We start from the raw sequence: 72089 nt of genomic DNA, 5'->3' as shown, positions 1-72089 counted from the left end.
ATAAAGCAACTTTTTACATTTTACCCCCCCAACTTAAAACTTGCTACTTCAAGGGTCAAAGTTCACGATCCGTTTCAGAAATCGATTGTAACAATTGGTGTGTCTAGAGGCATCTAACAGCCTTTGAAGCAATCACTGATAATAACAATCTCGCCTGCACTTACAGTTCCCAGGACCTCGTGTCGTGTGCTGCTTCTGAGTCCTACTCCTCGCTCCCACCCACTACTCCATATCCTCATCATCCCCTGAGTTTGTTTGTTTTTTAAGTGTTTTTTGTGTCATAAAGGTGTAATGAATGTTTGTATGTAGTATATACTTGTAACTGTAAATATTTGTATTTCAGATTGCAACTTTTCTATACAGATCATAATTGACATCAGTCCTGAAGATCGTTTCAGAAATTGCTATTTAGGAAACCGAAACGACGACCTTTCATCTTATCCCTGTCTTGTTTGATTCACTTTGATTTGGGATAGGTGTTCTTAGGTTCTGTTGAGTCACTTATTAATTTATTTGTGTGTGTACCCACAGACCTAAGTATTTTCTGTATTTTCACTTATCTGTATATGAATTCATCTTTCCAAATGACTTTTTGATCAAATTATATCTTTTGAATACACCTTTGTGTCCGTTGTTTATATGTTGTTTATATGTTTTGACCTAATAGAGGTTTCATATCTAATCACAAATTATTTTGCTCAATTGATTGTTGACAAGGTATATTTATTTATCCTTTAAATCATTTTTAAATCAGAAACACTTTCGAAATAAATTACCTTGAAGGCATCTTTACCCTTCTTCAAGGAGAAAGTGCCACTGATTCTTGCAGACAACATGGTAGCAAAGACCTACTTAAATCACCAGTTTGGCCCAGGTTCCAAGGTTTTCAATCAAATAATTCACCAGATATGTTGTAGAGAAACCACAATCTCCTTTCTCTGAGAGCAGTTCATGTCAAGGGCACTTCAAACTCTTAGGAGGACCAATTAAGCTGGCTTTCCCATGGTCCCAGGAGTTAGTTCTCAGTCCCATGAATTTTCAGGTGATATGTGAGAGGTGGGGTGTTTCTCTGGTAGACCTTTTTGCCACACATCGATATTCCCAATTACACAGGTTCTCAAGATTCCAGGAACAGTCAGCAGTGGGGTGGATCCATTAACTAGTCCATGGACGATGGGTCTTTTCTACGTCTTGCCTCCCATTCACCTAATACCAAGGATTTTGAAGAGGCTTCAAAAGGAAGCAGCAGAGTTGATCATAGTTTTGCTCTTCTGCACTCTTTAAGAACACACCGGTTCCCTCTTTTTATGTATGTTTCTGTGGACAGAAATGGATCCTTCCCCTATCCCATCACTTCTGAGTCATCGTTCCTTTGACTCTGCCCACCCTCAGCCAATTAACACCATAACCACAGAGTGGGCGAGGCCGCGTCAGCCGTTGACCGTTCGCAGCACCAGCGAGGTAGTGCTTGCAACGGCCAATGGCCGACGGGAGCACGGAAAGGGTTAAGATCGGTTTGGAGATTGAGAGGGTTTTTTGTGGAATAGGGGTTTTCCAGGTTTTTTTCCCTCTCTACAAGCGTCCAGGAGAAGTTCCACAAATAAGGCATATAGTCACCATTCAGCTTCTTTTGACAGTTGGCATAGGTGTGAACATGTCCACCCAGTTCAGAGTTTTTTGAAGGACATTCTGCAATTTCTTTAGGATGGCTTCGACAAGACTTAATCGCGGTCTACGCTTTAGTTGCAATGGGCCTCCATTAGGCCGCCCTAACTCTAAGGGGGAAGAAATACTCCTGAATACGGGATTTTGGGAAAAACATGCAGGAATTGTTGTTTCCCTGTAAAGTAACTGTTCTTTGGTGATGACGGGGCCTTGAATGAGTTTAATGAAGGGTTTCAGGATGTCTGGTTTCTCCGTAGCTAGTTCTCCATGGCTGCTCTGCGGTGTGATTGGGGAGAGGAGCTGGCCTAACAGCTAGGGCGGTCGACCTCGAATCTGGGGAACTGGGTTCGAGTCTCGGCAATGACGCTGAACATCCTGTGATTCTGGGCAAATCACTTAATCTCCCTGTGCCTAAGAAAAATGAATGTGTCCTCATGTAATGCAACTGGTGCTATGTAAATCGCTCTGATACCCAATTCGGGTCAAGTTTGCGCTATATAAAACTCTGTAAAATAAAAGAAACAAATTAGAGCCTTTAGATCTCCTTCAAATGACCTTTCTTCAATTAAGCTACTAGTTTCAAAGAATGTTAAGGTTTTTGAGCTGTTCATACCAAGGTTTAAAAGGAAGACCCCTCCTGGGGATTTACATATGTATTTTGGCCTTTCAATACAATTCTCTTTTTGAATCTCTGGAAGAGGTTTCTGAGAAATATCCAGCCCTCAAAGTCTTTTTTTCAGTAGCCTTAACTACAGCAAAATGGCTGGGAGAGTTGGGGCACTTGTGTGTCACTATCTCTATTTGAAAATCTTGAAGATCGTGTTGTACTTTTCTGGGCCCAACATTTCCTAATAAATACCATATATTCCATACAGTTCAGGAAATTATTCTTCCTTCCTTGGAGGCAGGTTTTTCGTAGTGTTCAGGTTCCTTGATTCACCTTTTAGATGTACGAAGAGCTGTAAAAATGTATCTTAAGAAAATAGCTAAGTTAAGAAAATATGAAAGCATGTTTAGAAATTTTGATCATGCTAAAGGAGGTGAGAAGTCTCCAAACTCAACCTACAGTTGGTGGACAAAGTCTGTAATTTTTCTGGCTTTTCAGGTGTCTGAGGCAGCATTAGTAGATATCTGCAGAGCTGCCACCTGGGCTTCTATTTCTATTTTTAATATGCATTATAGACTGAATGTTCTATTTTTTATCTGATGTTCATGTTAAATCAATGACTGCTTGAATGGCATTTCTTTTTGTCTTTTTCTATACTTTTAAAAATCATTTTGACCACATATTCATTTTTACCGGTCACAATGATTGGCTTTAAAAAGAAATTATATTTTTCATGGTCTGCACTCTGAGTGTAATGTGTTCTTCTTTTGAACTCTTCTGTCGATGCCTGATTAAGCGATACTACTTAGGTCTTACTCATTTTAAATAAGGAATGGGAAGAAAAAGGGATGAGGAGGTGATGCCTAGATTATTTACTGGTAATCATCATTACTCAAATTCCTCCTTCCACTACCTTGTATTTATTATGACCCTCACTGTCCTATTTCCTTTATCAACCTTTTGGTTGAAGGATTTTTGTAAAATTATGAAGAGGCATTGGGAGAGGGGGGTTATAGTAAGTGCTTCATCTATTTCCAGTAGAAATAGAAGACAGTGTTGGATACAGTGGTTTAAAGTGTGTTTTCTCACTTCTTGTGCACAAAGTAGGTTTCAATGTATAATTCTTGAAGTCGTTTTTTGCAGCTTCTGTCAAGCTTTATATAGCACACGCTAGTGACTTGGTTCTATCTACACACATTAATGCAAATTGAAGTTCATGTTACCTAAAAAATGAAGCAAGCTGTGCTTTTTAGCACCAAGTCATCACGTCTGACAACTGCTGCCTTCTATTTAGAAGGGTGTTTAGTTTACAGACTGTGTGGGTCCTCATGCAGAACTAGAGGATTCACTGCCAGGGTAAGATGGCCTTTCTTCATGGGGTTTCTACAATTTGCCTTTTATAAGAGTGTAGGAAATTGGGTTACTGGTTGACGGTGGTGAAACTATACTCAAGCAGCAACCACAATTCTTGTCAGGGTGAAACAAGCAAACTCCAAATCAACCTGTGCTTAATCCTCTTGTAGCTTGACACAAAGTAGTCAGGCTTATGTTAGAGGCACTGTGAAAAGTATTTATGCAGGACTTCAAACAGTAATAAAGTGAAAACACAATACAAGAATAATCCCGCACCAGTTCAGAAAATAGAGTAAAATTTAATAAATTATTTGAGACCACAATGACAAAAATCCATTCAGTAGAACTGGAGATATGCAATATTAAATATTTAAGTAGAAATAGAGCTTAAAAGCAGAAAGCACCAACTATGGTTATTTAGTTGCGCTTTATGTTCTTGGTGTGGGATCTGCTCGGCATTGCTGTGCGAGGCTTTGCGTCGTCCGGCACTGGTTCCGACCTTTGCGACAAGGCCTTGCTGGGCTTTGTATGGCTCTGCGTCGGTTACAGTGAGCAGTGCAGTGAAGCTTGGTGGGGTTTGCATCGCTCTGCGTTAGTTCAGATGAGGTTAGCAGCTGTGCAGCAAGGCTTTGCATCATTCGGCATTGATTTCAATTAAGTTGGCAGCTGTGCAGCGAGGCTTTGCAGAGCCTTGCATCATTTTGAGTCAGTTCCGAAGGAGACCACAGCTGGGCTGGCAGAGAACATTTATCCCCACTTCCAAGGATCCAGGACTGGGGAGGCACCATTCGCGGTATTAGGACTCACAGATGGCAGATCCCAGGGGCAAGGTTCAAGATGGTGGGAGGTTTTTCTGTCCCTGAAGCTCTGATCAGGAGGCCAGCCAACTAACTCTACTCTCTCTAACTCTACTCTGGTAGTCCTGCCTCCCTGTCTTGGGCCCAGCGTGTCTGGGTTCTCAAAAGACTAGTGTGAAACCTTTTGTGATTGTGCTGGGGCAGTCTTTGTGATGTACACGTGTGGTAGCTGACAGCTACAACCCCCTTTGAGTCAGAGACGGCCCATTCTGTCAACACCTACTCCCCCTTTGTTTCACAGTCTGGAAGCAATACACAAAAACAACTTCCAGGTACACCTAGTCATGTGACCCAGGATACAGGCTGCAAGCACCAACTGGTTGGGGCAAGAAAATTCAAAATTTCTAAAAGCGACATTTTCAGAATTGTAACACCAAACTCGGCATTCCACTTGCTCCCAATTGAAAGTTATCACTTAATAAATGTATTAAGGCAACACAATGTTATCGTTTGGGAGACATGCTCCTTGAAGTAGTGAAAAACAAATGTAAGAATTTTTCACTACCAGGACATGTAAATGTTTAAAGGGGTTGTCCAACTGTTTAAATACACGGCACCCCGCCTTATGGTTGTTTAGAGCCTACCCTGAGGATGACTTGTATGTATTAAAACGGAAGGTTTAGGGCTGGCAAAAGATATATTTTGCCAGGTCGAAATTGCAGTTTGAAACCGCACAAACTGGCTGTAATGGCAGACCTGAGACATGTTTAAAAAGGCTAGTTAAGTGGGTGGCACAATAAGTGCTGCAGACCCACAAGTAGCATTCATTTTACAGGCCATGGGTGCAGGTATTACCTCTTTATTAAGGACTTACAAGTAAATTAAATGTGCCAATTGGGTGGAAGTCAGTGTTACCATGTTTTAGGGAGAAGGCATAAGCACTTTAGCATTGGTAGCAGTGGTAAAGTGTGCAGAGTGCTAAAGACAGCAAAAACAAATTAATTAAAAACAGCAGGATTGAAGGTAGAAAGTTGCGGGGAAAACACACTAAGGATGTCAGGTTCAACATGTGTTCCCCACAGCTGACAGCACAAAGAATTCCCAAGCCTCATTGGACTTTTCGTCACTAAGGCAGAAGAACCTGGAGAAACCTAAAGCAGAGCGATACTCTACCATAAAGTCCATTCCCTGTAGGGATGTGGACCAACTCAACAGTTAAGAATGCCCACCCCTCATCTGTATTAGCCATCTGAGGGTTCTGTGGTCTGTCTGAAACCGGAAGTGAGCCCCAAACAGGTATGGGCTCAGCTTCTTCAGTGATCAGACCACTGCAAATACTTCCCTTTCTATTTGACTCCACTTCTGCTCTCTGGGAAGTAACCTTTCCTGATGAAGGCTGCCATTTGATCTAGGCCCTCTTCATTTAGCAGTGAGAGCGAGGCTACTATGCCATGCTCTGAGGCATCTGTCTGCACAATGAACTCCTGGGAAAAATTAGGGCCTTGAGCATAGGCCGTACCAATGGCCTTCTTCAGGGTGTCAAAAGAATTCTGGCACACCTCCATCAAGATTACCTGCTTTATTAGAAATTAGCTCTGTCAAAGGAGAAAAAAGTGTGCCATATCCCTTCACTAATTTCTGTAGTAGTGGGGATTAGGAATGCCCTCACCTCTGGTCTGGGTCTTCAGGAGTTCCCAAGCCAGAAGGGTTTGAATTTCGGCCTGTACTTTGCCCGCTCCAAACTTGTGACCCAAGTAGGCCATAAATCCCTGTCCTATCTGGCACTTACTGGCCTTGATAGTCGAGCCTGCCCTTTGCAGAGCCTGAATCTCTGAGGTGGCAGAGGTGTTCCCAGCTGGAGCCAAAGACCGCAATGTCATCTAGATAGACAGCACTGAAGTTCTTCAATTCAGCCAGGCCTGATTGACCTATCTCTGGAAGGCGACAGGGGTGTTCTTCAACCCAAACGACATCGCTTAGAACTGGAAGTGGCACTCTAGAGTAAAGAATGCAGACTCTGTTTGGCATCCTCAGTCAAGGTGATCTGCCAGTTCCAGATGTCAGAAAAAACATCCTGAGGAACTTGGCAACCCCTAACTGATCAGTGAGCTCATCATCAGCATGGTGTGCATGGTGGGCATCAGTCTTAATAATTGCATTGACCCCCTGGTAATTCATGCAGAACCAGAGTTCGGGGTGGTACCTGGAGGGGCAGCCTTGGAAACCAGTTCCACTGCTAGACAAAGGGCTACTTGAGGACTCAATTACCCCCAGTTCCAGCATTTTGGAGACTTCTTCCTTTATGCTGGCTCTCACCATATCAGATAGCCTGCAGGTTGTAGTCTTCACAGGCATACTGTCTCCAGTGTCAATATCATGGAAACACCATGTTGTGAGCCATGAGGTTAGGAAGTATAGAGAGGCGTACTGCCCCAACCTTGGCTCCAGGCCCTCTGTTGCTCTGGGGTCAGGGTAAGGGAGAGGTTGACACCCTCCAATGACCCATGCTGCTCACTGGAAGAAAGAAGGTCAGGGAGAGGTTCAATCTCCTACTCAAGTTGATCATCCTTGACCAGGAGCATGGTAACCTCTGACCTCTCAAAATGAGGTTTGAGGCGATTGACATGCAGGACCCGCAACCGGTTCCTGGAGGTCTTGAGGTGCACCAGGTAGGTGACTTACCCCTTGCGCTCTTCACCTCATAGGGCCCAGACCATCAGTCTTGCAGGACCCGCGTCTCCACAGGCTCCTTCACCCACATTTTGTGCCGGGGTGAAACTCACCCTGAGTGAACTTCTGGTCACACCAGAGCTTCATAACCTCCTGGCTTGATTCCAGATCTTCCTTTGCCTTCTACCAAAAGCTCTTAATTTGGGTGCAGAGGGCAAGCATGTAGCTGCCCACATCCTGAGGGGGGGAGTTTGGGAGCTTGTTCCTAACCCTCCTTTACCAGGCTGAGAGGCCCATTGACAGAGTGACCGTACAGAAGTTCAAAGGGGCTAAATCCAACCCCCTTCTATGGTACCTCCCTGTAAGCAAACAACAGGTTGGAAAGAGTATGTCTTACTTCTGCTTTAAGGGCTCTGACTGGCCCATGATCATACCTTTGATGGTCTTGTTGAATCTTTCAACAAGCCCACCGGTCTAGGGATGATAGGCTATGGAGGATCAGTAAGTTACCCAGAAATCATCCCACAAAGCTTCATGTACGCTGACATGAAGTTGGTAGCTCAGTCATATACTACCTGCTTGGGGACCCCCACATGGGTAAAGATCTGTATCAGTGCCCTGGCCACTGCTGGCACAGTCACTGTCCTCAGAGGTATAGCCTCTCGGTACCAGGTGGTATGGCCCATAAAGACCAGGAGAAACTTGTTGCCTAGGGCTGTCTTGGGGTCCAGAGGCCCAACAACGTCAATGGCCACCCTTTCAACAGGGGTGCCAACAACTGGAAGGGGAACTGGGGGAGCCTTTGGCTTACCTCCTGACAACCCATTGGACTGGCAGTTAGGACATGACGTGCAAAACGCATCTGAGGTCACCTTCTTCCGGGACCAATAAAAGTGGGTGAAAAGCCTGTCAAAGGTCTTGTCCTGCCTTAGATTGAGAAAAAAAGAAATTTTACATGGCCAATATGTCCCCTGTGTGTACCCCAACGTTTAGTGTACGTGCATGTCACCCATGCATTTTCCCTCTATGGCCTACAATAATGATGTCTCTGCATTTACTTCCCACATTAGGATGTCAGACACCAAGTCTTCCATAAAAGAAACGTTAATTTCGCACTGAGGCCCATGCGGCCCATGTGTTTGCATTGTGCACTTTTAATATATCGCGAAGAACCCATTTCTCCATTTTGTGGCTCAGCTAGTACCCGAATTAAGGTTTCATGGCTCCAGATACTCTGAGAGCTGCAGCTACGTATCCCTGACCTCGCATACTTTTGGCTAAGCCGAGAGGGGCCCAGCACGGGGTGCCAAGACAGTATTTTGCACAACAGTTATCCGCTTGCTCTACAGAATCACATTCCTGCCTGGTGAAGGAGGTAAACAGAACCCGTCTGCAGAGATAGGGCCTAGCCTTTCTGTCTCCGTTTAAGTGATTTACAGAGCTCGCGTCCATAGAAAGCTCAAGGCCCCCACGCAATGAACGAAGAAATATATGCCCACACTGGCTCTTGGTGATGAGCGACCTTTGCTTCAGATAATACATCCCCGGACTTAAGATTTCAGATAATACCAGACGTGCTGGTCGCCCTGACACTGAAGGCCTCCCTACTAGACCGAAAGTCAGCTTCCCCCCAGTTACACGTCAGTTGCACGTCATGATCAAGTTGCCCACACAAGTAGGGGAAAGTTCCAGCTGGCCATGCAACCCCCCTCCATGCATCCACCCACCTATGACTCACCTATGACTCCTCAAGTGAACGCCCTCATGCACGCCCACATGCTCTTATCTCTCTTTCTCTTGCTCTGCCTGGAGCGCTCCTCCCTATATGCGAAATTGAATGTATAAATGTTGTACTCTGTGAATAAAGTTTAGAAGACCCTTCCTGAACCTTAGTGATGATGGAACCGATTCTCCCCTAACTCGAGTTATTAAAATAAAGCCCTTTTGAATCGGACACCACGGACTCTGCCTCTCATTTTTTGCATGACCCTTTGTTTAAGTATAGAAATTATGACAGGGTAATACTTTATTTACCACATAAATCTGGCGCCCGAATAAGAACAAATCCCCTTCCCCACGCGCCGGAGATGTAGGTCCAGCCCTTGCCCCCTACTACAGCCGTGACGGACGTCAAAGTGTACACGCCAGCGGGACTTCCCGCTTACTCCCTCAGGCCCACGGAGGAGGACGGACTGCGACCAGGTATCCATACGAGGCGGTGAGGATCGGGGATCATCCCAACCAGAGCCCAACCCGTGAGAGAGCAAGGTCCGAGGTTTCCAGAGGTCCACCTGTTCCGCGCATGCGCAGTATCAAGTATCCGAGGCCTTCAAGTTCTGCTTCCCGGTGAGTACCACTATGGGGAACGCATAAAGTTAAAGACGGGTTCATTTATATGAACACGGTAAAGACGTGTCTCGTTCACTCGAACACGGTAAAGACGGGTTCACGGTAAACGTGAACACGGTAAAGACGTGTCTCATTTATGAGACCGGTATGGTTGTGCTGTATTCCAGTGCATAAAGTTAACTGTTTTCAAGTACATGTTTAACTCTATGTATCAGTTAAACTGTATCTGTTTTAGTGTTTTAGTGTTAATGATTGTTTCAGTCAGACTATTTTAGTGTGTATTGTGTTTTCATTGTGTTGGTTTCAACATGCCACAGTTTTCGAAATTACGTCAGATAGGGACCAGGAAAGGTATACTCGAGGAGCCAGTTAACATCCCGCCTAGAGACACACCTGGTCATTATATGTATAATAAGCACGGGCTTGATGCCATATTGTATTTAGACCTATGGGTAGATTACACAAAGGATTTAGAGGAGAGGTACAGATGGCCTGTCTCGGGAACGTGGGATTCTGAATGCATTATGAGAGTAGAGGAAGCGCTATGGAAAAAGAAATCAAGACCCTCTCAGAAAGATGCCATTGAGTATGGCGCAAAGAAGCACATAGGAGAACAGAGAAAGAATTCAACAAAGCAGAGAGAACTAAACAAGCAGCGGAAAAAGCCAAAGAAAAAGAACTGCGGGAGGAGGGGGAACGGGTCAAAGCAGAACAGGCTGATAGAGAAAGAAATGCCGTCGTTACTGGTATTTATCCCGTCCTCTCAGAAGAACTAGCTAGAGTGACCCCCTCAGAAACACCCCTTAGGTCACGAACGCCACCACCTGTACCCTATAGAGTACGTAGAATAAAGCCGACAGCATCTGAGGCGTTTATTTCCTCCTATCTAGAAGAGTCCCCACCGGACTACGCAAACGCAGATTTCCCTCTGCCCCCACCAGCGGAACAGCTCCAGCAGCTCGTGAAAGACAACGTGGGTCCCGGGGCAGAAGGGGGAGGGGGGCCTACTATAGATGTAGCAATCCCCCACTGTATATATGATCCAGAACCAGGAAAGGGCTCAATGCTCGTGATTTCACTAAGACTAAGACAAGCCGTCGCATATTTGGACAAACTACCAGATATGAAAGACCACCTAGATAAAATATACTGTTTCATTAGGATGGGGGAGGGACCCGAGAGTATAGCGCAGGCCATGCAAAACAGAAAGGTGGGGGTTAAAAACTACATCCTCCGTTTTGTTATTAACTGTCTGATCAGGGAAAAAGACGAAGGAGACGGGGATGTAGAGCATGGTTTGATAGAATGGAGTGATAACATAGATGCCGGTCGGCATGATAAAACGGGACAGACAGATAGCATGATGAATAAAATACGAAAGGAAATAATGGCAACACACAAAGTAGAGTCTGACGAGAAGGGTGAGTCATCATCGGAAGAGGTAGACGAGGCGAAGGGCAAAATGAATTATGTAGGTAATGCACGACGGTTTGACAGGCCCAAGTGCCTCGACTACCGTAAACAGGGGCCAGCTATAAAAGAAAGATATTCCCTTGAAAATCTATTCTAAGCTACTGAAAAAGCACTGGACCGACGGATAAAGAACGAGCGATCTCACACCCCACACGAAATGGAGTTGGCCCGGTCAGCCACCCAGTGGGTGTCCAATTCCAATATATATAGCAATGATATAGTGGCCCAAACTTTCTTGAGCCTCCCGCCGAACGAACAGCGTTTGGCCGGTATTTACATGGTCCAACATTTAATAACGTTGTATGAGAATCAATATTCCGATCCCGGTCAATTGTATAAATTACTGGACGACATAATTCTAGACAGATGGACAGGTCTGGGTACTGAATTAATTAACGTCATCCTGGATCAACGACATAAGTACATACATTTTCTGACCACATGCATGCTTCCCGCCCCACACCACGACAGAAAGCACCTATACGTAGACAGACAGAACCCCCTACGAGAGGTACATCCCGTCAAAAATGCAAACAATGAGTTTCAACGGGTGTATGTTTACACCCCCTTGACGAAATTAGAAATACTGGAAATGAAAAAGATGTTGCCTTCCCATGATAAAGACCCGGGGGGTTTCACCGAGAACTAAAAGACATTCTCCGCATCGGAGATTATGCGTACGCTGACATTCTGAAACTATTGAAAGTACTATTGCCTGCAGGCATTTATGAAAAGCTTAAGGAAAAAGACTGGGAGGTGGGAGAGAAAAAGTTAAGCTGGGAAGCATTGGAAACAGAGAATAAAGGCAGGCTCCCGGGGGTTGGTCTTGGTGACAAAGCTAAAGAACTACCTGAACTCCTAATACAGGTTTTGCCGAGACTATTGATTACTAAAAAGGAAGACTGGGATGCTATTTCAGCCTGTAAACAAAAACAAGAAGAGGACACAAGCGATTTCTATTTTAGATTCGAGAAATGCTTTGCTATTAATAGTGGCCTTAAGCCCGGTAGCGAATCGTATCCCCATCTTTTCGTGAGCAAATTAGTAGAGAATTCCCTACCCCAGATCAAGAATAGAGTACTGAAGGTTGAGAGTACTTGGCAAGCAAACAGCCCTTCACAAATGTTACAGATGCTACAATATCACCAGAACAGGATTAGAGAAGAGCAGGATCAGGAAAAGAGACGCATGAAAGAGACAAAAATGAAGGTGCTGGTTGCCCAAACGGTACCGGCAAACACGAACAAAAATGGCACGACACCTGTCAAGGGGAACTGTAATTATTGCAAACAACCAGGTCACTATGTAAAGGAATGTGCTGTCCTGAAACACAATATAGCTACAGGGAAGACAAAAGAACGACCACACACCCTTCTAGGCAAAACAGGACCCAACAGAGCACACAACAGACAATAGCGACTTTTCCACCCCCACCACCGCCTGTTCATGCCACACCACAAATGTATCAGTACACACAGTCAGACTATCCAGAATATCAATCATTCTCATGAAACAGCCTTGAGAGGGAAGTTGGCTTGCCCCTTATTGAGGTTCCTGTAGATCAAGAAGGTCCTTATGTACATAGTCGTGTACTGGGACAGGACAGAAAGTTTCTGATTGACACAGGGGCAAGCAGAACTACCATCAGCCATGACGAGGTTCCAGGGGCACCTCTCTCGGGCTCACAGAATGTTTCCCTGGGATTTTCAGGAAAGCCTATTGTTAATGAAGTATCGAAACCAGTCTCCCTCGGGGTTGGTCCACTGTCACGTACCACAGACTTGCTACTTACTAAATCATGTCCAGAAAACGTACTTGGTATAAAGACATTAAAAGAACTAGGAGCAGTTATCTGTTGTTCTCCAGAGGGGGTGCGACTGTTCTTACGTGATTTTAAGGGTCTTTATGTGTTGACAGATTTTGACCACAGACTCCAGAATGTACCACAGCACCTATGGGCACAAGGTCCGACTGACGTAGGTTACATGAACATAACACCACACCATGTCACTCTCAAAGCAGGAGTAGTACTACCACGTATACGACAATACAAGTTACCACCTGATGCCGAAGTGGCCTTATTAAAAATTATTGACGAACTCATTGCACAAGGGGTGGTGGTGGAGACTGACCCGAATGTGTGTAACTCACCTGTCATTCCTATCCTTAAACGATCAGACCCTAAGGCACCACCAGTTTACAGACTAGTTGTTGACCTTCGAGAATTGAATAAATGCGTAGTCCCACAATACCCAGTAGTCCCAGACATTTCTTCATTACTGACTGCTATTGATTCTGAGGCAACGTTCTTTACAGTCATTGACTTGAAGAATGCCTTTTTCAGCATTCCAATTCATCCAGATAGACAATGTCTTTTCGGATTCAGTTTAAAAGGACGCAGTTATAAATTCACAAGAGCACCATAAGGTTTTACAGAGAGTCCTAGCATTTACAGTCAAGCATTAAAAAGACAGCTGGACAGTATTAATATGCCTACCAACACTGCACTGATTCAGTACGTAGACGACATCCTAATTACAGCACGATCAGAAACAGACTGCGAAGATGCATCACTGACGGTTTTACACTTTCTGGCAGACAAGGGGCACAAAGTGTCCCCTTCAAAGTTACAATTCTGTGCACAGCAAGTGGTGTACCTTGGACACTTGCTGTCCAAGAGGGGTAGACAGCTGACACAAGAACGTATTCAGTTAATTTCTAACCTTTCACAGCCCAAGACACAAAAGGAAGTGCGGGCCTTCATTGGCCTCACTTCATACTGCAGGCAGTGGATTCCCCAGTATGCCTATCTAGCCAAACCACTCATACAGTTGACAACACAGGAGGCAGCGTCTTCGACTGCCCTCCCTTGGACACTAGAACACACCTTGGCATTTGAGGAATTAAAAAGAGCCTTATGTCAAGCGCCAGTTTTAGCGACTCCTAGTTACAGCAAACCCTTTATGCTTTTCGTAACTGAACGGGATGGAACAGCATTATCTGTCCTCACACAATATCAAGCAGGAAAACACAAGCCTTGTGCTTATTTTTCTAGTACACTGGACCCAGTGGCCCAGGCTCTGCCTGCGTGCCTGAAATCAGTTGCAGCAACAGCCCTAGCCATAAGACAAAGTGACTCGATAGTGCTGGGACACCCCCTGGCAGTACAGGTACCGCATGCAGTGGAAGTTCTCTTGAACAGGACACAGACACAACACTTGACCGTAGCGAGACTGACAGGATATGAACTGACGTTATTTCAACCACACATAGAGATCAGACGATGTAACATTCTGAACCCTGCTACACTTTTGCCCTCAAGTACAGTAGACACCGCACCACATGACTGTGTGGAAGTAATGAATATAGTGACGAAACCAAGACAAGACCTGACAGATGTTGCACTTCCAGACCCTGACCTAACACTCTATGTAGATGGATCATGCATGAGAACGAGGGCGGGAGAATTAGTGGCAGCATATGCCGTGACCACTGCTACTGAAGTCATAGAGACACAAAGAATAGACATACTGTCAGCACAAGCAGCAGAGCTCATCGCTCTGACACAAGCCTGCATAAGAGCTAAGCACTTGAAAGTGAACATTTATACAGATTCACAGTATGCTTTTGGCGTAGTTCATGATTTCGGAGTACTGTGGAGGGAGAGAGGTTTCTTGATCTCTCATGGGGCCAAAATTCAGCACGGCCCGCTTATTCAGGCCCTGTTGGAAGCAATACATTTACCTGCAGCCATAGTATCCTGAAATGCAAAGCACACACCAAAGCTACAGACACCATTTCCCAGGGTAATGACCTGGCAGACCGAACTGCTAAACTTACAGCCCAGACGCCAACAGACACGACAAAGACAGAGGTACCATTACTGACAAAAAGCATGACAGTCAGGGATCCTTCTCAAGATGTACTCGACATACAGACACATGCCACTTCAGATGAAATAAAGAAATGGACTGAACAAGGAGGGGTCCAGACTGACCAAGGTTGGATGACTAAGGGCAAAGCAACATGGTTTCTTCCTGATTCCATGGTACAAGTGATCATAAACACAGCACATAGTCCAGCACACTTGGGAGAGAAGGCAATGATAGACAGCTTACAGAATATCTGGTTTAACAAGCACCTGCGTGCAGCAGCGAAACAAAAAGTAAGAACATGTATGATCTGTTGCCAGTTCAATCCAGGTAAAGGCATCCCGGTGGAACAAGGCGGATTTCATCCTCCTGACCACCCTTTTGAGGTCCTCCAGATGGATTATATCCAAATGGACAGATGTAGAGGTTACAAGTATGTCCTGGTAGTTGTGTGTGCACTAACTAGATGGACAGAAGCGTATTCAGTCCCAGATTATACTGCTGTGACAACCGCCAGGCAATTGGTGCGCAAATTCTTCCCTAGATACGGATTGCCCCGTGTCGTTTACTCAGACGATGGTCAGCCTTTTTCTTCTGAATTAATGAAACAAGTGTCTCTTCTGTTAGTATATAACTGGAAGTTCCATTGTGTACGACACCCTGAAGCAGCAGGCCTTGTAGAAAGACATAATCAGACAATAAAGACGAAACTAGCAAAGATCTGTGCAGAAAAAGGCGTGGATTGGATGGTATCCTTGACGGTTGCCCTCTTTTACATGCGTATGGTAGCCCATTCCAGAACAGGCCTATGACCATATGAAGTGGTTTTCGGTAGACCGCCGAATATGTGGGGTACGCCTATGCCTAAGAAAATAACTGATGTTGACAGTAACATGCTTACAGATTACCTGGCTTCCTTGATGTCTGCACTACTCTCTTGTCGTTCACAGGTTGCCGCCGCCTTCCCTGACAACACCCAGGTCAAGGAGCACGCCATAGTCCCAGGCGTTTACGTGCTCGTCCGGAATTTTGATCGATCAAGCCCCCTTGAGCCGCGTTGGAAGGCGCCGAAGTTAGTGTTACTCACAAAGAGGACAGCCATTAAGGTCGAAGGGAGAAAAGGATGGCTCCATGCCCATCATTGCAAACGGTACTTTGGAGACTCTGGAACTTTGGTAAAGAATAAAGACATTACAGACTTTGAGCCCCGTTTGCTAGAAAAGACTCCACAGCAAGAGTACAGGTCCAAATTACGATCTAGAAAGCCAGACGACGTTTAATCATTTAAGTCCACTAGGTGGTGAATCGGTTAAACAAGATTTCTGACATGCATAAGATCGCGGACAATAATAGTAAAAAGAGCAAAATGAAAGAAAAATACGGCAAGATATTACGTAGTAGATGTATAGTATCTTTGATTCTTCTGTCTCTTCTGTGCATCACTATAATCTGTGTCAGCTTAATACTACATGTTTTCTTTCCTCCTATTGCCTCACATATACACTATTCCATTAATGACACCGTAGAGCATACATTTAGTGATCTTCCACCCCATGAACTGTCATATCGACTGGCCTTGCGCAACAATAGTTTTATTCGGATGTTGCACCGTTCTCATCAGACCAGCAATGCGACAGATTGCTGGGTATGTGGCCAACTCCCACCTTATCAAAAGACGAAGGGAGTTCTGCCCTTTTTCCCTTTTCCGTTCTCCCACAATGGTTCGTGCGGAGCATGGTTTGCCTTAATGTCATCACTAGACAGAACGTCCATAGTTTACCAGGGTGACTGGATATACGGAAATTTGAATAAAGTAATGAATGAGGTATGTTTTCCAGACGAAGACGGACTCCCCCAGAGGAAGGGGACCGATCTAGAAAATGAAGAGTACGAGCAAGGAAATGCTTCCCTCAGCTTTATAATGCTGAATGTTCAGCCCGTGCAAAATGCAGGTCCACCGTTTATTTCAGTCCTACCAGTAAAAGGTGATTTGTGCGTTAGAAAGAAAGGATCAGTACATATGGGACACAGCGGGTGTAATGCTGTAGTAGAGTTTACTGATAAAGGAAAGTCTTCTTTCAAAGCATCTCGCCATACCTATTTCATTTGCGGTCAGACAGCCTATGTACATCTGCCCTTAAACTGGGGTGGGACATGTTATATAGCGTTCCTGCTGCCACCCGTCTTTTTGGCCCCATGCTATTATCATCGAGATTCACGACTAGAGCATGTTAGACACAGGAGAGAGACTGATGCCTCAGAAATTGATCAGACTGAGACAGCCTGGGAGCAATATACAGATTTCAACAAAGGATTCTTTTTCTTCATAGGTCCCTTCCAAAACAGTAAACTCATACGCAGGTTAACAAGGACTCTGGAAGCAGTTGTGAATGAGACTGCATCTGCCCTGGCGAACTTGACCCAGGAGCAGTCTGCCATGAGACTTGTTGTTCTTCAGAACCGCCTTGTTCTTGACGTCATCCTGGCGGATAGGGGCGGGGCCTGTAGAGTGATCGGCTCCAGTTGCTGCGTTTTCATACCTAATAACGCGCCATCTGTGTACGCAGCAATAACAAGGCTCCACAAGATTGCTCACGATATACATCAAGACCCAGGCACATGGACTTGGTCCAGTTGGCTCTGGAGTGTAATATCGGCATGGGGATGGAAAGTGTTGTCGTTCCTAGGAATGATACTGCTTATGATATTCGGTTGCTGTCTCTGTCTTCAGTGTGGCCCGGCCATTTGCGGCCTGTGTGCGACTGCCTGTGTTCCACACCCACATATACAAAGGATCAAAGATGAACAAATGATGCTGTATGATCAAATATACGGTCTCATGAAAATAGATGTGTCCTGAAGGGTACAGTAGGGGACAAGGAGGGAATGAGAAAAAAAGAAATTTTACATGGCCAATATGTACCCTGTGTGTACCCCAACGTTTAGTGTACGTGCATGTCACCCATGCATTTTCCCTCTATGGCCTACAATAATGATGTCTCTGCATTTACGTCCCACATTAGGATGTCAGACACCAAGTCTTCCATAAAAGAAACGTTAATTTCGCACTGAGGCCCATGTGGCCCATGTGTTTGCATTGTGCACTTTTAATATATCGCGAAGAACCCATTTCTCCATTTTGTGGCTCAGCCAGTACCCAAATTAAGGTTTCATGGCTCCAGACACTCTGAGAGCTGCAGCTACGTATCCCTGACCTCGCATACTTTTGGCTAAGCCGAGAGGGGCCCAGCACGGGGTGCCAAGACAGTATTTTGCACAACAGTTATCCGCTTGCTCTACAGAATCACATTCCTGCCTGGTGAAGGAGGTAAACAGAACCCGTCTGCAGAGATAGGGCCTAGCCTTTCTGTCTCCGTTTAAGTGATTTACAGAGCTCGCGTCCATAGAAAGCTCAAGGCCCCCACGCAATGAACGAAGAAATATATGCCCACACTGGCTCTTGGTGATGAGCGACCTTTGCTTCAGATAATACATCCCCGGACTTAAGATATCAGATAATACCAGACGTGCTGGTCGCCCTGACACTGAAGGCCTCCCTACTAGACCGAAAGTCAGCTTCCCCCCAGTTACACGTCAGTTGCACGTCATGATCAAGTTGCGCACACAAGTAGGGGAAAGTTCCAGCTGGCCATGCAACCCCCCTCCATGCATCCACCCACCTATGACTCACCTATGACTCCTCAAGTGAACGCCCTCATGCACGCCCACATGCTCTTATCTCTCTTTCTCTTGCTCTGCCTGGAGCGCTCCTCCCTATATGCGAAATTGAATGTATAAATATTGTACTCTGTGAATAAAGTTTAGAAGACCCTTCCTGAACCTTATGTGGTGATGGAACCGATTCTCCCCTAACTCGAGTTATTGAAATAAAGCCCTTTTGAATCGGACACCATGGACTCTGCCTCTCATTTTATGCATGACCCTTTGTTTAAGTATAGAAATTATGACAGGGTAATACTTTATTTACCACAAGATGACCTGCCAGGGTAACATCGTGAGCCAGCCCTGGTAGGAAGGTCCAGTAGCACTGGGGGTGCCTCAAGTGTCCCATGTTTGATTTTAATCACCCCTAAACTATCCATTAATAAGCAACTGAATCCAAACGGGCTGGTCCCTCAGAAATATCACTGAATAGTCCCTCCGATCACAATGAGGGCTGCCCACCACTAGAGTATTCTCTGGTCAGCGCGGGATAACCAATGATAAAGAATGACGCTGGTCCCTCAGCAACATCACTGAATAGTCCCTCAGATCACAATGAGGGCTGCCCTCCACTCGAGTAATCTCTGCTGAGCACGGGCTGGCCAATGATAAAGAATGACACCCAGGGGTGTGTGTGGCCATCCTGTCCTTTTTTGGAAAATCCTTCTACAGGGTCCTTCCTTTAAGTATTGGGGCACAAGTCATCCTGATAATGAATAAAATTGTGAATGTCCGGTTTTTGTAGTTTGAGAGCCTGAGTTGGGGTGTGTTTGCTTTTTTGTGATTTTGTATACAAAAAGGGAGAGTGCAAACAGTTACCCATATATGCTCCCTTTCACTCCCCCAGCCCTTAAATCTAAAAAGGGGGATGTGTGCGAAGCACTGGGGGACGACCAACACACAGGCTGCGCCAGGCTCAAGAACCTTAGGGTCTCTCTAGAGGAGTCCATTCTCCAGTAAATTGGGTGATCGCCAGAGGTGTTGCCAGCTGCCTGGGCCTCAGCCTACCACCATAAGCCCTCCAGAATAGGGCACTCCTCCTGCGCTCTACAGAACTCCTCCCTGATGGGACTTCCTTTCTTATACCAACAGGCCAGTTCAGCTAGGTTTCCCAGGGCAACAATGTCCTACCCTGTAGGTTCGGGGGTGTCACAATCAGACTCAGCCTCCTCCCAAACCGTGGGAGTTTCTGGAGTGGGTTTCCCGCACCCATTGCCCTTCTTCTTTTTGGAGGGCACCCCAGTCATTTTTCCAGGCTCCGGGTCCTCTTTAATCCCCTCTCGACCGGCCATGGACCGAGTAGTTAGGCACACCCACTCAGACTACCCCAACAACTCTCGGTGGGAATGAGCTTCACCTCTTACCAGACTGAGTGCTCCATATCATCACTGAGAGGAAATCCAGAGGCATTGCTGGACACAGTTGGGCCTTGAACTTTAACCCAAGTCCCCCCCCCCACCACATTTAAAGGGAACCAGAGCCACTGGATAGTGACTCTCATAGTTGTCAGCTACTCAAACCTTGTGGAATACCTTGGGGTTTGCCTACACTGAGGGTGCCAGATGACACCTGTCAGTAGTCATACTGACTCCTGTATGTCTCAGAGTCTCCACCCATTGCCCATTGATGAGGATGACCCACTACTTGTACTTCTTAGTGTTGCTAGGTTTGTGGGCCCTTGGCACCCTGTCTCCATCACTCAGGGACACTAGGGTAACCTCTGCATGTCCCCCTATATTAGCTCGGGAAATCTCCTCCCCCAAGCACTACACTAGCCAGCTCCAGTGTCTGCCCGCCAGAGGGGGATGTGCCCTCTTGGGACACTTGGCATCACCCCTGAAGTGCCCGACCTGATGGCAGTCATAGCACTTGTGGGTGAACTTCCCTGAGAACATATGTTTAGGAAACCTATTCTGCTCAGGTGGGAATTTGCCATCTTGATCTCTGGAACTGTTTTAGGGACCTTTAGAGAACCCTTTGTTTTTATTTTTGTCTCCCCCCTCCTTCTTCTGGTGGGGACCCTATCCGTCCTTTTGATGATATACCCAGATACAGGCGCGCAACACCCATTGGACTCACCGGGCTTCAGCCCCCCCCGTCGTGTGTGGCAGCCCGGGATGAGACAGATCCCAGGCACACACACAGCCACACCCGAACATTTCACAGGTCTTTAAAAGACCATTTGAATGTTAATTAGGCCTTGCTGTTGTTTCACCCCTTGTTGGAGGCCCTGCAGCTCCACTCTGCCTACTGATTAAAGGTTCAGCCCCCCCCCCGAAATTTTTTCTTAGCCCCCCCACCCCCTCCCGAAATTTGGCTCTAGTTACGCCTCTGCCCAGATACCTTCTTGGACACTCTGGTGCTGACCCAGAGGCCTGCTTCCTTTGCAAGCTCTCTGGGGGTCAGTGAGCTTGCTGTCAGGTCTACAAAACATGTACCGAGCATGTAATCTCTCAAAACAAGATTGTACAACCCAGTAAAATCGTCCACTCTGCTACCCACACCTAACCACTCAGTGCCTTACTGGAATAATCAAGGAAGTCCACCTAAGACTGGTTTGGTAGTTTCTGACTGTCCCTAAACCTAAATCTCATGCTGTACTTTTCGGGGAGGGTCCAAACTTGGTGGAAAGTGTGGCTTTCATGGGGCATACGTCATCTGGTCTCCTTTCTCTAATGTGAGCAGGGTGTACCTCCTCACTGTAGGGACATGTTTCCAGACACTTGCCATCTAATACTCCTCTGAGACCCTGCGCATCCCTAGGGCTACCTCATAGGCTGAGAACCACTTGTCGATATCATCCCCCACCACATAGCTAGGTACCAGGTCTTTAGGAACGTGAACCTTTTTATATCCATTGGACACTTCAGCAGGGAAGGCCGGTGTTCAAGGGCAAAAGGGGTGTTGCCCTACCATCAATGGGAAGGAGGAGAAGGAAATTCAAGCAGCTTGTGTTAAATAAAACAGCTTAGATTTTTTTTTTCTTATATGAGGGATCTGCGCTAGAACGGGAGAGCCCTAAGCACGTGTGGAGCGAGGAAAGCCTCGCCCTGCAGGCACAAGCCAGGGCAGTGACATCACAGTGGTGGGAATGGGAAGGTTTAGCAGTGCTAAATCTATTTGAATTTGGGAGTTTATAGCTCTGGCCCATGGAGGAGTCAGTAGAGCTCCATTCAAGTAATGGGCTGCGAGGGAGCAGGCGTCTAGGAAGGAGTGGGTGGTAACCACTAAGTGTGGACCCCCTTCCTCCACTATCACCCACTGTTGGTTTGCTTTTCAAAGCTAATGGGCAAGCTGGAGAAGTAGTCCACAATCTCTTTAGCCTGGCTTTCAGTTTCATTAGATGGAGAAGTGTTCGAAAGCATGTTGAGCAGAGGAAGAACTCTTCATCTTCACCAGCTCAGCCGACTCATTAATGTTTCTATTTAACCTAACTTTCCTTGAAAAATGGAAAAGGTTTGCATTTTCTTTCAGAGGTGTTTGTATATACTCCAACGCGTGTGTTATCATAAAATGTCATGCTGCAGGTCGTCATGCTCCTTCAGGAAAGCATTTTTCTCCTTTAGCTGCACACATTTGGCCACAGCTACCAGGGGTCAGTGGGAGAATGGGCAGAGATAAACATTCAGATATGTTGGGATAGAAAGAAACAGGGGTTCCCCTCCCCCTCCTCCCTAGTATGAGAACTGAATTGTGGAAAGAGCGTGGACACGTACTGGTTGACGCTTCGTTTTCTGTTCTTTTCTTTCTGTTTTCCTTTTCCATCTGTGTTGAGAACACACATTATTGAAACTGTTTTTATATCAAAGTTAGATGGTTATGGAAACATGAAACCGAAAGTGCAGCTGCATGCGGTTTTTCAGTCATTAATGGGAAATCTCAGCACAGATGGAAATAACAAATACAGAATAATGCAAAGATCTGAAGGTTTTCATTCTAAAGTACGTGCCTGGAGCATCAACCAAACAATAAATAACAGCTTGTGTGATTGTTGCCGCAGTCGTGGATGACTTATGTTGAATGAGCAAGCCACACAAAATGAATCTAGTCCTAAGCCTTGGCCTGTCTCCCAAGCAGGAAGCATATTTAGACGCCTCTTAGGAGACAAATTGTATTTTCCACAAACATGTTTTTACTAATTTAGTTCCAAAAGAACTCTTTTTGGAACAGAGCTCTTATACATATTAGATGGGGTAGGGGCCAGGATCAGTTAAGAATTTTGAGATATAAATGTAACCAGACTGCTTGGTGTGCAGACAAAATAGCAAGTTGTAAATGTCGAACAACAGAAATATAGAGTACTAAATGCTGTGAGTCCGAAATACTGACAGCAAGAATATCATGGCCAAGAATATCGATTTAAGGTAAGAAATGCAGTTTTTAAAAATATAGAAGTCATTAACCCGTTGGCTGCTAGCAACATTCCCCCGCAGTGCTGGGGGAGTGGGGGCGTACGCAGCGCCCAGGTGCTCATGACCATCTCAGCTCGTCATGAGCCACGGTGGTCGTGTGCTCATGACGAGCTGAGCTCGTCATGACCACACCCGTTTCTTTAGAACATTTGCACAGCAGGGGAATTTGCCCAGCGTGCGAGCGTTCTACAGGTCATGACGAGCTCAGCTCGTCATGAGCACACGGGAACCGTGGCTCATGACGAGCTCAGCTCGTCATGAGCATGGGAGGGGTTAATATAGTTTGCAAAAATATAGTTGTTTAAAATATCGATTTTTTAAAATTAGTGATATGTATTTTAGTATATTTTTTAAATGTATGTGATGTATCTTTTCTGTATAAGAATTGTATTTTTTTTAATGGATGTATGACGTTACAACGCATGCTTTTACCACGCATGCCTTTACAACGCGGTTTTTACAACGCATGCCTTTACAACGCATAGTGCTTTGGGGCGCTGGATAGCGAATAGTTTAATTTACTATTCCAACTCCAGTCCCCGTGGATAGTAGGGAAGGTGTTGGAAAGTAAATTAAACCTATTCCCTATCCTAGAGCGCCCCCCAGCGCAATGCGTTGTAATGGTTTGCGTTGTAAAAGTTGCGTCGTAAAGGCACTGCGTGGTAAAAGTTGAGTTGTAAAGGTTGTTTACCTTTTTTAATATATGTGTTCAATGTTTAGTAGTTATCAATTTTATTATAATTACATTTTGCGTTTTTTAGTTCCGTAGTGAGTTGTGGGTTTATAGGAGAATATGGTGGAAGTAATTTAATTATAATAAATTATTAATTGGTTGTTGATTAATATTGATTAATTAATTTGTCATTAGTTATGGTAATTGTGTAATTTGTTTAGGTGCGGGTTGTGGGGTTTATAGGGGTAAAGGGTGGGAAGTGATTTATTTTTAATTAATTCATAATAAGTTTTTAATTATTATTAATAACTTTTTTGAAAATTAAATATGGAAATTGTGTCATTAATTTTAGGTGTGGGTTATGGGGTTTATAGGCGTAATGGGTGGGAAGTAATTTATTTTTGATGAATAAATAATTAGTGGCAGATTACACTCTCGCTAGGAAAGCCCTCTGTAGGACTCGGATCCGGAGGGCCCGAGTGACCGATTCCGATGCACCAATATGGTGACGGACTCGGTTCACTCGGACTCCCATTAAACTCAATGGGAGCCTGTGCACCGCATGCGTTCACAGGACCCCATTGCAAAAAGGGGTGGGTGGGGAAAAGCGTGCACCCTGTGGCAGGCACCTCATGGTGCCCACCACACTGTGCATGCATATAAAGGGAGGACCAATGGGTACCCTTCTGCGACCGATTCAGAGGGCCCCGGGTGAAGAGGGGCCTGCCACGGCCCCATGAAGTCTGATTCCCACAGCTGTTTCATCCCGGCAAAACCGAGTTGATACAGCTGTCCAAATCGTACTCGCTCGGTCGGAAGCCAGCTCCATTGCGCAGCACGAATCAGCTGCGAACGAGTCGGACCGACAGGATCAGGTTCGGAAACAATTTGGTCGACGCGGATGAGATCTTCGTAACATACTTGGTTGTCCAGAACAGGGGATGATTTGGTCAGAATCATAGGCTCCGAATCGGATTTGCTAGTTCCGGAACCCGTACGGAGGCCTTCCGACCGAGATCGTAATCTGCCCCTTAGTTGTTAATTAATATTAATTAATTGATTGAAAATTTATTATGGAAATTTTTTAATTAATTTTAGGTGCGTGTTGTGGGGTTTATTAGGGTAAAGGGTGGGAAGTAATTTATGTTTAATTACTTAGTTGTTAATTAATATTAATTAGTTAATTGAAAATTATATATGGAAATTGTGTAATGACTTTTAGTGACTGTACTACATTATTGAATATTACTGGAACGAACAATAGCAGTTTTCTATCCTCACATAACACTTACTTCATTTGTGGAAGTAAAGGTTACTATCATCTACCAATTGGATGGTCTGGAATATGCTACGTGTCCTTCTTGCTTCCTCCTGTGTTCTTAGCACTTGCATCTTATCATAAAGATCAAAAATTGTTTAATGACATTTCCTTGAACCGATTCAAAAGAACTATAAATAATGATGAAGTGGATCAAACTGACACTGCATTACAGCAATTTTTTGACTTTAATTTGGGACTCTTTTTCTTTGTTGGTGCGGCTTTAAATAGCAGGAAAATAAGATGCTTGACCGGAGTGGTAGAGGCACTGACTAATCAAACAGCAATGACTCTTGGAAATATTACAGAAGAACTCCAGATTATGAGAATTGTAACTGCAAAATAGAATGGTTCTATATGTGATCTTGGCTGATCGTGGCGGAGCAGGTCGCATTATTGGGAGTAATTGCTGCGTGTTGATCCCTGACCACGCCCCTTCTGTTTATGATGCCATTTCCAAAATGCATAAAATAGTCACTGAGATACATCAGGACTCAGGAACATGGACTTGGGCTAGATGGTTCTGGGGCATATTTTCTATATGGGGTCTGAAAGTATTGCCAACCCTGTTCATAATTATTGCAATTCTCTTCTCTTGTTGTATATGTATATGTATTCAATGTGGCCCAATGCTCTGTTTCCTCTGTATTTTCACTTGTACTACTTGTGTTCCATCTAAAACAAATGTCCAGAATGCAAATGCCCGTTTAGTAATGGGACGAGAAATTTGTGAAATGATGTGAATTGATATTCATGATGTATATCATACCCCTTTTAAGAAATAAGAAAATGCCTTAGCTTATGCTAAAAGGGTCGCCTTTCGAAATGTGTAATATTTTACTTAGCATAAGCTACAGCCATTTTGACTGCGGTGTTCATTTAGTTTCCTTCATAATTCTTTTGTACTCTGCTGTTTGCCTTTTCACTCTGCTTGTGTCATCTATTTTAGTTGACCTCCTGACATAGCTAAGCAATGCACATGCTGGGGGTTTGTAGCTGCTGGTACACCTGATCTTAGATGTTACCTGTTGGCTGTTTACTGCTGCCATAAGCATTCCTGCTCCCTTCCCTATTTGTTGACCAAGTGGTTATCCATCTGCCCTTGTTTTCTGATAGCTATTTGTAAACTTTTTCCTTCCATTTCTGTCCACATGCTTACATTGCAGAAAAAGAGTATATAAAGACAATGGTCTGTGAGTTCAGGGTACTACCTCCTGCAGCACTTGAGAGTGTTGTGTGGATGTGGTCCCACTCATGAGTGATTAATAAACTTGATTTATTTTACTTCAGCTCCAATGACGATCTCTATTTTGTTGGTCTTTGGACCCGTGGACGAGAGGGTGACCCTGCACCAGTGTGCTCACTTTTGGGTACATTCTGTACCAGTGTGCTCACTTTTGGGTACATTTCCACAAAAAAATAATGTATTTAATACCATAAGTGAAATATTATATCACATAATCAAAAGACAGAAAAAAAGAGAGAAGTAAGACCAAGATTTGTCAGAAAAATGTATTCAAATGCTTAATGGCTTTTAAGCTTCACACAGCATCAAAAAAGAACACTAAGGGCCCCATTAGGATGGCGGGCGGATTGCCCCCGCTGGGCTGGCGGTAGCCACCGCCGGCCCGGCGGGGGCAATCCGCCCGCCATCCTCACTGAAATGACCCCTGCCACATTATGATGGCTGTGGGGTCCGCGGCGGACGGAAAGACCGCCTGCCGCTTTTCCGCCGGTCGCCTTTGCGACCATTTATAGGAGACCATTTATACAAAATCTATTTCTGAAGGAAGACTTATAATAAATCATAACAAAGGAGAAACAACCATTATAGACAAAACACAAAAATCAAGAATATTAGAATAAATATCAAAGAGAATTTACAAACAAATAAAGATCAAATCTATCCCCCCATAAATATTACGTAATCAAGGGCTTACAATGTGAAAGAGTTAATCAAAAGAAAAAAACAAACAACAAAATATATTCCTTTCCATTCCAGATTAAACTTTCAGTTTCTTTTTTCTTGTAGTGGGGGGCATTTTTAACTGGGAATTGGAGACAGAAAGAAGTTCTTTATCGTGAATAGGGGCATAGAGTTCAGTAATATAATGTATCCATTGATTGTCTCTGATTGGAATTTTTCTTGATCTACCTCTACTCCCACAGCACTCTGAGCTAATCTCCCCAAACTTTTAAACATCTTTACAATTAGCCGCCTCTCATAGGGCTATCCATTTGTAATCACTCTCCTTTGTTTTAGGGTAAATTTTAATCTGACACTTCTTCTTTTCAATACGCCAAACAATGTTCCCCTATCCGTAGAGAAAAAGAGAAAGTGTCTTCTAATCAACCTATTAACCTCCTGATTTTAGGGGACAACCGGCAATGGGCCAGACCTAATTGCCGGAATCATACAAGGCTGATTGTTGTGGTCTACAAACTGTTCCATATGCAGCTCATAATGTTGGAGAATATCTGAGTCCATTGTCGAACTCTCTCTAGTGATTGCAAGCAAACTTTCTTTCAGTGTAAATATTTTATTAGTCACGTAAATGGAACAAAAGGTGGAGTCAATACAAGATCTTGCTCAACAAGTTCCTCCTTTGGAAGCGGAGATATTTCATCTTCAAAAAGAGGTGGAGGAGCTTGAAAACCGCAATAGACATAATAACCTGCACACTTATGTTTTAGCATGATTCAACCCTATTTCCATCATTTCTCCCAAAAGCTATGGGTCTCCCTGAAATGCCAGTATTGAATATTCAACTAGAACACAGACTAGGACAAAGTCCACATATTCCATCCTCCTCTCAAAAACCAAGGTGTTATCCTCTACTTTTGGAATATACTGATTTATTGAAAGTCTTACAAGTGGTTAAACTAAAAGGTTGAATCTCATGTCGAGGATCTACATTGTTCTTTTCACAAGACTACACCAAAGTAATGGCGGATAAAAGAAAGACATTTCTGGATATACAACTCAATGCTAGCAGACTCTTTTTAAAGTGACATATAAAAATAAGACCACGACCTATGAGGGCCCTGCTCTGTTACAACGATTTTTGGACAATTGCAGAGAAGAAGAAATGGAAGTTGCAAGACTGTCTGCTTCTCGATTATCCTTTAAAAAATACGAATTAAAAGTCTGTTATCGTAAATACTATGGGCCTGATTCCGATCTCGTTTGGAAAGCAAACCGAACGACTTGTGTCCAGAATGCATTCCGTACGACTCGTGTCAGGGGAATCCGACCATACAAGTACGATGTGTTTGAATGCATCCGGATACGATTCAATCAGACTCCAATTGACTTCAATGGGAGCCTTTGAACCGAATGCATACACAAGCTTGCATTGAAGAAAGGGGTGACTGGGGAAAATTGTGCACCCTGTGGCGGGCACCCCTTGGTGCCTGCCACACTGTGCAGGGTCTGAACTGGGGAACCCATGGGTACCCCCCACAGGCACGATACTGAGAGTCCCGGGTCAAGGGGGGCTTGATGATATGGGCCCCCAAACGCCGATTCGGGCAGCCTTTTCAATCCAGGCACAACAACTCGTAAAGGCTGTCCGAATCGTTATTCGTACTTGCTCACTTGGAAAACCTACTCAATAGAGCTGTACCATTCGGCGCTGAGGGTTTCCAAGGCATCGTACTTGCTTGTTCGGAATTGGGAACAAGTCGGTAGGAAACAAGGGCTCCGGATCGGTGTAGGTAAAACCAAATCCAATTCGGAGCCCTTCCATCCGAGATCGGAATCCGGCCCTATGTTTGTGGAGAGCTCTAAATAAACATTTATCTTTGTTTTTGTTAGGTGGTGTCTTCCTGTCTGGTCACTATCATTCCCGGTTCATTTGGATGTCCTCCCTCTCGACCTACCGTGGGATCTGATTAGGTTGCGTCCTCTTCCCGATGTGGCTTTATCACTCTCGACTTATGTTTGTGTTTTGGGTATGTCATTTTATTTATTTTCTACATCGACTCTACTCATCTCTCTTTTTTCTTTTTCTTCTCTCTTTCTCCCCTTTCTATTTTTTTATTATTGTATTTTATTATTTTAGCGTAGATACAAAAAAATAAATCGATCACACAATAGATTGAAAGAAAAAGTGCAAAATCCAACGATAAGACAGTAATATGGATCGCCAAAATCAAAAACAAATAGCATGTCGACTGTACGTTATAGAGCACAGGGACATAGAGTGAATTAGCAGTGAAGGCGCATATAATGTGTTAATCACATAAACAGTACATCAATGGTGAGGTATTCTGGAAGGTCCAGGTTAACACCGAAAGCTGCAAATGAGGTGAAGGTTATTCGTCAGAGAGAACCATGATGACTGCACAAGCAGATCTATCCATTAGAGACAAAAAGAATACATACACTCACCACTTAATCTCCAGGAACCTCAGGTGTAGATCGACAAGCAGCCTGATATTGCGCAAACATACCCCAAAAACTCTTTGGTCAGTTCCAAGGGGGGAGCAATTTGTTGTACAAATCAGATTGGCTGTTACAATACACCATGTCTTGCTCCCACTCCGCAACTGTAGGCACCGGACCTCTCAACCATCTCATCGCTAGTCGACGCTTTGCAAGTAGGAGACCCATTGCCACCAATTTGCGTTCTGCTTTCTTAAGAGGTTTGGTGTAGCAAAGAAGCGCTAACAGGGGATCCGGAACAAGAGATAGCCCTAAATTATCATTAAGCTTCTGAAAAATTAATTCCCAATAATAAAACACAGACTGGCATTGCCATGCTAGGTGGAAAAAATCTGCATGCGGGGCATAGCATCTCTCACAATTGTCGATTTCCCTCAGACCATACCTAAAGAGTCGGGAAGGGGAATAATAAACTCTGTTTAGAAATGTAAAATAAAAGATACGGTGGTGGCCGTTTAGGGATCTCTTACGAGTAACCTTGCAACAATAAATACAGGTGTCGTCCGTGACGGGAGCTCCTATATCAGAATGCCAGGCTTGTCTTACATTGCTAAGGGAAGACGCCACCTCGCTTTGAGAGAGAGTGTAGAGCTTGGAGATGATCTTACACGGTGACGGAGCGTTTAATAAAGCAGTCAGCGGAATTACTAAGGGTTCCTGCAGATCATCCCCCAACAGTGCCCTTAAAGAGTACCGAGTTCGAAAAAAATGATACTTAGTGAGGGCTGAGTGTACGCTGCCTGTGCCTGCTAACTCCTCCCAGGTGCCCAATCGTCCATGACAAAATAAATCGCCCATTTGATGTATATGTAGTTTATGAAGGATATCCAGGGTACCCCTATCGGAGCTAAGCGCAAACCACTGGCACCAGTCGATATGCATACGGGGCGAATATGATTGCGCCCCCTCATATAATCTCAGAAGTGCATTCCACGCGTGTACTACGGAATTGATGGAGTCTAAAACACCACTCTGTCTAATAGGGGCCATCGTTAAGGTACGAGGCAATGAGTGGGGGGCAGCGACAACCGTTTTGATATGAAGATGGGGCAAATCTTGGGGACCATGCACACAGCTATGGGCATGAGAGGCTTGAGCAGCTCTATAATACAATTCGAAATTCGAGGCGTTAAGTCCGCCGGCGGCATACGGAAGCATTAGCGTATCAAAGGCAACTCGCGGGAACTTACCGGCCCACGCCAGTTTGATCATCAGGGACCGCAGTTCGCAGAACAACTGTGGAGGGACCACAGAAATAAAAAAAGTAGGCGAGGTAGTACAAATATTTTCATTAAAGATACACTGCCGGGCAATGACAATGTAAGCCGTATCCATCTATCTACGTCGTCCCCTATCTTTCCTAATAGTGTACCGTAATTGGCCCTGAGTATCTCTTCGGCATCAGAGTGAACCTGAATGTCTAGGTATCGCACCGGTTCAGTAGTCCACTGGAGTGGGAACTCGAGCGGAAATTGCACCAGAGTAGGCGTCAATGGGAACAAAATGGATTTATCCCAATTGATCCTTAGGCCGGATAATCCCCCGAAGCGTAGTACTCCCCTTATCACAGGGGATAGGTGAGTCTCAGGGTCCCTAATGTATAAAAGTGTGTCGTCCGCATATGCCGAGACAATGAGGTTATAATGAGGAAAGCGAAGCCCTCTGTGACTGTGGTATTCGCGCAGTGCCAGCAACCGCAGCTCAACAGCTATGGCATACAGCAGCAGGGACAGTGGGCAGCCCTGCCTCGTGCCACGGCGGATTGAAAAAGGGGCGGAAACCACACCTCCCGTGCAAACACGAGCCACTGGGGAGTTGTATAGGACTGACACTATTTGTAAGAATTCCGCTCCGACCCCAATGCGGCGAAACACCGCATACATGAATTTCCACTCGATGGAATCAAAAACCTTTCCTGCACCGAGGAAAAGCGCAGCGGCTTTGACATCTGGGCGAACGTGTTGCAGCGCTCCAAAAGCCTGGGTCCAGTATGAAGGAGGGAAGTAAATCTGAATCCAATGTTCCCAGAGCATGATCTGAGATCAGTAAAAAGCCAATTTCTGCTGTATGATGTGTTGTGCTTAAGGTTTGGATACGAGCTATAATCAATTCGAGATTGGGATAAGTGTGTGGGAGAGTAAAATGTATATTTTCGAAGTTTTGGATTACATAATCTTCTAGAATCACTAAGATATCGTTGGTTAATAAGTGTAGTAAATTGTTGATGCATGACAAAAGGGACAAATGTTGTCTTATAGGTTCGCTCTATAAAGGGATCTCAAAATAAACTACAGTTGCCTCTAAATAGTATATATTATTTAGAAAAAGACATTGATTTAGCAGAAATAGCCGACCAAAACACATTATCAGTTTTAGTGGGTGCATAAACAGTAAATAATGTGATAGGAACATAATTAAACTGAAGGTGAGTAATCACCTCACCATCCTTTGTCATCTGACTCTTGAGAGAGGAGCGTAATAGGCAATTTTTTATAACAAAGAATAATAACTCAATATTATTTCCCAGAGCCAGATGAAGAAAAGACAGTTCCCACCCATTGCCATTTACATTTTTGAACCTCTGAAGCACCCACATGGTTTACATAACTTTAACCCAGAATCCTTGTCAAATTGTTGGTCATGTAACAATCCCTCTGCAGATGTACATTGTATACTTTTTCATGCCTGCATACCCACCGACTTTAGCTGAAAGTATGGTCTCAAATAAAGTTATTTTTTATACAAACATTCCACTATCATATTCAACTATCTTTTTTGGAAGCCTTTCAGATGTTTGGCAAAACTGCTTTAAAGGATTTATTGATTGCAGTTGTCTTATAGTAAATTACAAAAAATTAGAAGCAATCTTCACAAATATCTTTTCAAGCCTGGTGGTATAGTTTATGTTATAATCGCTGATTAGATAGAGCATATGTTACTCCAGTTTCACTTGTAGTTAAGAGAGATATTCTCTGGTCACCTGTCGCTGTCTTTAAAGGCACTGGTGTTTGAAGTTTTGCTCGTCACCAACCTCTCTTGGAAGAGGTACCCAAACCTCCATGATCTGTACTATTATCCTTTTTGTTTATACTCTTTTTTATGAATTTGTATTGATATGTTATTAGCAATTTTATACTTATACAATTAACTTTCACTCTCCTCTTTCCCCTTCCAATAGATATTATTGACCTTTCTTATATTCTTTTTTCCTTATCTTTCTCTTTCTCTCTTCTTTTTATGCTATTAAGTATTTATATGCAACCTTGTTAGTTCCATTAAGATTCTATATTTATTTATAAAATATCCTGCTTGTCAACTTCATATTTGCAGCCATTAGTGTAACTATGTCAAATTTGCTGCAATGCTCTTCAATAAACTTCTCTTTTAAAACTCAAATAAATTTGCCTCAAAGCTAGTTTAATTTGATCATTGGAAAAACCTACCATGTTACATGAAACCACTCTCTATTAACTACGCACTTGGTAGTGTAGCTGGTTCAATGTCTTTCATTACAGGAACTTTTTTACATGCCAGTATCCTCCAGCATAATCAATTCAGAAACTCTTTTCCTAGAACGCTCCTACACCGTCCATTCAATCTCCTTCATCAAAGCACTAATAACATTCAACCTTGTAGTACATCTCCACATATCTCTCCCCTTTTATACAGCAACAAAAATACAGTGAAAACATGTCGGTACAACTGCAAAAAAAACTATAAACAAGCAGTTACACTTTATTCTAAAAACACAACTAAAGGTGCATAAAGATTCAAATTTGAAATGTTGAAGTCTTCTACACAATTCCAATATAATCTTTACAGGAAATGAGCATACGTGAACGTAAAACCTCATGTCAAACCGGGATTTAAACCTTACACAAACTTCCCATAGTCCATTTCACTTTAATCACTTTTTGTGGCTGGCAACATTTACAATGCCCTTTATTTACATAACCTGTTTTCCTCCCTACCACCCAGCCTCCCACTTCACATCCACAACATCACCCCTTTCCTGTTATCGTAACTCATTTTATTCCAACTCTGGAAATCTATCACTCACTCTTGCTGACACGCACTCATGATTCACCAATACCTGGTCCTTCTTATGAAACCACATTGGGGATTCCTATGCTGCTGGTTCTCTGCCCTTAGGAGCATTAAATGGGGATACTTCTGTCACTGAATGTGGTGTTACTCTATGAGCCCATATCATCTTATTCAATTCCGCTTTCCATTCCAGACCACTTGCTAAAGATAACTGAAATAGGAGGAAACTCGCACAGCTGATTGTCCAATGGTAGAGGATTGTAAAGAGGTGTAGTGTGCTTCAAAGAGGAAATCACTGTCTGGCCAGGCAGTGAAGTATCCAAAGGAACTAATACAAAGCTCCCCCTTCTGGGGAGAGAGCACCTCTGAGCACAACAAGGTGGGACCAACAGGTCTTATTCCATAATCAGTAGATTGATCAGAAGTTCATGCCAAAAGAACCAAATTAATCATCCATCTTTCAAGATTTATTTGACAGGTATTGACTGCATACTTTCATTAAATCATAGGATGAAACGAATTCATTGACACGTTGTAACAAATAAATCACACATCCTGATGCATTTCGGGCTACGCCCTTCTTCAGGGGTTTACTCTACAAAAAAATCAGAAAATGAAATAAGTCACTAACAGGTCCTGTTAATAAAGAGAAAGACATGCTCATCTGAAACGTGGTAAGATAACAGAATAACGACCAAAATATCCCAAGGGTGCAAAATCCTAGAAAATGAGTGTAAAAGACAAGTACCGGTAGTGTATCAAAATCAATGAAATCAGATGCTTCCCGAGATAACCAGGAGTCACCCGGTGTATAGTGCCGAAATGGTAAAGAAACACGCTATCGCGTTTCAAAAAGCGGGTGCAGAAGAATGAAATAGGCGGGTGCGCATGCATGTAAAAGAAAACAGTGATATAACATAAGTCAATAGGCAAGTGTGGACAAACAAAAACATACTGACGGATTCGAAGAAGTCCCAAGAAGGGTACTTACATTAGTGCGACTACGCTCAAACTCCGCGGAGTTCCGAGCAGGGAAAGATCAACCGGGTAAACCGCTGGTCGACAGAGTTAAAGCGACCAGCGAGAGTAAACATGAAAAGAGGACTGGAAGGTGAAAAGTCAGTAAAGGGAAGAGGGAAAATAAACCATGCAATAAGTCGCCATATTGAAGAGGGTGAACACATGAAACAAAATACCCACAGGAGGAAAAGTCAATGGAGAATAAATAAAAGAAAGAGAGCCTATTGTATACACAATGAAGTAAAAGAAAAGTATGGAGAAAAGATACAAGAAGAAAAAGTAGGAAAATCATAATAATGTTTACAGATAGCAAAGAAATTCCATACGATCATTGAGCCCATGGGGCACCATCGTGGACATAAATCGGATCCAAAAGTTCTCTCTTTTTAATAGGGTGTTCTTGTTGTTCGGAGTAACTTTGACTTGCTCCAATATTTGGTATTTTAACTGTGCCACAGTGTGTCTGTTCTCAAGAAAATGAGTTGCCACGGTGGATTTGAGGTTTTGGGTACGAATGTTACTCTTATGTTCTAAGATCCTGACGCGGATCTTTCTTTCAGTGTGGCCGATGTAACATTTGCCACAGGGGCACTTCAATAGGTAGATAACATTACTGCTATTGCAAGTTGCATTCACTCGGAGTTTGATCGCATGTCCTTTCATAGGGTGATTAGTAGTGTTACCTTGAATACAATTGTTGCAGTTACTGCAGTTGAAACAGGGTTTTAAACCCGTGTAAGTAGTTTGTGTGTCTGGTTTAGTGGGTTGGCTTAAGATCTCTTTCAAATTCCTGCCTCTGGTGAAAGCAAACATGGGCGGTTGGCTAAACAGTCCTTTGAAGTCGGGTTCCATAGACAAAATGGGCTAGTGTTTACGAATGATATGTTGGAAACGATTCGATGTCTTGGAGTATTTAGAGACCACAACCATGCGGTCAGAATGTTTCTTTGGTTTGGGTTGCAGTAAAGCAGACCTGGTACTCTTTTCACTTCTCTCGACTGCCAGGTCAAGTATGGGGGTAGGGTAACCCCGTGCCTTTAATCGATCCAATGTGATCTTGATCTCTTTCTTGCTTTCTTGTTCATTAGAGACAATACGTTTAACTCGGAGGAGTTGAGCATAAGGCAAGTTATTCTTTAAACCCAAACGGTGGAAACTTTTGTAATGTAAGGTGGAATTTCTATCAGTGGGTTTCCGGAAGATTGTGGTGGACCAATCTCCCGGTTCTCTGATCATGATCGTATGGAATTTCTTTGCTATCTGTAAACATTATTATGATTTTCCTACTTTTTCTTCTTGTATCTTTTCTCCATACTTTTCTTTTACTTCATTGTGTATACAATAGGCTCTCTTTCTTTTATTTATTCTCCATTGACTTTTCCTCCTGTGGGTATTTTGTTTCATGTGTTCACCCTCTTCAATATGGCGACTTATTGCATGGTTTATTGTCCCTCTTCCCTTTACTGACTTTTCACCTTCCAGTCCTCTTTTCATGTTTACTCTCGCTGGTCGCTTTAACTCTGTCGACCAGCGGTTTACCCGGTTGATCTTTCCCTGCTCGGAACTCCGCGGAGTTTGAGCGTAGTCGCACTAATGTAAGTACCCTTCTTGGGACTTCTTCGAATCCGTCAGTATGTTTTTGTTTGTTCACCCCCGGCTTTGTCCATACTTGCCTATTGACTTATGTTATATCACTGTTTTCTTTTACGTGCATGCGCACCCGCCTATTTCATTCTTCTGCACCCGCTTTTTGAAACGCGATAGCGTGTTTCTTTACCATTTCGGCACTATACACCGGGTGACTCCGGGTTATCTCGGGACGCATCTGATTTCATTGATTTTGTTACACTACTGGTACTTGTCTTTTACACTCATTTTCTAGGATTTTGCACCCTTGGGATATTTTGGTCGTTCTTCTGTTATCTTACCACGTTTCAGATGAGCATGTCTTTCCCTTTATTAACAGGACCTGTTAGTGATTTATTTCATTTTCTGATTTCTTTGTAGAGTAATCCCCTGAAGAAGGGCGTAGCCCGAAATGCATCGGGATGTGTGATTTATTTGTTACAACGTGTCAATGAATTCGTTTCATCTATGATTTAATGAAAGTATGCAGTCAATACCTGTCAAATAAATCTTGAAAGATGGATGATTAATTTGGTTCTTTTGGCATGAACTTCTGATCAATCTACTGATTATGGAATAAGACCTGTTGGTCCCACCTTGTTGTGGTCATAGGTGCTCTCTTCCCAGAAGGGGGAGCTTTGTATTAGTTCACTTGCTAAAGATATCTTAATATTATCCATTATAAAACGATCGACCCTCTCCACAAGTCCACTTATTTTAAGAATTGCATATGGCTGAGATACCCGCCACCCCCTCTCAACACAATCCCCAAGGATGGGAAACCGGAAACAGTTCTGAAGTTTTTGGAAGACGGGAGGGAGTGACCCTCCCGGCCGTATTTATTAAAATATGAAACAAAATTAAAACATTAAATAAACAGTTTCATATTATGTACAATTTCATTACCACATTGCGATGTTTGGCTAACCTTAACAGATTCTCTAATACAAAGGTTCTCCTAGCCGAACTAACATCCTACAAAACATTTACTTGAAATTTTGAAATTGTACATCCTAACGTTTAAGGGCCAACGGCAAGGTCGTAACCGGTGTCAAGATCCCTAACCCAGAAATATCGCCCTCACTTGTGAGGGGCGGCCCAGAGGCGTACCTCAAGTGCAATTACCAATTTCCCTTGACTTGCCGGGGGCCCCAATAAAACTCGACGCCACTTAGAGGTCGTACGAGGACTCGTGTGAGGTATCTAGAAGGTAGCGTAGACCTCCCCCCAAACCCCACACAACTTACCACATCTGCCGTCGCAGACGTCCTGGCCCCGGGAAATTCCCCAGGAGGGGGCTGTAACCCCTCCTACCCAGGAAGGGGCCTTGACCGCCTTTCCTTTTCTTTCGGCGACCCATCCTTAGAAGGGACCGCCTCCCCGTTGAGGGGTCAATGGCCACCTCCCCCGAGCGCTCCCATCCGTGCTGGGTGACGCCCACTCATAGGGATCTTCCAATTAGTGCTCACCGATCATGACCTTACCGCCCGACCAAAATAAATACGACAATGCTAACTAAATGACTAAACTAAAAAAGACAGTAGCAACTACAATTTTATTACAAGCATGTTTACCAATGAACACTAAAGCAGAATTTCTTTATTTGCGAAACGTAACACAAATCGACCATTCTTTATTACATACTCAAAATCATCACGATAATACCACAACCTGTAAACGAAAATCAGAGTTATCCATCAACTTTATTCAAAAAACCACTTGCTGTCCTCAGGGGCTGGTGGGTGGGTCAAAATTGGCTCTTCGTTCCGTCTCGAGCTCACGTGCAGCGAGGAGGTGCAGCTTCAGAGCACAGGAACAAGAGGATGCCTTCTGATCTTGCTTCGCCTTTTATCCGTCTTCAGGGCGGGCGTAAACCCGCCCCTGCCTGCCCTAAGGGCGTGGCCAGCCGCGTCAGTGTCTAGGCCAACCCACTCTAGGGCGGGAAAAGGCGCGCCCCGGCTACGCCGCTTCGGGCATACCAGCCGAGACTCGCCTCCCGCCCAAGATGGCTTCCCGGGGGGATCGTGGTACTCCGCCATACGTTCGGGGGGACCGAGTGGTCGCCCCTTTCCATATGGCTGAGATACCCGCCACCCCCTCTCAACACAATCCCCAAGGATGGGAAACCGGAAACAGTTCTGAAGTTTTTGGAAGACGGGAGGGAGTGACCCTCCCGGCCGTATTTATTAAAATATGAAACAAAATTAAAACATTAAATAAACAGTTTCATATTATGTACAATTTCATTACCACATTGCGATGTTTGGCTAACCTTAACAGATTCTCTAATACAAAGGTTCTCCTAGCCGAACTAACATCCTACAAAACATTTACTTGAAATTTTGAAATTGTACATCCTAACGTTTAAGGGCCAACGGCAAGGTCGTAACCGGTGTCAAGATCCCTAACCCAGAAATATCGCCCTCACTTGTGAGGGGCGGCCCAGAGGCGTACCTCAAGTGCAATTACCAATTTCCCTTGACTTGCCGGGGGCCCCAATAAAACTCGACGCCACTTAGAGGTCGTACGAGGACTCGTGTGAGGTATCTAGAAGGTAGCGTAGACCTCCCCCCAAACCCCACACAACTTACCACATCTGCCGTCGCAGACGTCCTGGCCCCGGGAAATTCCCCAGGAGGGGGCTGTAACCCCTCCTACCCAGGAAGGGGCCTTGACCGCCTTTCCTTTTCTTTCGGCGACCCATCCTTAGAAGGGATCGCCTCCCCGTTGAGGGGCCAATGGCCACCTCCCCCGTGCGCTCCCATCCGTGCTGGGTGACGCCCACTCATAGGGATCTTCCAATTAGTGCTCACCGATCATGACCTTACCGCCACAGGCCGGATAGTTGACCGGCTATCCGGACCCCCCACAACAGTCCTACCTAAAGGTCATGGTATAACGTTTTTAGCCATGCTAAGAAGTCTCCTATGAGTAACTCATTCCCCACCCGAGACAAATGCACTCCATCCCCCAAATACATACTGTCATCATTAATACACCCATGCGAAATAGAATGCAGTGTCTTGGAACGGAACAACCTACTCACTTTGTTATTAAGCTTTCTAACAGAATGATTTAAAGCAGGAACCGAAATAGCCCCCCGCCACACTTTTCGTGGGATCATATGGGACCACGCAATTGTGCACCCTGGAACTCTCCTTGCTAACCAACTTACAGTGGAAAGCATCGCCTCAAGAAGAAGTCGTCTACCAGTGGTGACCAAATCATTACCCCCAAGATGTACTATGACTACAGACGGCGGTGACCTCGTCCGCCCTAGCAAACCCTCAAAAAATGATTGAAACTGGTCAATACAGAGACCGCCTCTTCCGTAGAAGGACACACTGTACCCGTATTCCCCAGCTACGTGAATCATGTCACCTGCCTTGAATACGTCTGCGGCACGTCTCACGTATGAGTGGCCCACGACCCACACTTCCTTTTTCACAGCCGGTGATGTCTGACCGCTGGCCCGGTGTTGGGTCGACTGCAAAGTCCGCCCCGCCTCGTAGGCTTGCGCAACTGAAAACCAAACAAAAACAAGAAGCGTGAGTGCATCGTTACAGCTTCACAACATGTGCAACCGCACATACCTTTTATAACAATTGGAGGACCAACGCCCCACCCGTTTAACTTGTTCCACATTCAGACCCCTGGCTGTAGCTTTTGTAGCAGCCCCTATCCGAAAGGAATGGGTCCCAAACTCGCCCGGGTTCAAGCCCGCAGCGGCAATCGACATCGCAAGCACCCGCTGAAACTGAAACTTTGTCAGTGGGGTGGCGTCAGCGTGTCTCAACAAGGTCCCCCCCCATGATGCCACCCTTCGTGCTAAATAATCTTCTAAACACTTTACCGGGCACATGGAGGACCCGGGAATCCTGCGTATGATTACGCAGTCGCCCATCCCACTTTGATCGGTCTTGGACCTGACAAATGAGACCGTCATTGTCTCCCCTCTGATCTGGACGTGCTCCTGGCACAATCCTCCTGTCACATCCTGCTTGTTCCTCGCCACTAGTTCGCTTACCCGCATAGCCCCATGGAATGCCAGCGTAAAAGCGGCTCGGAATAACACTGTCTCAAACTGAGATGTACACGTAGCAGGGAGTCTGGATAATAACTGGGCCAGCCTATCCAAACCTATCGGGCGCCTATCGTCTACTCTGCGACCCTCAAGACGTTGCCACCCCCGTAGCGCTTTCTGTACTACGAAAGACGCTGTCGGGTCGTGGATCCCATGAGCCCTAGCAACAAAGGAAATGGCAGCCCGGTGCTTCTGAGCCGTGGCCACCGATTTCCCGACCAGATGTAAGGACATCAGAAAATTTACCACCCACTCCTCCTGGCCCCAAAGCTCCTCTCTATCAGTCCCCAAAAAGGCTAAATAGGACCGGAACGCCCCTTCATATGCCTTCCTCGTCCTGGGTGCTAAACTCTCTCCCACGAGGTTACGAAGTTCGGGGCACCGAGAGACCAGAGAGCTTCGGGAAAGGGTGCCGGCTCCGGGTCCGCTGTGGGAAGAAAACCCCAGAAAGCCTGCATACGAAAACGAGACAGTGCATCAGCCGCCTGGTTCATTACCCCTGGGACATGTCTTGCTCTGAATAGCACATTCAATTGCATACACAGTAAAACAATTTCCTTGAGCAGTCTCAAAATCCATTTGCATCGTGCTGCCTGGCTATTGATACACTCGACCACGGTCATATTGTCAGACCAAAATACCACAGAGTGATCTTTGAACCCTTCGGGCCAAGTTCTCAGGGCCACTAAAATGGGGAAAAGTTCCAGGAAAGCAATGTTACTTGTCAGTCCCCTGTCATGCCACCATGTCGGCCACTTTTGTGCAGACCATCTTGTGCCGAAGATGGCACCAAAACCTATGCTCCCTGCCGAATCTGTCCACAGCCCCAGCTCCTCAGAGGACACGGCCGGTTTGTTCCAGACGATTCGACCATTGAAATCTGCCAGAAATGCCAACCAAATGCGCATGTCCTGGCGGACCTCTGCCGAGAGCCTTGTGCGATGATGGCCCTCCTTCAGGCCGACCATGGCTTGAGCAATCGAACGGGAAAAGGGGCGGGCCATTGGTATAACCCTCAGGGCAAAATTCAACTGGCCAACTAACTGCTGTAATTGATGCAGCTTAACCTTAGGTCCACTTATACACATTTGCAGGGATGTCCTGAACTTTAACACTTTGTCAGCTGGTAAACGAAAACAACCTTCTCCGGAGTCTAACTCGATCCCCAGAAACTCGAGGCAAGTGGAAGGCCCCACAGTCTTACCTGGTGCCAATGGCACGCCAAACTGCTTCATCAAGACACAAAATTGCGCCAAAGCCTGCCCACATTCCGGATCCCCGGCTGCCCCCAGGAACAAAAAATCATCAAGGTAATGCATCACATGCTGGAAACCCGTCTTCCTTGTGAAGACCCATTGTAGAAAACTACTGAATTTTTCGAAATAGGCACAAGATATAGAGCACCCCATCGGCATACACCTATCCATGTAAAAATGCCCCTGAAACATGAAACCAAGGAGACGCTGATCGTCTGGATGTACCGGGAGCAACCGGAACGCTGACTCGATATCAGATTTTGCCATCAGCGCCCCGGGCCCCAGGCGATTCAAAATGGCTACGGCCTCATCGAAGGATGCGTACCGCACCGAACACACTTCCGGGTCTATTGCTTCGTTTACGGAAAGACCACGTGGGGCTGATAAATTATGTATCAGCCGAAACTCACCCGGGTCCTTCTTTGGGACCACACCTAACGGGGAACAAACAAAGTTAAGAACCGGTGGTACACTAAACGGACCGGCGACTCGACCCCGAGTAACCTCCTTCCTGATCTTATCCTGTACCACGGTCGTATGCTGGAAGACCGATAGCTGATTTTTACATTTCTCTACACCTTGAAAGTCCCCCACTGGGATGCGGAAACCATAGGAAAACCCGTTCCGCAACACCCCAGCAGAAGTACGATCCGGGTATTCACTGAGCCAGGGAATCATTGCCAAGGTATCAATCGGGGTAGGTAAAGGCGCCCCTCGGACTATGTTAGACCTGTTTGGCGCCTCCTCTACCCCCGTTATCACCCGTTTTGGCTCTGCACGTGGACTCAGGATGGGATGATTGCCCACACCCACTACACTCGTGTCTAAATTTGCACGATCCCTGGGGCCTAGTACATTTACCCCTGTTGAAGTTCCAACAAACCCCCCTTTTTCCTGTATTGCCGGCAGGCCTCGAGTAATTGTCGGTACCCGCACCTGATCGAAAGGGCGTCCCCGCATACTGGCGGGAGGATTCGCCAACGTTACTCCCTACTAATGGTAATTTTAACATACCAGTATCCTCCATTTTGGACCATGACACAGAATCATAACAGTCCCACGTTAAGTTTTTATCATGTTCTTTAGCCTTTCTAAACAGATTATCATAGCAGAACCAATGATTACCCTCGTGTGATACCGAGTACCCCATGATTCGTGACTGATAAATCGGCAATTCGGGTAACAGATCGGGCCTTCGTTCCCCCAAGATCGATGTAAAAACCCCCCACGCTTTGCCCCAATTGCCAATGTTTTCATTTACCTTAAAGGCGGCCATTTTTGCGCGCCAAACACTCGGATGCATGAGATCCTTCTGGCCCTTAACATGCTCCATCTCATAGTGATCAGTAAGCAACGAGAAGATGTTTACGTACTCCCCTGCCCATATCTTCTCTTTAATAGCCAAAGGAACATGCTGACCCAACTTTTCCCTACGAGAGGGTGCTGACTCATCCCTCGCAATCGGCAATGGCCGCTTACCTGAACCGGACGCTGCCTCTGCTACTGAACCCGTCCCCTGTGGCTTCTCTACAGCTGCAGCCGGCGTGGACACCTTCGCTGCTTCCCGTGACTCACGCAGTTGCTTCATCAGCACCTGTGCGTCGACAGCCGTGGCGCCCTCGCTACCTTTACCCAACCACGCTGCTAATTGTGCTGCCAGCTCGGGCGGCATATCTTCCCCGGACACGGGGGTGACCACAACGGGAATCGGATTCCCTTCCTCCGGCACGGGAGTGGGTGCCTCGAGCGGGGTACTGGGACCCGGGATGTCTTCCCCAGCTGCTCCCCTCCTGGGCCTCTTGTATTTCCCTCCCGGGGCTGCTCCCGCCAAAGGACGTTTCGGTCCCCCTTCCTCGTTTTTATCCATTCGCCTCTTTAGTTCGGTCATCTCTTTCATGAGAACGCGCAGCATCTGGTCAGTAGTCATGCGCTTTCCCGCCTTCTTCGGCATTCTCCAACAGAGTATCTGAAAAACAAACAAGAACGATTACAACGCTCAAAATTGGCTCTTCGTTCCGTCTCGAGCTCACGTGCAGCGAGGAGGTGCAGCTTCAGAGCACAGGAACAAGAGGATGCCTTCTGATCTTTCTTCGCCTTTTATCCGTCTTCAGGGCGGGCGTAAACCCGCCCCTGCCTGCCCTAAGGGCGTGGCCAGCCGCGTCAGTGTCTAGGCCAACCCACTCTAGGGCGGGAAAAGGCGCGCCCCGGCTACGCCGCTTCGGGCATACCAGCCGAGACTCGCCTCCCGCCCAAGATGGCTTCCCGGGGGGATCGTGGTACTCCGCCATACGTTCGGGGGGACCGAGTGGTCGCCCCTTTCCATGATGTTCCTAGTCGAGATTTGATCTATGGACCTGACCACAAACCATTTACTATGGTAATCTACAAGGACTACTAGAAACTTGTTCCTTAAACCGAATTTCTCCACAGGCCCCTAAAACCCACTGCTGATTTCTCCCATGGCCAAGCTGGAAGCTTTATGCATCCTAAAGATGGTTGTCTAACCACCCTACCTTTGTTGCTATTGATAAAGGTGTAACAATTACCGACTGTCGCCTCCATGTCTTTCTCCATACCTGACCACCAAAAGAATTGTCTTGATCTTCTCTTCTCACATTTTTTTAGGCACAGTAAAAACACTATTGTTTATTCTTTGTCTGACTGTCAATGTGGGATGCTGGTGAATTCTTTTAAATTGGCCTATAAAGAGTGTACTTTCTACCCTACTAGCATTTAGGTGCGGGGAGATAAAATAAAGGATCATATTTGATTAGATGTATACTTTTTGAAAGAATATAAAGGCCTATTCAGGACCTGGTCACTTGTGTTGAATCGAAATTTGCCTAGCTTACGTAACGGTAAGTTTCAATTCAATTAAGGACATGGAGGCGAGGATTATGCTTTTCTTCCTTCGCTTTATTATATAAATCAAAAAACACAGCAGCCTTAGAAAAGCTCCAATCCATTTTCAACTGCAGAAAATATCAACAAAAACGAATTTTTCAAAGTTCATCAATCCAGGAATAAACTACAGCTCCTATGAGCCTTCAAACATTAGTCCTTCAGCTATCTCCACTCCCAGTATGTTAGACAGTCAATCCTCAACTTCCTCTTCTTTCTTCGCGTTGGTTACGCACATCATCACTGGTCTTATTTGGAACTGTCATTTCCTATCGGAAAAAGAAAAACGAAAGAGAAACACCAACAATCTGGTGATAACAACCAATTGAGGACATCATCAAGACTGTCTGAAGAACATGCACAAAGTAAATGGAAAAAGAGTTACTTACAGACATGGGCGGGTTCATCATCGACGAACTCCCTAGTGGGATAATCCTCGCCTCCGTGTCCTTAATAGAAATGAAACTTACCGTTACGTAAGCTAGGCAAATTTCGATTCTATGTCAGGACCAGAGGCTTCGGATTATGCTGGTTTAAAGCTTACTCACTACCAATTGTGCTATATCCACCACCGGTTTAAGGTAAAACCTTTTAAACGTGGAGTCTGAGGACCAACCTGCTGCACGCATTAAATCCTCCAAGCGAGCTCCCACAGAAAACGCCTTAGAAGCCATTGCTCCCCTGGCAGAGTGAGCTCCAAAACGTTTAGTATCAATGCCCGCCTCCTGCATGACCCAAGGCACCCACCTTGCAATAGTGGGGGAAGAGACTGCTCTGTGTGGTTTTCGCAGGGCAATTAGTAATTGTTGTTCGCCCGGTGGGCGGATATCCAACGTCATGTCTTCATAAGCCTTCAAACACTGCACGACGCACAACTTGGGGGAGTCCACAAAGGCTGGGTACGAGATCGTTCGTGACGCAGACTTTGTACGACGTCCCACTTGAAAAGTAACCCCGTCCGGGGAAAACACTTGCGCCGACACGTCCAGGGCGCGGACATCCGACACCCGTCGGCAAGAAACCAAACACAGGAGCATAGCTAATTTAGCTGACAGCTCCTTCAGGGACAAATAAGTGTTAGCCTGCCAAGACAGGAACAGGTTCAAGACCACATTCACATCCCAAAGGACAGAATATCGGGGTTCCAGAGGTAGAGAGAGACGAACACCCCGTAAAAGGCGACAAACAAAAGGATGTTCCCCCACTGGAGCACCCTCCACGGGTTGATGACCCGCTGAGATTGCGGAACGCATTGCGTTAATTGTCCTATAGGCTTGGCCTTTAGACGCCAATTCGGCTAAAAAGTTCAAGATCGGAACGAGTCCTGCAACCACGGGATCCAGGTCCCTTTGAAGACACCAACGCAGCCATTTAAGCCAAGCGGATATGTAGCGCTTCGCCGTGCTATCAGCCCAGGCCTTGGAGAGCAGGCCCTCAGCCGATCCCGAAAGGCCCGGGAGCGACCAACGTCTCTGGAAAACCTACATGCCATGAGGTGGAGAGAGCCCTGCATGATGAGAGGATGAGGTTCTCGATCCGGGCTGAGCAAGAGGTGAGGAAACTGGGGGAGTAGGATTGGAAAATCCCAAGAAAGTTCCAGAAGAACTGGAAACCAGACTTGAGACCTCCAGAGTGGCGTAACCAACACCATCTCCACCTCCTGACGGCGCACCTGGGTCGCCGTTCGTAGTATCATCGAGAATGGGGGGAACGCATAAGGCCTCTCCTGGCTCCAGTCCTGGAGGAAAGCGTCCGTGGCCTCCGCATGCGGATCCGGCCTCCAACTGAAAAATCTTGGAAGTTGGTGGTCCAGGCGGAATTCAAACAGATCCACCGAAAACGGACCCCAGCGGGCGTTCAGCCACTGGAAAACCGGGATGTCCAGCATCCACTGACTGGCATCCCTCAGGTGTCTGGAGTGCCAGTCCGCCACTTGATTGGCCTGACCCGGCAGGTACTCCGCAGTCACTGATATGTGATGCGAGAGGCAATAGTCCCAGAACTCTTTCGCCAGATCCGCCAGAGCTCGTGAGCGAGGCCCTCCCAGGTGGTTGATGTATCGAACCGCTGAGACATTGTCCATCCGTAACAGGACACAGACCTTTGCGGAATCCTTGGTCCAACAGCAGACCGCGAAGGACCCTACCAAAAGCTCCCAACAATTGATATGCAACTGTCGTTCGTCGGACGACCAAGCGCCGCCGGTGGAGAACTCCCCGCAACGGGCACCCCAGCCGGACCTGCTGGCATCGGACTCTATCACAAGATCCGGAGCCGATCCGAAGATCGCCCGACCATTCCAGGCCTCCATGTGCGAGAGCCACCAGGACATCTCTTCCTTTACGTCCTCCGAGAGGGGAACCATCTGGTCGTAGGACATGCCCCGCCGGAGGTGTCGGGCCTTGAGGCGCTGGAGCGCTCTGTAGTGCAACGCCCGGGAAAATTGTTTGAATGGAGGACGACAGAAGTCCCACCACTCTGGCTACCTGTCGCAAAGAGGTCCGGTCCTTGGAAATGGTCTGCCGCAACGTATGCTTGATCTTGGCCATCTTCTTCGAGGGAAGACTGAGGGAGGCTCCGACTGAGTCTATGACAAAGCCCAGAAAGGTAAGTCTTTGACACGGAACCAGAACCGACTTGGAGCCGTTGATGACAAAACCCAGGTTCTGGAGGAGGTCGACCGCCTGCTGGAATTGACCAGTCAAGAGTATCGGGCACTGGCCCACCAAGAGAATATCGTCCAGATAGACGATCATCCGAATACCCTGCCCCCGCAGGAACTCTACCACCGGATGCAGCACCTTCGTGAAGCACCAAGGGGCCGAGGAAAGACCGAAAGGAAATGCGGTGAATTTGAATACTCTGTCCTTCCAGAAAAACTGAAGGAAACGTCGATGTGGAGGATGAATGGGCACGACCAAATAAGCGTCCTTTAGATCCAACCTCACCATCCAATTCCGTGGGAGGGGCACATCTCGAAGGAGGTGAATCCCCTCCATTTTGAAGTGGCGGTAAACTAGCCAGCCATTGAACTCCTTGAGATTGATCACAGGACGTTTGCCCCCATCCGTCTTATCTACTAGGAAGACATTGCTGAGGAAACCAGCGGGATGTCGCGTTGATAGGCGAATGGCCCCTTTTTGGAGTAACTCCGAGACCTCTTCGTCTATCAAGCGCGCGTTTGACTCGGAAAAAATGATCGGCCGCGGAGGGCGCACCTGAAATGGCTGGTCGTAGAAATCGATATGGAAACCTCGCACGGTTTGCAAAACCCATGCGTCTGCAGTGAGCGACGCCCACTCCTCGTAAAAGGCCGCTAACCTGCCCCCCATGAGAACCTGGTCCGAAGACCGTACACTTACCGTTGGAGGTATGGGGTCCAGGGTTCTTGCGGAAGCCTCGACCGCGAAGCGTTGCCCCCTGGTGGGGTAAAAGTTGTTGAAGTTCGCTGAGGTCTGGTACTGGCCTCTGCCGGAGCCTTGCCCTCTACCGTTGGCATTCTGTCCTGGGCGGCCGGTCGGGCGGCCCCTGCCCCGACCGGCCCCTTGGGAAAAACGCTGCTGGAATACTCTTTTGATGCTGGACTGTGCCTTGTCCAGCGAAGTGAACGTAGACACGAATTTGCCGAGCTCTTTAATGAAAGGCTCGCCAAAAAGGCCGCCCTGGGCGACCGCCCCAGCTTCCGAAGAAGCTAAATCACCTAGTTTCGGGTCCAGCTTGATAAGCAGGGATCTCCGACTTTCGGTGGAGAGGGCGCAGTTGGTGTTCCCCAAAAAAATGATAACTCTCTGGGCCCAGTTGGATAAGACCTCAGGTGAAATCACTGTGCCATTGGCCTTCGCTTCCTCCGCCATGTCCAGGATTTTCGTGGCGGGCCCTACTGCATCTAACAACTTATCCTGGCATGACCGCCAGGAACGGTCGATCCCTTTACGGGGATCCTTCATAAATTTGGCGAGGAATGTGGCCATTTTCGCGTCCAATTTGGGCGTCAGGGCCACCTTCCCCTCCAAAGTGGGCCTGGGGCACTCCCCCGCAGGCAACCCCTGGCGTCTTTCTCTAAAGGTTTGCGCAGGCGACCTGCCACGAACTTTGCCACCGTGTCTCCCGGCGTCCAGGCAGCGGACCGCGGGTGCATAATTTCATCCGGGTCCAGCATGCCGGAACTGTCCCGGGGCAACTCTGTGGCCGAGCCCAAGGGGCGCCACGAGCGGACTGACTCTCCGTCATCGTCGGTATCCGGTGAATCCAATCCCGGAGACGGAGGTGCGGTCTCTGAAACCACCGAAGGTTCAGGGTCCGAAAGCGGTGCAGGGGGGCCAGCAGTCGCCTTGGCCAAGAAAGCGTCCCTGAGATGCTTAAAGGCGCCTCTGTCCACCCCCTGCCCCCCTTCCGAAGCCCCTTCCCTGCAGGGCTTCTTCGGCGCGGGGGGCCCTCACCTGAGGGGCCTGGGAGGCCAGTAGGCGCTCCCAAATGGGCCTGCGCCAGCTTGGCGCACTCCTCAACGATGCGCGCAGACAACCGGTCCTCCATGGGACCCACCACCTCAGTCACACAGCGATAAATAGAGCTGTCGACCGCTTGGTAAAACTCCACATCTTGTAAATAGGAGTGGGGTTCCTCAAAATAATTGTCCTGATCCATTGCTGTCGCTAACCACTAAGCACCTGATGCCAAACTGCACTGTGAACAATACCAGAGGGTGTCGAGATCAAATATGGGCAGACTATGCAGACTGCAATAACTTTTTGGGCCAGAAAAAAAAAACTGGCAAGGTGGGCCACACGCTAAAGCCCCCAAACGCGCTGACCCTCCACACAGGGACCGGGTCCAACCACCCCCAATGCGCCTTTTACCACACAAACGCCAAAACGTGTTCTCGCTGAATCGGCGCTTCACGCGGTCACTGCCGCTAATACAGACCCCGCAGGGCGTCACAAAGTCAAAAATAAGGGCCAAATACAGACCCGGTATACCGGGCGTTGAGGGGTGGAGAAGGCAAAGCTCCGTAGCTGGCCGGCTCCTCCGCGCCTCTCCTCCGAGTGAAGGGACGCACGTCGAGGAGCAGGCGAGACGTACAGCGCCCTCTGGCGGGCGCTAGTAACACCGCACCGCCCTGGGGACAACGCCGCGAAAGGAGCGAAAACGCTCCCGCGGCGAGGGGCTCTGTAAAGAGAAAAGCAGTTCTAACGCCGCAACAGAGCCCAACACACCCCCTGTCCGCCGTGGACAAGAAAATACAGAAATACAGCCCAAAAAAACAAAGAATTGCACTTAACTGACTGCTGCGTGAGCAGCGAAGAAAGAGGAGGAAGTTGAGGATGGACTGTCTAACATACTGGGAGTGGAGATAGCTGAAGGACTAATGTTTGAAGGCTCATGGGAGCTGTAGTTTATTCCTGGATTGATGAACTTTGAAAAAATCGTTTTTGTTGATATTTTCTGCAGTTGAAAATGGATTGGAGCTTTTCTAAGGCTGCTGTGTTTTTTGATTTATATAATAAAGCGAAGGAAGAAAAGCATAATCCGAAGCCTCCGGTCCTGACATAGAATTGATCTTAATACACAGCTCCCCCGCCTAGGAGGAGAACGCCTCTGAGCACAACAAGGAGGACCAACCGGTCTTATTCCATAAGCATGGGGTAATTACAGGTTCATGTGGCAATTAAAGTTTATCCATCTTTCAAAGTTTATTTGAACAAATTGAAGAGATGTAATTGATTCCAATCATAAAGATAACTGTATTCCAAGCATGTCGCTAAAACTGATATGTAGTTACAAAACCATCATCACACATCCCGATGCATTTCGGGCGGAGTCCTTCGTCAGGGATTACTATAAGCGCAATTACGCTAAGACTCTGCGGAGTTCCGAGCGGAGTAGATCAGCCGCGAGGCCGATGGTAATACCATCGGCCTCGCGGCTGATCTACTCCGCTGATCTACTCGGCTGATCTACTCCGCTCGGAACTCCGCGGAGTCTTAGCGTAATTGCGCTTATAGTAATCCCCTGACGAAGGGCTCCGCCCGAAATGCATCGGGATGTGTGATGATGGTTTTGTAACTACATATCAGTTTTAGCGACATGCTTGGAATACAGTTATCTTTATGATTGGAATCAATTACATCTCTTCAATATGTTCAAATAAACTTTGAAAGATAGATAAACTTTAATTGCCACATGAACCTGTAATTACCCCATGCTTATGGAATAAGACCGGTTGGTCCTCCTTGTTGTGCTCAGAGGCGTTCTCCTCCTAGGCGGGGGAGCTGTGTATTAGTTCCTTACTTCTCACTGACTGGCCAGACAGTGATTTCCTCTTGCAGCAAACCTCAACACGTTACAATCCTCTACCATAGACTAAGTTTGCTGTGCGAGTTCCCTTTCACAATAGAATTGATCTTCTCTTCTCAAGGTTCCTACCCAGGTATTCCTCATGTGCAATTTTCACCAACCTACCTCTCAATACCTTGGGAGAACCAGCTCGATACACCTCAGAATCTTATCCAACTGGTTACTCAATTCGTCCTTTACCTCCAAATATTGTTTCAAACCTTCACTTAAAGCAACTATCTGTTGTCAACCATTGCTTATAAGATTCCTCAATTCCTTGTATTCCTCATCCCCAAGCACTGCATCCTTCCACTGTTCTTGTCCCAAAGCAAGCTTCACATCAATAGAAACAGTCCTAGACTCAACTCCATCTTTAAAAGAACCATCCACTTCCTCCATCACAGGAATACTTGACAGACAGTCGGCTACCACATTTTTTCCCTCTGACAAATTCTATCACAAAGTTAAAGTCAATTACGGACATCATCCACCTATAAATCCAAGGAGTCACACTATCTTCTAGACTCCAGCTACATTTGAAAACATGCAACAAAGGCTTATGATCAGTCTTAAGCACAAAAGGCAATCCCATAAGTAATATCTCAAGTGGCTCATTTTCCATCAACAAGCTAACGCCTCCCTCTAAATGGCAGAAAACTACAGTTCAGCCCCTTGAAACCACTGTGATACAAATCCAATTATCCTCTCTTCATCGTCCACCTTTTGAGTCAAAACTGCACCAATACCCATATTACTGGCGTCCGTTGTCACAATGGTTTTTCTATTGACATCAAAATTACCCAATGTCAGCACATGGGCAAGTGACCACTTGAAGTTGTCAAATGAAGTATAACAGTCCGCTCCCCAACCAAACACCACACCTTTTTTAATAATGCTCTCATGGGTTCTACTACATCAGCAAAATTGGAAACAAATATGGAACAGTATTCTGAAAGTCCCAGTAAGGACTTCAACTGTTCCTTGTCATCAGGTTGCGGAGCATCTTCAATTGCCTTCACAATGCGTTTCTATGGTCTTATCCCTCTTGCCGAGATCTCATGCCTCAACTAGCTCACCTGTTCTCTTCTTAACTGACATTTCTCCCTCTTTACTGTTAAACCATGATTCCCAATTCTCCTCGGCAGTTCATTCAAAAACTCATTGTGTTCTTCCAATGACTTTCCCACCACCATGATATCATCTTGGAAACACAATATTTTCTGCACTCCCTGAAAAAGGTTCTGCATAATCCTCTGAAAAACTGCAGAGGCTGATGACAAATGAAATGGCATCCAGCAATACCAATACGCCTGAGGCATGACAAATGATGCCAATGGTCTAGATTCTGGATGCAGATTTACTAGGTGGTATGACGCCGACATGTCCAAAACACTAAATACCTTGCCCCCTTCCATCACACTTAACATGTCTGCAATATTGGGCAATGGTTGTCGGTCCACCCAAATATTCCTGTTTAGATCTTGTAAGTCAATAATACTAAGACCGATCTGATTGCCCTCCTTATGACCAACAACAATGGGGGCAATCCACTCGGAAGACTCTATAGATTCAATAGTCTTTTCCTCCAATAATGTATCCAGTTCTTGCTGAAGTGGCTTCCTCATAAAAAATGTTGTGGGTCTTACTTTGTGCACAGTAGAAACGGCATTTATCTTTAGGATTATTCAATTAGTACATTTCTTCAACACACCCAACTTGTCCGTTAACACATGTGGAAATGCTTATACTGATTTCTTACCCTAGTCCGTGTCAACATCCTGTTTTGGCACATTAATCTCATTCAGCCCGGTTCAGTTGTCATAACCGGTTCCTCAGCATTAGGATCAAGGATAATGCTCAAACCCCTCTTGTGAATAGAACAGAAATGCTAGCCCTCCTACTTATTTAATCTCGCCTTAAGTTTATGAGACAACAAACAAAAATCAACGTTTCTTTGTTTGTATGGGTAATTTTATTTAACCCTTTTGTTCATTATTTTTAGTAAGATTTATCTTTTTCATAGGCAAGAAGAACACTTTATATACACCTATATACAAATACAAAACATTTATACATATTTACAACAACTATACAAATAGCACATTGAATCCAAACTGTTATCAACAAACTTCTCGTATGAGAAATATATAGCAATTCCGTGTTCACAAATAGTTAATCTTTGTGAAGTAAAAAACCGCTACTAGACCCAAAAGGTGGAAAAGAAATAATGCGACAGAAATCAGAAATTAATTCACAGTTAGTTCCACCAGTAAAGACTGAACCCGTCAAGGGCAAATATTTTGAACTGTCTGTCTGTCGTCTGCCTTGCCAACGCGTTTCGAATCTGTCAAAGCTTACAGATTCTCCTCAGGGCTCTCTCAGTGTTTTGAATCTAAACAAAGGAATAAAACGAAGCTTGTTTCAGTGTTTGTGACTTATTTGTAAAGGCCCCCCTAAATTAGCTGGACTGTGCTGAACTGGTTACCTTTATACAGAATGCGGTCGGCTCTCGTGATTCAGTTGTGCACGAAGGGCTGTGCGCCGCATGAAGTCAATACAATAGAAGAATAATTCTGGAAAAAATAAATCAAAAACTTACAACGCCATCTGGAGCAGTGTCAAGCGACTACTACAGACCTAAAGCTGCACGCTCATACCTTAGTCGAGTGTGGCATTAGATGCTATCTTAGGTCCTCTGATTGCTCATTCTATCCTTTCCGTGTGACCTGTAAAGCATAAGGGTCACGCTCAGTATTGAAATTAGTTGTGGTGCAAAGACGCTCGTGAGGTGCTGCGGGATAGTGTGAAGCCACCTACCTAGATTCCTGGTAGTGAGCACGGGGCGTCGATCGCCATGCCGTGTGCTCGTTGTCCTAATCTCACTCGGATTCAATCCGTGGCGGGGGTGCGTGTTCCTCGCTGTTGTGCACGTCTTACTCGCGCTAAAAAACATAAGAGGTCCCTTAGTCCCTGACTGAAACAGACTTAATACAGTTTAGATGTACTAAAGTCTCACGCATTAGGAGCCTCTCTCACGCTCACCTTTCTTCCTCAGGAGCGAACCAGGAAATGCAAACACAGGAACAGCCTGGTGGCTGTACAGGGCTCCTACATCATAGTGAGCCTGGAGCTAAGCATTCTGGATGTTGTAGTTTCCAAAGTTTGAGTGCATGAACTAATTACAGTCTTGAGATTTCTGAAAGCGTGTTCAACCCCGTTTGGGTGCTGTTGAACTTGAGTATCAAGTAGGCCTCTTTTTTCAAAAGGATCTGTTCTATATTGATACCCGTTTTTGGTTGATTAATGTTAAATAACACGGTCCAAGTGAAATCATTTTCTCCGTGTTGTTTTTCGGAGAAATGTTGGACGAGGGGCGCAGTTAGTACTTTCTTTTTTATGCGCGACCTGTGTTGGGTCATGCGTGTGTTGACCTGCTGATTGGTCTTCCCAATATAGATTTTTTGGCAGGCGCAAATTATGGCATAGACGACATTTTTTGTTTTACAGTTGGTGAAACTGGTATGAGACCAAGACGTGTTGGAATGTTGGAAGGTGGTGCCCTCAATGGTTGTATCGCACGCGATACAATTCCCACACCTATGGTGTCCCTCGATGGGTTTAAGACCCCATTTTGACAACAAGTCACTTCTTGGTTTGGCTAATCTGATATCCGCACGGACTAGTTGTTGGCCAATATTCTGGTTTCTTCTGAAAGCGAATATTGGACGAGGAATAGGTGTCTCTAATTGTTCCAGCAGGTGCCAATGTTTCAATACCATTTGGCGTATGTTGTGGATTTCAGCACAGAATATCGTCACGCACACTAGATTCTCAAGATCACGTTTTACTTTTGTTTCAAGAAGGCACTCCCTCGGTGTACAACGTGCTCTTTTAAAAGAATGCTTAAGAAGCTTTTTAGGGTAACCTCGTTGTGTTAGTTCTTCACAAAATTTTGATCCATATTGCTCAAATTGTGTCAGCTCCGAACAATTTCTCCTGATTCGCAGGAGTTGTCCATATGGCAAGTTTGCCCTCAGGTTTCTGGGATGTGAGCTACCATAGTGAAGTATGGTATTCCTGTCCGTTGCTTTCTTGAAGAGTGAGGACTTCAAGACACCGTCAACATCTCTCACTTCCACATCAAGGAATGTCATTTTGATGTTACTTGAGTCAATTGAAAATTTTATGTCCTTATGTCTATTATTGAGCCACTGGTGAAAGTCACCCAACTCGGCATGGCTCCCCTGCCACAGGAGCTACACGTCGTCAATGTAACGATACCAGTGCACAATGTGGTGCGCGAAAGGGTTGTCTGCCTCCACAAATTTTTCTCGTATTCGGCCATGTATAGAACGGCCATTTCTGGGGCATAAGGGCACCCCATAGCAGTGCCCTTGATTTGCATAAAGAAATCGTCGTTGAAGCGGAAATAATTTCTTTTTAGGGTTATTTCGGCCAATCGCAAAATGAAGGATGTTTGCACTCTATGTGGTCTTTCCCTTAAGTCTAGATAGAGTTCCAAGACCTCCAGTGCTTCATCTTGTGGTATCTGGGTGTATAGGGACGTCACATCCATGGTTACCATGAATTGTGACGTATGATCGAATTGGGTTCCTTCAACCTTAATCAGAAAATCAGTAGTGTCTCTTAGATAGGACCTTACATTTGCCACAAAGGGCTTCAGGAAGAAATCTATATATTTTGACAGGGGCTGGTATTATGGTGAGTGAGTGTGCAGTAATAGCGTGTGAGTGTAAATTAAAAACTGTCCTTGGGTCCCAATTCCCTCTGTGGATATTTTTATGGTGGGTGTGCTATGGAGTTATCTATGGTCTCCCCCATCCTGTGTGGACAACATGTTTCAGCCAGGCCTTGGATATGAACTGGCTTTCTTCAGGACCTATTGTGTGACAAGTGATTAAATAGTGATTACAAAAAATAACAGGACGAGCTGAGCCAGAGCCAGGCCAAGGGTCTGGCTTGGCTCTAAGAGCCCATACACAAGCTGATCCCTGAAATTGTTTGCTTTGAAAATCATACAAAAACCTCAAGTAAAATATGAAAAAGTCTCTTCAAAATTCAGACAGTGTACTACATTACAGTATAGCACTGCACTGAGAAGTGCTATTAAGGGATAGTTTTTGAACATGAGCCATCAGTAAACTGAGGCAAGACAGTTGTCATGTAAACCCTATACGTTGCCCAGATTATAGAGCAACATTATAGTTCAATAAATCAAACACAATACGTTTTTGTACAACTGATACTCTGAACTCACATATTTGAAAGTGCTTTCATATGCAATAATGAAGAAAAGCAGGTTTTGGTGAAATAAAATATTTGCCTATTGTCTAGGATCACACAGTTTAAGTGAGGAAGCTGCGATGTATCCAGGTTGTCTGGTTTAACTTTCACTTTGTACAAAGCAGTCAGTGAAAGGGTTACTTTATTATTGATGTTGGCCCTAACACTCATTGTAGTGCCCATAAAAACAACAGCACCAGTTGGTGAAATTCCGCCCTGCCACAGGTAGCCTTTTGAAAGAGTCAATAGCGAATTAACAATTACTCCGGAGGGACTCACCTACATCGAAGGCAACTCCTGCAGCCCTTGAGCTATCCGTGTGCGGTGTGGATACTCCGTGTCTGGGTGAATCAACACTGTCTGCAGAGCACCTGCCAGGCTAAGACACATGTCACCACTCTGCCAGGGCTATACTCGAGTTCCATTGATCGTGGCGGTTTCTTAACTTTTCGAAGAAGCTAAATCACTGGGGTGTACTTAACCCAACACGCACAGCTGTATGCCCTAGGGCTTCATAGTAAACATAATAAGCATATGTGACAAAATGATATTAAACAATGAAACAAAGATGCGATCATGCAAAATGATTTAATCAGTTGGCTACCCCCCCCAACGGCGCATGCACCAGTACTTGGTTTGTTCTGTTTAGTGTTACCTTGTTCGGCCCAGTGATGTTCTTATGCTGCGCCAAATTAGTTCTGTTTTTGGGTGGGAAGCGGTAGGTCTCCTGGCTGTTTCTGATACTATATGTTGGGAAGAGACGGTAACAATTTGCGCTCCGCCTGAGAATGACTATGTGTGATACGATAGGGAAGTATAGATTGGCTACCTGGAATGTGTGTGGGCTAGGGACAATACAAAAGAGACACAGGATCCACGCATTTTTACTGCGACACCAGGCTCAGATAACGTTCATGCAAGAATCTCATCTAACAGTGTCTGACATACACACTTTGAGGAAGAGGTGGAGGGGTACCATATACTCAACTTCTTACTCAGCCTTTTCCAGGGGGGCTACCATCTGGGTGCGGCATGGGACACCTTTCGTAGAACTGGAAAGGAAGGTTGATGGCCAGGGGAGATATATCCTGGTGAAAGGCACACTGGATGGTACGTTACTGGTTCTTGACAGTATTTACGCCCCGAACTTTGATCAGGATGCATTTCTGCACAGGGTGGGACGAGGTTTGGCAGGCTGGGTGGATATTCCCTGGATTCTGGGCAGGGACTGGAACATGGTGATAAACGTGGACCTAGATAGATCGCACCCACCTCTTCAGATGACTGGAGAGACTAAACTGGCAGAGTTGTTCCAGACTTGGGTCGCAGGATGGGGGCTAGTGGATGCTTGGCACGCATTAAACCCGACCCACAAAGAGTACTCTTATTATTCCCCGGTACACAACCTACACACACGACTTGATAGATTTTTGTGTTTCAGTGTTCTCCTGTCTAAGTGTGATTCGTCTGAATACTTAGCTAAAACCTTCTCCGACCATAGACCTCTGACACTTGACCTTCACTGGGGTAGGGTGCTGTCTCCAGTGCTCACCTGGCGGCTTAATCCATTGCTGTTAGAGGATGGTCCCTTCCGCACATCCCTGTCTGATACTCTATATAACTATTTCCGAGAAAATTGGGACACTGCGGCGTCTAATTTGGTGGTGTGGGACGCCATGAAAGTTGTTCTACGGGGGCCGCTGTAGGTCAGTTTGTAGGAGCCCGACAGGAAATTCATAGGAAGCTCTGCGAGGTCGAAGACCACCTGAAAATACTGGAAAGGGAGGCGAGTGTGGACCCAGGACGGAAGGGGGAGTTACAGGCCCGGAATATTGACCATGCGGAACTGTTGGTAACACTGAGGGTCATAGACCATAAAGAGTATTTGCGCCGCCAACAAACCGAAACGGATAGGTCGGGAGCCCTGTTAGCCCGTCTGGTACGGGATAGTCCTGAACCCCCGGTAATTACACAGATCCGAGATCGGTCAGGTGATGTCGTGTGTACGCAGTCCGCGATTAATAATGCGTTCCGAGATCACTTGCAAGCATTGTACGCTCCCTTCCCCACGGCTGACCCGAATGGGATTAGGGATTTCTTGCCGGACCTACCCTTCCCATCCTTGTCTCGGGACGAGCAGACAGAGATGGATTGCCCCATTACGCAGCAGGAAATCCGGGTGGCTATCCGGTCTCTTAATCAAGGTAAGACGCCGGGCATGGACGGGCTACCGGTGGACTTTTACCAGACACACTCCGGAACCCTGGTGCCCATCCTAGAAAAAATATATAAGACATCGTATGAGACCGGTCATTTACCTGCCTCGACGATGCAGGCCATGGTCACATCCATACCCAAACCCGGCAGAGATCCACTTGCATTGACTAATTATAGGCCTCTTTCGATGTTGTCTACTGAGTACAAGATACTTAGCAAGGCCATCGCTCTGAGGATACAGCCTCATCTCCCTGACCTGATACATCCGTACAAGTGCGGATTCCTCCCGGGCAGGAGTACATCCCAAAACACTCGGAGACTCCACGCCCTCATGGCTGCCACACCGCAGGAACTCCCCCACGCTGGCTGTATTGCGCTGGACCTCCGGCAGGCGTTTGACTCCCAGTCGTGGAAGTTTATGCTTGAGGTGCTGCGACGCTTTTGTTTTCCGGGGTCTCTGCTAAAATGGGTGCGATTATTATATATGACAGACCCTTCGGCCAGGGCACGTACAGGCCGGTACATCTCGGACAGTTATTCAATACACAGGGGCACCCGGCAGGGCTGTCCTCCGTCGCCCCTCTTGTTTGTCCTGACGCTGGAGCCCTTGGCCATAGCCCTTCGGGCTCACGAAGACAGGGTGGGTATTTTCATTGGGGGGACACACAACCTGATTTCGATATTCGCTGACGATATCTTACTATACTTCCAGAATCTGGGTGAGAACCACTCGGCCATAGTCAACGTTTTTAATTGCTTTGAGGCTATTTCTGGCTTAGCTGGTAACCCCGAGAAATCCGTGGGCTTTTATTTTAGGGAGTCTCAACACCCTCCTTGCATCCAATTTGGAAGGTACCAGATTCCAGCAGCACAGACCACGTTCAAGTATCTGGGCATTCACGTTTATAGACTACCTGAAGACCAGATTGAAGGCAATGTTCGCAGGGCCATCAATAGTCTACGTAGCCGTGTAGGGTTCTGGACGTCCTTGCCCCTGTCCGTCAGGGGTAGAATTGCCGTCTCAAAAATGATCCTGGTCCCACGCATGTTATACTATTTTGTAAATCTACCGGTTCTCCTCCCACAACAGATCTTTTATACGCTGAATACAATTCTGATCACTCTCATCTGGGGAGCGGGGTGGAGACGGCTCAACCTCCGAAAACTTCAACTGAGCACTAGACTGGGAGGCCTTGAAGTACCGGACTTGCGCAGTTACTATTACGCCAGTCAGCTCCAGTGGTTGACGAGATGGGTGGCGGGTAGGAACTTGCACGAGTGACGAGATTAATTTTACGACAGACCGACTGGCAAGCGGTGAGCTGCATTCCCTATTATTGCCTAAGACCAAGATCCCCCGAGATTGCCATCCTCTACTGCACACAGCCCTGATGTGCTGGAGGAAAGCAATAGCGTACACGTCTGTGTCCATACCTTACGCGGACAACGTCCCTTTGTTAGGTATCCCGACACCGCAAGGACGACTGACTCAACGTAGGCTGCAGCCCTGGACGGCGGCGAGGGTGGATGAAGTGGGGGCCTTCTTTGGGGATGACGCGCTGCTGGATCATGACTTCTTCCTACAAATCACAGGGGCTCCTTCACGGTTATACTTTCTACACGCTAAGGTATCACACTACATACGGCATACATGGGCCCCACAGCGGACTAAACCTGCACAGCATGAATTGGTACACCTGCCCTATTATATGGGGACAGGGGGCCACTTAGTGCGATGGCTCTACACTGGGATCACGGAGCATGCTGCCATATCTCTCAACACACTTAGAGACACCTGGACAATGGACACGGGGGAGGCTCTGTTGGATAGCGCCTGGAAGATCGTCCTGGAGCACCCCAGGAAGGTGTCCAGGAATGCTAAGTTCAAATTCATCCAGGCTATGGTGCTGCATAGAGCGTACCTCACCCTCCAAAGGCTGCATAGAATGTTCCCAGATTCTCCCCACCACTTCCCTCAGTTTAAGGCAGATGAGGCTGGCCTCCTTCATATGCTTTGGGCATGCCCACGATTAGGTGGATATTGGGGGGATATTTGTCATACACTACGCACAGTCACGGCCCTGCAGATACCAGAGGAAGCGCTCTATTGCTTGGTAGAACATCGGAAACGCCCCAAACACCATAAAGCTCAGTTGAAGTTCCTCGATTTATCATTGTTATTAGCGATTAGAGCTCTAACTATGAGATGGAAATCCCCTAGGCCTCCAGATCTAGAAATGTGGCGATCTGACCTGCTGAGATGGGGCAGAGAGGAGGGTACGGCCTTGCGTAGGGAGGAAGAGAAAGGGCAGCGAAAATACCCAATTGCGCAGGACTGGTAGCTTATGCTACTTGAATTAGAAGAAATGGTATTGGTGTCATCACAGGCGGGAGAACTGTAAGTGCGACTAAATGGCTGGGTGTTTTCGGGTGAAACATATAAGGAATAGACCCCGGGAACGCACAGGTCTAGCCGGTGGGGTGCCCACACACTATCCCAAGTTGGATTACTCTCTATGTCCTGAAATGTTGCCCTTTGAATTGGATGTATCAGGAGACGTACGGGGTGGGAGGGAGAGAGTTGGGGAGGATGGGATACTCTGAAGGCTTGTTTTTTTCTGGGATTACTGATATACAACTAGGATACGATATGATGTAATAGTTAAGGATGATCATCGAATAGAGGTTTTTCATACTTCATACAATGCTTATGAGAATGTTAGTACCTGCCTGATTGGGGCACTGTATTGATACGGACGTTACCACCTAAGTCGATAGAGATATGTTGGGGGAGAAAAGTTAAAAAGACTGTATTCTGATAATAATGAAAGGTTGTGTAAGATGATAAACCATGCAGTCGTAAATAAAGAGTTTAAAAAGAAAAATAATAATTATTTAATCAGTAACTTGTAGGCTTCTTCTGTTGTTGACAAATGTCACTTCACACTTATACACAATGAAGGAATGGCATTCTCAAATTTGGAAGATATTCATGGTTGAAAACATGACCCAATGCATTTCGGGTGAGAACGCCCTTCCTCCTGGGTAACCAAAAATCAAGAAAGAAGTGAGTGTAAGAAATCAAACATTTGAAAACATTGTGAAGTTCACAAAACAAGTAACTATGGAGAGAAAGGGAAAAATGTCACCATAAAGGATCCCTAAGAGAGTCACAGATCTCTAAGAAATGCCAACAATACTCATGCGGAAAAGTGTGTGTGTGTCCAACTAACTGATATACGAAAACAGGACACTGACATAAGAGCAATAAAATAAGTGATAGCGAGGCACGGAAAGCACTATGCACAAAAATTAGACTGAGAAACTCGGTGGCTCCTACATGTACCCACAGGCGACAACATTAGCAATGAGCAGTATCCTTAGCTCTTACCAACAACCAGCTCTGTGGGTGGTAAAAGTTCCTAGATTGAACTCAACCCATTATAATAGGTCTGCCGTCAAACTGTGATAAAATAGGTGAAGCTTAAAGAACTTTTGAATATCGATCTAAGTGATTATACACTGGGCACAGGTCCTAAAAAAAGTAGTGGGGGGACTAACCTAGTTAATCAGTATGCAAGTGGCATCGCAGCGCGTGGCACAGCAGCGCGTGACATCATGTCGCGTGAAATTACAGCGCGTGACATCACAGGAACTGGCATCACAAGAAGTGATATCAGATCCCCATGCCCATGCGACAACATATCTATCCAGTCTACCTTCCATTTGGTTCTATTTTGCAAACTGTATAAAAAAGAACGGGCGAGATGGTTGAAATCTTATCTTAGAGATGGGGCTTGGAGGCAATGTAGGCAGCTTATTTACATCTCCAACAATTAGGAAACCCCCTATGTATTAGTTCTATGTCGATGTTTTTAAAAAGCGTCGTAAAATCACGGAATCTACTATGAATTTTGAAATTATCGATTTATCACCATACTTGGATTTAATGTTGTTTTTATAACTATTTATTGTGTGTATCTATAATGTGCAATTTGTTTACTATGTACTGCTTTTATGATTTTTTACTTGGTGAAAATCGAATAAAGTATTTGAACTGATATCAGATCTTAAGCACTCACATATATGTTTAGCAAGTGTATCATGAGTACATTTGAGCACATTTTGAGTATACTTGCAAACCCTCCTGATTTAGGCAGAAGATTCACACTTTTGTACGCTACACATAAAACAATATTACCTTTTGTTAGCGTTAAGCTTTCTATAGCCATAGTGCTTTAAAAGAAATAGTGATATTTAAATTATTACAACGCCTCCTCAAAGGTAATAAGCGGATATAAATGCAATTTATTTTGTGCAAATACTGGGAAAGAGCAACACATATGACGTTCTAACATTGCATGCAAATCTCCTAAACAGAGCCTGAACAAAGTGGAAAGCTGCCTCTCCTAAGTATGTGTGAAGTGCTAACAAGGTGCAAGCCTTTGTTTCCCCCTCTGCTGCATTTACTTCAGGTGTGAGGCTCCTGACTGCTGCCAGCCAGGAAACCCCAAGAAAAGGAGGCTTGATGACCCCTGAGACTCTGCCTTTGTTATGGCCGATTATCTCAGCAGGAGTCAGAGCTAAGAAAGCCCCGTCCCCGCCTGCACGTTGTTGTGATCGAAAGCAGACAACGTGCAGGCGCTGCTGAATGTGTCCCAGTGTTTGGAAATTACACCGGGACAAATTCAGCATCTTTTTTAGTGGAGCCCAACTTCTTGGCAGAATGGGCGGCGTCCACCCTGTGAACGAAGTGGGGGGACGCCGTCCACCCGCGTGGACCCCCGACACGTGCCCTGATTGTACACGAGGTGCGTAGAACGCAAACCTTGCATAGCAAGGGAAAACTCTTGTGAAGCCGTAAAAGCTGCTCATGGCTCCTGACTATGACGTCCACTGACCGAAAGAACTGATGTTCTCGCGAACCCCTGAAAAATATCATAGTGAAAGCGCAAGGAGCAAAATAATAATCTGTGGCACAAACAACGTTACCCGTAAAGAGAAATAAAAATACCTTCTGAGATACACAAGCGTTCACCTGTGACACAAAACCAAATAGCGGTCTGGAATTCCTGGCACTGCAATGTAAAAAACAAAATGAAAATTAAAAAAGGGCTAATCAGTAATTTACCTGAAAAATGCGGTGAGACAGACTCTCCTGCAATAACGCAACACCATAGAGTTTAGAGATACTCCAGAAAGTCAAGAAAGTGTTGAAAGATGTGGGAAGAAGCATGCCAAATAGGCGTGTGCGAGAACATTAACAAAGGACTCTACAACAGGTGTAAACAAGCATTGGCATAGCCAATAGGTCTCGCCTTTGGGACCTTATGTGTTTAGCAATGCAGTACATTATCCCTCACTGGCATGCCCACACATTGAGAGCCTTAAATAATATAGTGCCACATACCTCGGAAGAGCGCCAAGAAGTATGTTTTTTGCCTCCCTCTACTCCAATTATACAACTGCCAATATCGGAGGAATCAGGATGCAAAATAAGTAACTATGAAATGTATGCCTAGAAGTGAGTCGATAACCCTATGTTTCTACCCGCACTTTATGCTTTTCGTAATGATGTTTGTAACTTTGTATCTCTTGTAATGCAACGTGTTCTATTCTATAGCCTGTAACACCTTTGGGTAATGTCTGCAGTGTATACAAATGCAAACTAAATCCAACCTAGTGATCTGTGTAGATATTTGGAGATATGCAGTGCTGTGGACATATGCAGGAACTGAATGCACACATCTGCGCACTGAAGCTATAGTTGCACTCTTCCAAAATACAGAGAAAAACGTTGCAGTTAACAGAGGACTCCTGTCAGTTTCATAAACAATACCCGAGTGAGCAAACATTGTGTGAACCTACTGTTTCCTCTAATGGCGACGTAGCTCTGCTATTTGAGCTTTCCAGTTCCAGCAGGGCAGCTCAGTCTTGTGTCCTCCTGAAGTGACCACACGGGAGCCGATGTTATTTACGTGCCCAGTGCCCACAGAGTTGCTCGTTAGTTAGCCTTTGATGACATTCGTAAGTGGCGAGGAGACCTTGTCAAGCTGCTCTGTAAAGGAACCTAAGCTACCACAGGACTGTTTACATGATGAAAAGCCATCCCTTCTCTGTAGATGTGAGGAGAGGAGAGTTGTACTCTGTATTAAATGACTTCACTGACATTGGAAAGGAAGATACCCACGTGACTCTTTAATATGACAAAATGCTGCGTCTTCTGTGATTTCCGCAGAGGGGATATGACAGTGTCTGCTAGAAAGGCTGTTTAGCAGGATGACCCTCAAGAAAGCTCAATGATAGTTTGAAATGCCTGCGTATCCTCGGATGATATGCGGAGAAAAGAGATTGCGGCTCTGTTAGAGCAAGATTAAATTCCTGTGCCACTGATTGAAACTATGAAATGAGAGCCTTTTCTCTTCTGAGATGCATAGAGGAGATCTCACCGTTTCAAGTTACACGGCTCTTCTGCTAGAGGTATCTCTGTTTCTTTCATGATGGTGTGAAATGATGACATGCTGCCCCCTTTCAAATGATTTGCGAGACGAGAGTAAGCAGTGCATATTAATTAGCTGCTGTTTTAAGAGAAGTCTGGTTTCCTCAGTGGTTGTTTGAAATGATTCCAGATCAGCCCTTCTAAAATAAAAACAAAGTTGATCATTTAGCACTGACAATAATAATATGTCCGTAGATCAAAGGAAGAGAAAAGCAGAATGCATTAAGACAGAAGAGAGATTTCCAGATGGGCGGGAGGGGGGAATAGGCATCAAAGTTAAAAGAAACCCGCTGCCACAAAAGTGAACACGACCGCCATCTGTTTCCAATTAACACGACCGTGAGAAAGGGAAATGAACACAAGCGCAGGGGCAATAATTGGAAACAAATGGCGCAGCTGCTCGCTCCCGCACGGTGGATGCCATATATGCACGAGTGCTCATTGGACACAATGCTGTACATGCATGAGTTTTCGAAAAAGTACAGACCGATTCCAAGAGGTCATCACCTAAGCAGCGCTTGCGCGCTGTGTTAGTCTCAACTTAAAAAAACTAGAATGTGAAATGGGCCCCATGTAGTTTCAGCAAACTAGGTGACATCCAGATAGTATCTGTAACTTTGGGAAACCAGGGGTCGCAAGCAAGGTGGCAGGGTTTGCATCGAGTAGCGTAGGGGCTCGTAGTTGCAACTGCTGGTGACCCCTAATTGACGTCCATGGCTGAGACATTCCATCGTGAGGATTTTATCTCCAACACTCTTGTCAATATGGCTATTTGAAAACCTTGCAAAGTAACTAGCAGCAAATTTGCCTATTTGTTGATTTGACAAAAATATATGTCAGGGTAATGAGGGTAGCACATTGAGGATAAATCTGTCAGGCATTGCGTTGAAGTGACAAAATGTTTAAGCAAGAAGATATACTGAGTGACGATAAAGGCTGACAAGATTAATACCTAATATTGCTTAGTTCTTTCCAGAACTATACAATGAACCAGAACATGCACGGCCTGATTTTATTTTCATACTTCAATGTGCACATCAGTGTACTTTCCTGTTCTTCTGGGAATGTCACTTCTGTTCCACTGGTGATATCCCATGCCTCATTGTGATGATATAGTACCTATACAAATCCTTGGAAATAACAGCGAATAGTAGAACCTAGAGGATGCAAGTCTCTGTCTAAATACTTTGTAAGCAGTGCCCAGAGAATACCAGGAATACCCATAACTGGCTGTAAATTCTGTCAAATACTCTCAAAATTTAGTCAAGCTACTTCATATAGTGTCAATTAATGGTGTCTGTTGCTGCTAAACACCAGGAGGAAAACTACCTAGTGGCAAATGCGATTGGCATAAACAACAGAATAGTGTTTAATACCACTAAGTACTGACCGCACTTGTTCTCAGGCTGGTTAGTAACTAAACTGGGTGTTTCCTTATCAACCCTGGCACTGTATACTTTATCCTATAACCATTTCAAAATGTGGCTGTGAGTGGTACGGACAGGTATGAACAAGCAATTATCCTAAGCTCAAAGCAATCCTCTCATATTCCTATGTCCATTCTCTCTATTGTGGCTATTGTGTATAATTTAAAATGGTGCATACAGCCTAAAGTTTAAGTCACCTTACCTGCATTTATCACAAGCTCAACTATTGTGGATATGCTATAATCAGGAGATCTTGTCTCATCCTACGTCTCAACAGTGATATTTCTTGCTACCCCACTTCTACGACCAATCCATTTTTGCCCTGCTACTACTGTATACAAGAGTAGTGTCTTGGACCTCTACATCAGGAATTCTCTACAACTAAGCACTGATAAGTCTTTATTCTTTGCTCCCTCTATAATCTAAAAGGTATAACCATGGCAGACATGGGAGAGAAAGACCAGACTTGATACATGTGGATCAAAAGATCCTAAAAACCCTAAGGACCAAAAATCGGGTCAAAAGAGACCAAAACAAGATCAGTCATCACCGGGTTCCCCAGTGAAAGGTAAACAGGACATTATACTGATGAAACTCAATGCTCTTCATGATCTTGCTCAATTAACTACAGCAAACACTGAATGCCTTCAATCAGAAATGGGTGGCTCAGACAGAATGTTCCAGCACTAACAAACAGACTTGAAAAAGCAGAATCCCGCATTAGTAAAGTTGAAGACAAACAATGTTCTGCCACAAAACCATTGGATATAATGTCACAGAATATTTCCTCTCTGGAGAAAGAGATTTTGGCCTTGGAAGATAGAAACAGGAGAGACACCTCAGAATATTTGGATTACCTCAGAAGACTGAGGACTCAAACAAATCTTGTGTCTCTTTCCTAGAAGCGTGGATTCCTCAGGTCCTGGAACTCACTTTTGACTGTGCTTTTGAAATCAAACGGGCCCACAGAATTTCAACACCCACCTCTATCCATCCTCATAACAAACCAAGGGCCCTCATCTTCTGACCTCTAAGGTACCCTCATACCAAAATGATGCTTGAAATTATGAAATAAATGTAATTTCTCAGCTGGAAAGATCAAAACAATTGGTATCACACAGTACATACTAGACAAAAGTTCAAGGCTCTTTGCCAAGATCTCCGCTCTCTCAGTGTTACTTTCTCCTTTAATGACTTGGACAAAGTTGTGAATCATCTTTGAAGGTACACCATGTATCTTTGAAGAACCAAGAGAACTTGAATAATCTCTTATATGCCAAATAATTGACAATCAGATGTCACATTGACTGCAGACACCATATTGCACAATTCTGCTTGATACCTTGTCTCACAAGTTCTGCTCAGGCATGCTTTTGTGGCCGTGTGGCCTTTGCTTTTCTGCCACTACTAGCTCTCAGTTGTTAACCTGTTTGTGTTCACTGTCTGTGCTCCCAATACAGCCTTAACAAGTAATATGTTTTCCTTTTTTAGGTCTAACCAGGCTTCTGCTACTGTGTTAAATAAACTCTGGGACTATTGCAGTGTTCATTTTAAACATAGGCATCTAAGATGGCCCATGTATGGTTAAACATACATGGTTAAGCCAGTAAAGTTACCTTATCATACTCTTAATTATATATGCTTTATGTCTTGTCCCCAAAAATACCACACTTTGGTTGGATAAATGTTTGAATAATGTTTGATATATGAACAAGCCATGATCCTTATCAGGGTTATATTGTTTAATCTTTTGCAGTTACTCTCTTTATGGTGATGCGTCTAAAGATATGTTTACTCTTCTATTATATTCCATCCATGTCAAATTTGTATATGGTTATCACATCAGACTAAGGTTGTTTATTTTATTTTCATATTCCAGCTTTCACGCTCTGGCTGCTGTTCTTTTTACTCTGAAGCCTTCATGGCTCTCGTTCTTGCTTCGAGGGTGCAGGATAGGCTCTCTGGGTGGTGGGGTTGGGATTTTTGTGCGCAATATTAGGGTATTATTTTCCTACAATGAAAGTCAGAAACAATTGTTGGCTTTTCTCATGTAACGTTGTTATGCAATGAGTATACAGGACTAAGCATTTCCTTCTCTTTTCCCTTCTGCATCTTCTATTCCCCTCTCCTTCTTTGAAGTCTCCCTCCTTTAACACGTTGAAGACTCAATCTAGTCCCAACTTTAGATATATCTCAGGTCCCTCTTAAGATTGTCTCCCTGAATACCAAGGGGTTAAATCATCCTATCTAAAGGAAAAAGATTCTAGACTATTGTTGTAAATTGAAAAGAGATAACCTTCTTCTCCAGGGAACAAGACCGGTCTAATTGAAGCCCATAGCATGCAACACAATTGGATTTCTGACTAGGTTTGTTCTCCAACCTACAATAAGAAAAACAGGGTTTTCAACTTGATTGAGAAGCCTGCAGGGTGCCAACTTGATACTACTGTCCATGACGACCAAGGTAGATGGCTCACTTCCAAAATCACCAAAAATAATTCCTCCTTTTACATTGCAAATATTTATGCCCCAACGATGGACGATCCATAATTATGGACCTCTCTAAGCCAGAGACTTCTTGAAATCTTTTCAGGAAACTTTAATTTATCTAATGATTCCACCCTGGATAGATTATCACACTATACCTATAGACCCACCCTTTCATATGCTGTGGTTCACAAACTTACTGAACAGAATGAACTTACCGGCATATGGCACCTTCATAACCCAATGGGTAGCACTTTCACATTTTACACTCTTACTCACAACTCCTTATCCAGAATAGAAACATTTTTTATAAGCATCTCCCTGGTTTAATCAGTATCTAATCCCACCATTAAGCCTATTATTGTCTCAGACCATGCGTGCATCTCTATTACTCTAATTTCACTAATACTTCTCCCAAAACTAGATCTTGGAGAATGAATGTTGAGATTATTGAGGATGCAGTCTCCAGGCATACAGTGGCACATTCGTTAATCTTTTTCAAAGATAATATTGCCTCAGATATTGATGAATGCACCTAATGGGATGCTATGAAAGCTACCATTGGGTGTGATGTTAGGCGTAACGGCAAATAAAAACAAGCATCTGAATTCTACACTAAATACAGAGGAGAAAGAAATACACATTTTAGATCGGGAGAGAATCAAAAATCTTAAATCTAACAATTCCTCCAAAATCAAGCAACTTAAATACAAGTACAACAAGAAACTTAGTAAAGAGCTCATGAATGGTCTGGTTAACTTAAATCTAGAAATTTTTTAGAGCATAATACAGCCGGGAGACTACTGAATCTTACCCTCTAGAATACCAAAGAATCCATCAACATTTTGGCCATTAAAGATAAATAAATTAACCTAGATCTGCTATTTGTAAAGCACGAACTACTCACCCCTTAGGGTCTCAAGGCGCTGGAGACCGTCGGACGGGGGGGATTAAGTGAGCTATTGCCCAGAGTCACATGGTGCTGAGCTGCGCTGCCGAAGGCGCCTGAACCTTGAGCCTTGCGCTCCGGAGTCAGTCACCCTGGCCGCTGAGCCTCACTTCTCCCTCAGATCATTTAGATTGCCTACAAACTGCCCCTACAAAAATTGTAGAAACTTTTAGTTACTTCTATTCACAAATGTATAAATCCTGCAAAATCAGGTAATAATGACTTTTCAGCTGCATGTAAATCCTTTTTAGACCGTCTGCAACTGCCCAAAGTCCCACAAGAGGCCCTTGCTCAACTTAATAAACTTATAACACGGGAAGAAATTTGCATAGGTATTAAATCGCTGAAACCAAACAAATCTCCTGGGTCGGATGGCTTTCTGGCTTCCTTTTACCACACCTAACAACAAATATTACAGCCTCATATTCTTACCCTAGAGCATAAATTCGATTCAACTGGCAAACTTGGATGATCTTTCTCGGAGGCGCACATTGTGGTGATTCCCAAAGAGAGGAAGGACCCCAGGATACAAAGAATTTCAGACCAATCTCATTATTAAATATAGACTACAAAATGTATACTAAGATTTTGGCAGTCCAACTTGAAGAAGTCCTTCCGTTATTTATACACCCATCCCAAACAGGCTTTATAAACCTCAGTTTTGCGGCTGATAACATTAGGACCTTCTCTCATGTTTTAGAAAAAGCAAAACTTCTTCCCTCTCCGACGATGGCTCAGGACGCAGATAAAGCAGTCAACAAGGTTTCCTGGCCCTTTCTACAAACCACCTTAGAGAAATGTAATTTAGGTATTAGATTTATTCGCTTGGCCGTAGCTATCTACTGTAATCCAATAGCCCGTATTAAATTGAATGGACACATTTTGGAAGCTTTTGACTTAGCTCAAGGATCGGATTAATGAAAAAATCTAAGGTATCCCTTTCAGAAACGGTTCTCAGAAACTAGCTGCATATGCGGATGAGATTCCTGAAATTTAAATGCAATCACAGAGTAAGCTAACGTTGTTGGGTACTCCTTAAATTAGGAGAAAATTAAAGTCTTTCCCCTTAACAATTTATATCTTCCACTTATGTCGTCATCAGCAAATGTTAAATGGCAACCAAGTAAACTTAAATACTTGGGTATCAAGTTTGCAAAGTCTACTTTGGAAACTAAGAACCATATAGAAATCTCCCTCCTTGCAAAAATGTAAAAGCTGACTGAGGAATAGTCTCTGAGAAATTCATTACATGGTGTGGAAGGCGGAAACAGTTAAGATGCTAATTGCACCTCAAGTCAACTTATGTCTTAATATGTTACATCTGCACCTCTCTAACTCCTTCTTCACATCTATCAGTGCTCAAATCACAACATTCATTTGGAAAGGGAAAGAGGCAAGAATTTCCTTATGTAAATTACAATCAAGCAAACAACAGGGTGGTATTAACCTCCTCAGTTTCTTCTTTTACCAAATAGCATTCTTAATTAGAGCAATCTTTTGGTGGCTACACTCATCATCTCCTCTTCGCCCTACTTGGATGGACATCGAGTTGGATTTAACTGCCCCTCTCTCACTCATAAGTATCCTACCAACAAAACACAGTAATGTTCCCTATTCTTACCAAATAATTAAAGATTCAGTTGCTGCTCTCAAAAGGTTAGATAAATGCTTTCCTTATAGACTCAAAGACTCTGAACCTATGGTTCAATCCATCAATAAAACTTGATCCTAGCCCCCCTTTCTGGGAACGATGGGCCTCTATAGGTTTGTGATATGTCAACGACATTATATCCCGGGAAGACCACTAACTTTTGCTGCATTAACAACAAAATTCGCTCTCCAACCAATTTTTTAAAATAAAATCCTGTCCATAAAAAGTTGCCCTTATGGGTTTTAAGTAACCACTTAAAGCAGACTCTCTCAACTTCCTCCATACCTTAAAATCTAAATACAAAAAACATGGGACGCATCGTGCATTAAGCATAATATAGACCCCATACTACTATCGCTATGACCAGATATATGACGGTCTATGCTAATGCATGAAGTTTGGCCGCTCATCTTACAATGCAAATTATGGACAAAGTACAAGGCATTTTGGATTCTAGAATGACTGTATAAATGTGGTCTCCTTTCTTCTGCCCGCTTGTTGGCACTGTCCAAACCGCTCAGGTGATATAGAACATGTTATTCTACTACAAACATATATTTCTCTTCTGGCAATCTATTCAAACAACACGTACAAACATATTTAACAAACAAATTTCACTATCACGTACCATAATCTCCCTGGGTATACATGCAACATCAGACTCGACTACACTAAACTCACTGTCATCTTGGGACTTTTTCCTCATTGATATTTTGCTTGCAATGGTTATAAAACGATCCTTGCAAGCTAGAAAAATTATAACAACATATCATACCACTCGTGGTGGGCGTGGGTATGTGTTTTCAGAAGTGACGATAACCTTACACACAATCAACTGTTTAACAAAGTGTTTTCTTGTCTCTTATGGTCCAACCTCGACCTATATTTGCAAAAGATTAACCCGCCCTAAGGTATTTCAAGAGACTTCT

Source organism: Lissotriton vulgaris, chromosome 5, assembly GCF_964263255.1.
Source record: "Lissotriton vulgaris chromosome 5, aLisVul1.2, whole genome shotgun sequence".
NCBI lineage: Eukaryota > Metazoa > Chordata > Amphibia > Caudata > Salamandridae > Lissotriton > Lissotriton vulgaris.
This window is presented reverse-complemented; position numbering follows the sequence as displayed.